Raw genomic sequence first — 50,714 nt, 5'->3', positions numbered from 1 at the left:
AATGTTGTCTGGTCTGATGAGTCTTGATTTTTGCTGCAACAGCCCGATAGAAGGTCAGAATTTGCTGTGAACAACTTGAAAACACGGCTCTTTCCTACCTTTTGCCATTGGTTTTGGCCAGTGGTGGTGGTTTAATGGTGTGGACAATATTTTCTTGGTACACTTCTCGCCTCTTTGTTCAGTTGCACATTGTTTAAATGCCACAGCCTAGCTGAGTATTACTGCTGACGATATCTATCTCCTTTTGATCACAGTGTGCCTATCCACTCGTGGCTCCTGTGAGCTGGATAATGTGCCACATCATGAAACTCCAACTGATCATCTCCAACTGATTTCTTGAAGATGACTATTAGTTCATGGCCTCCACAGTCACCAGATCTCAATCCAATATAACACCTGTGAGAAGCGGTGAAACGGGAAATCTACAGTAACTGCGTGATGTCGTCATTTCAATATGGACCAAATTCTCTCTGCCGTGAATGAAGTCTGATACGAGTGTATCATTTCTTCTGTGTTCAAGGAAGTCACATCATTAAAAATGGAATAAATTAAAACAACTGATTACAGTGTCACTATGACAAAAATCATTTTATTACTAAACATTTAACATCAGTTATTATGAGCAAATGCTTAGATGAAACTTAAATAAAGAATCTGTTGAAATAAAGTGTTTAAAAAATGTTCATACAGAACTTCTGATGTGCAAAAAAACAAACAAAGATGAAAACCTGCTAATTCATTTCCTTCATTTCATGCAGCTGCCACTCCTTTTGTTACCAACTTTTCACTTGATTTTTTTTTAACCAGATCATAGAAGCTTTAAAGTGAATGGGTGATGCAAAATCCTGCAAAAAACAACCCACCAGTGTGCAAAAGCTAAAAAACAAAACAAAAAATATTTTATGTCGTTCAGTGACTGAACATTTTTGAACTTGACTTCAATTTCCATCTTAGATGCATAAAAAAACTCTGGCTGGTAGTTTTCAGGAGGATTAGCCTCACAGAGTAGCTCTTACCTGCTAATTTAACTCACATGCTAGTTCATCCTTATTTTCACATACGAGAACCATTTTTCAGATTAATTTCATGCACAGCGATGCATGCAAACTGACTTATTATAGTAGGCCTGGTGGTCTATAATTACCCCAGATTACAGACATTAGTGACCATAAGCGGCACCTGAATAACAGTTTGGGTAGGGGAAAATGATCTGTGTGATGTCCCATGTAAGCATTAAAACTTAAAACAAATGCCACAATCCAGGCAAGGCCACAGACTATATAAACATACATAATGTGCATATTATCTTACTTAAAAAGAGTCCTTCATTTCACCGTAGCAAATTAAAAAAGAAACATAGAAAAAGAAAAGAGAAATAGCTTTCTTCGATCAAACAGATACAAAACTGAGTTGAGCTTATGAGAACTAAATGTTAACATGATTTCTACAGCACTTCATCAAAGACTAGAAAACATGAAAAAACATACAGACACGTTTTTACTACATCACCGTAGCTCTAAAAGCTGAATACTGAAACACCATAAATAATTTTAAATGACAAGATTTCATTAAGTTACATTAAAATATTGAAATCATTTACTACAAAACAAATGAATACTTGTTGCAGACACGTCCACATCAGGGTCAGTAGGTGTTGGTCTAAACAGAGCTTCACTCCATCCAATGCACTCAGCATGAGTAAAATTCAACCTCGATCTGTTTGGGAATCTGTGCTCATCATCTGAGAGCGAACATCTCATATTTAATCATCCTGACTCACTGGTCTTCCATTTGTTCTGCCGGGTTTGTGATAGACAGCAGCCCCTGTTGCTCACGCAGCCGAACAGGCTGAGAGAAAAGTGTCATGTGTGCTAAACTGGTCGCAGACAGAAGCCACACAGCAAGTTAATTTTGGGTCATGACACAGGACTGCTTTGTAAGACCAGCTGATCCTGATATGTGTTATCTCCTGCGGTGAAAGCTGAAGAGTTCTTCGTGGCACCAATCCTTGGTGAGATTGCACTTTTTGTTACTCAGGTTATTTTTTGCATTCAGTCTTATGTATATCTGAACATTTCCTTCAAACTTTTTCAAGGAGCACGGGATCGCTTTTGTTCCAGTGCTGCTCCTGATGAATATTAAGCTTCGATGAGAACTTCTCCGGGTTATGTTTCAGTCGAAGTCTGGGAATCTCTGCTCTCGTCTGCTGCTGCATAGTAACAATCTCTTCTTGATGAGTAGATGCAAACAGCCACAGACGTGTCTTGAAGTGGTTGGTGCAGATGAACAGCTCCACTCTCGCTCTAAAAAAAAGTGTCCTTCGATCCTTTCATTCAGACCAAATACTTTTCACCTTCCACGGCGGCACCTGGGCAGAGCTCCAGGGCTGGTTGAAGAGCCAAAATTTCTCCCGTGGCTCCTCCAGCGCTGGCGCAGGACAAAGTCATAGTTGGCAGTGGGGCACATTGCATAAAACACGTTGGCTTTGTCGGGTATCTGGAGCTCTGTGGCAAGAAGAGAAGTAAAGTACCATTTAGTTTTCTCCATTTGCAAGACTAATGCAGAAACAAATTTCTAATAATGTCTGCCCTTCAAGTCTATTTAAGAAATTAAAAGCTATTAAAATATTACATGAGCAGGAGTTAGAATATATATATGTCATCTTGTGCTGAGGCTAATTTGCATTTTAATTTATGGAAAGCTGCAGACTGATGGTGAAACATATTATTGCACAAGTGAAAATGTTTCCTGCTTTCAGAGATTAAATATTGATATATCGTTTATCTAGTTAATGCAGCGCACAGTTTAAGGTCACATTTCATGATTTATTTACTTTTTAGAAGATACTCTTGTGTTTTTGCAAACAGCTAAAAGCAGAGGAGACACACAGTTTGGGAGTCCTCACTGATAAAGGTTCATTCTGTTCTGAGCAGGTTACACCAGCACTCAAATGTTTAGACTGTTTGAATTGAAGTGTGAAGCAGAGATATTCACCTTTTCCGTTTTTGAGCACCTGGTAGAGGCCGAAGTCACTGCAACTGAAGTCCTCCATGTTGTGCTTTTCAAGAGCTCTCTGAATCACCTGAGGTGTGTGCTCCTGACTGGTCAGCTGAGAGGAAATAACAGAGTCAACACTTCACAGCCGCATTGATGCATTTGAAATTTGAACGTTGCGCTGAACTGTCACCTTAAAAGGAAGCTAAAAACACACCTAACTTTTTCCGTCAACACAAAGGGGGACAAGAAAGTTCATCATGTAATCCGGACACTATTCTTCTAGTTTCCTATTTTAGAACAAAGTTTGCCAAAAACATTCTAGCTGACCTTTAAAGAGCAGATATACCAGATCACCAGACGTACCACTATGCTCTTATAGACGTTTCCATTGCTGACACACTCCACACTGACTCTGATGATACACGAGTCAGCAACCTGTTTGTTGTAAACAGGCAGCGCCCGAGGAGAGCAGCTGGATGATGATGAGGACGATGGGTCTGGGTTTAACACCAGAGAGGGGGATGTGAGGTCTGGATGTGAGGAGCTGCAGGAGGATCTAGACAGGGATGGGGAGGAGGACCCGGAGGAGGTGCCTTCTGTGACGTTGTGAAGGGAGCCCGAGAACGACTGAGGGGAGAGAGACGAGGAAAGAATATGAATACAACATTTGTCCCCGGTAACCGTTATACTGTCTGACTATATACAGGAGTGTGGAGGTTTCATACCTTTAGTTTGAGTCTGAGGGGGGAGAGCTGAGGCACAGACAGGTCCTCCATGTCTGAACCGCTCGAGCCAGAAGACGACACACTGATCTGGTCAGCGTGGGTCTTCCTGACGGGAGTGTCGACAGATGTTCTCAACCTGCAAATGCAATTTGAGTTGAGCACTTCTGAGCACTTTAACACTTACAGCTTTCATTCAACTGACTCAAAAAGCTATAAACAGAATTTAAAGAGCGGCTATTATGATTTTCATAGTGTAGCAAAAGTGGATACTCATGTTAAACATGACCAACACTTCAAATCATGAGGCCAAAGTATATACTGGTGATCTCTGTGAGCCAAAATCTCAGACTGCAGACTGATCTACATGCTCAGATCTCTTGTTCTGCTCTTGGCTCCCATGAAGCCTCCTCCACCTGCTTTTTTTTAAACCTTCTATTTAAGAGGAACAGCCAATCGGAAGAAAGCTGTTTTACAGAGAGAGGCATTAAAGCGACTGACTGGTCGTGTGAAAGATAAATAAGGATGACATTCGAAAGCTATGGAGTCAGAAATGAACACCCACCTTAACTAAATAATGTCCCCCTAATTAATGTTCAATTAACTAAAATTGTAACCTCTAAAGCACCTAAAAATAAACTGACAGACTTTAAACTTACGCGGCGAGCTTCCTTGTGAGCAGATAACTGCTCCATGTGTTGGGAGAGCTGGGGCAGAGGTCAGCTGGAGGCTCCAGTCCACGAGACAGTTCATAGCTACAACAGACAAAAACAAATAAAATAAGGCATGATGGACTTCACCAAAACCTACTTCATAATGTATATGAAGGGGTTTAGTGTGAGTCTCACCTCTCCTGGTCTGTGAGCAGCGTGTGCGTCTGCAGCCAGGCGGCGATACGAGGGTTGACTGGAAAACAGTAGTGGGAACAAGAAGCTTGAAGCTGCCGAATCTGAGAGAGAATCTCAAATTCCTATAAAGGAAACAATAAAATACAGCAGAGGTTAAAATATAGAACAGAAAGAACAAGGCAGCATATAGAAATCTGTCAGTAATTTATGCAAGACACCACTAGGAGGCGACACCTACCCGTCTGCGTTTCTCAAAGTTTATGAGGCCACCCTGTGAACAAAAGAGGGAAAAATAAACAGCCTGAGTTATATTGGATAATAGATCCACTGAAGTGCCATAAAGGCAAACAAATAAAGAACTCACGTCCACTGTGTCGTTCAACGCTGTGTCCAGCATGGTGAGGACTGTCAGGTAAGTGCCCAGGTATGGTACCACACCACTGCTGTAGTTCTAAGCACAAAAAAGCCAAATCCATTATTTAAGACTAAGAACATCCCCGCAAAATGAGCAGAAAAAAACTAGTGAGATTTTAAGACGATGGTGAGCAGAACAGAAGGAAACCAGGGAAAATGATATTTAATATGTAAGCAGGAACAGAAACAAAACAGCAGAGAGAAGAGCATCTCAGTATATAGACATCATGACTATGGGGGTATAAAACATTTTACACACAGCCACACCCAGACTGAGTAAACAAATGGACGTGGGAAATGCTACACACACATCTTGGGTGTATGCATCTTTCCATACATGCAAACATTTGTGTGAGCTGTCAGAGCATTTAAAATTTCCATTAAATATATTTCTATTATACAAGAAGTGGAACTTAGCAACATATCTAGAAACTGAGCAGGGAACTAAAATTGAGAACAAGTGATATTTAAGGAAGCTAAATTGATGATGGGGGGAAAAACAGACCTCTTTCTTTTAGTTTTACCAGCCTGCTTAGTTGACAGATTCACTTTTTTTTTTAGGTGAAATCTAAAATTGAGGAACCAGAAATGATGATGAGTATCCTCTTACCATCTGCCTGGACTCCGAGCAGAGCTGGGGTGATTTATCAGCCGGCATGCCACTGCTGTGTGGGTGAGTCCCATCCTGCAGGAAAATGGAAATTCAGGTTTGTAATGTGAGATGAAAACAAAGTAGGCATGTTATATAATTCTTCCTGTCAGGGTTGAGGGCCTCCTAACAGGGTGCTGTGGGAGGGTACTTCTGAAGAACAAATGTGTTTAAAACTTGCAAACGAGTGTTAGACATGTGCACTCAACATATTAATAACCACTGAGTAGGACAAATGCCCAGGGAGTAACTTTTATTTGCAGTTTTATTAGTGTCAGCTAAGAACAATGGGCTTCTCTTTGTCACTGATAAAAGCAGTATCATTGAATACACACTCGTATCAGTTTCTTTCCTCAGGGAAAGGCTCTCAGAACAAAAAGCAAAGTGGTAAGTGAACTGGACACACCTTTAGACTTGTGAATTAAATTCAGAAGAATATGTGACTCAACCATCAAAAAGGACAAAGTAACTAATGAACAATAACAGGCCACTTGACAGGACTTCTCTATGAAGCTTCTCTATGAAATGATTAAGGACCTCCTTTGAAACATTTTAGTTTGAAAATGTGATCACAGAGCTGTGTGAGAATTCACGTGACTGTATTGGTATTCGTGGCTGGAATTTTAAGTAGCAGTACACTCTCTAGGCTAGTTTTTAAAAGGTGTTTCTCTGTCCATGTTTGTTTGTCAGGTTTTAATTTACCACAGTTTACATTTATCATCATCTAGCTGTAATTACAGACCCAAGAGGCACATATACATGTAAAGCAGGTTTTATGAGAAGTCAAACAAGGCTCTTGTTGTACATTCCAGGAAGAATCCTGGTAATGTCTTCCTGCAGTGCATTCATTATTGTATTCCTTGATTTTCTGAGGACTGAGCTCAAGATACAGATATCCCGAAGGCAGTACAGTTCTGACTATTTCAAGAACACTTGGTACTAATAACAGCTTTCTTCTCTCATCTTCAGTCCACGTTCTCCCACATGTGTATGTGTAGAGAATACATGTAGTTACCTCTACCAGGATCTCCCTGTTGGTCAGCACACAGTTCTCATCAGGAAAAGTCTCACAAAGGTGGTCAAAGGTGGCCATGCTTTCCCTGAAAACCCAAAATATTTATTACATAAAGATTGTTTCTTTTTCCTGCAGTAGTATATTCTTCTTTTGAGTGAAACAACCCTGTAATATAAATGAAATATTTGCTGACCTGCTGACAGCAGCCCATGTCTTTTTGAGGCGATACACAGCGTTGGATTGCAGGGCTGAAAGGATGGCCCTTAAAGAAGAGAAGTTCTTCAGCTCTCTGCACTCCTGCACAGATACAATAAGATCGTTCGTGTCTTTCTTGTGTCCTCATTTTGTTTTTCGATGGAAACTTTTTGTTAATCTCTAAATATTTTGTGATGCAAACCTGTGCAACAGCGATCCACCTCTCGATGACGCGTGCTCTGTGACAGGGGCTGGTGCGCAAGATGCAAGGTGAGCTCGGAGCAGAGGAGGGGTACAGGAAGTTAGAGGACAAAGAAGGTGACAAGCCAGGAGAGGAAGTGGAAGGGAGGTGCGAGGATGTGCAGAGGAGTGAGGTGATGACACTGTTGGTGACAGCGTTAAACTGGGAGATGGTGGCGCGGACCGTTGGTGCCAGGTTTCGGTTTTCTTTTTTGTCACGTTGGGACCAGATGCAGCCCAGGCAGTGGAAGGGCTCCACTTTGACAAACAGGTCCTGGGGAAAAAAATTGCCACAAGACAGGAAAAAATTATGAGAAAAAAAACACCCTCCCACAATCAACCGAGAAACACAGAACTTCAATTTTTTATAAAAACGAAACCTACAGCGTCCAGTCTGGTCAGCTGCTCAGCCACTTCCCTCACGGGGAAGTCCATAAAGTTGTATTTGTCTTCATTCTTAGTGGACATCTCGGCTTCATCTACCTGCTGCAGTGATTCACTGCTGTGCTCTGACGCAGGTTGGCCGCAATCTGTCAAATACACCAAATCATAAATGACATTAAAACGTGCAACTCAATGCACACGTGAAGGAAAACACTCATGAACCTGCGGCGGTATTTGTAAATAAGGAGAACTGTTTCAGATGCTGTAAAAATGACCTTGTAAAAATCAACAGACCAATGAGGTCATTGAAACAAGTATCTCACAGGTAGCTTCCTTCTTTTAGATAAATAGCCAAGATTAGATTATTAGAAGTAATTAGCTTAATCTGGACCTGTAAATTAAATGATTTATTGTTGATATAAGGTCTTGAACATCAGGTTATACTAAATTCTTCTGATAAAAACTGATTCACACATGTGTTAAATCTATCCTGCCCTGACATTATGTATCCGTTTTTTTTGTTTTTTTGTACCTTGTTCCTGGAGCCTCTTGAGCAGGCCCTCTGCATGATGAACCAAACATCTGAAGCAGAGCCGATGCTGCATGTGGACACACAAAGTCCGGAGAGCCTGGTACTGAGGGGGCTCATTGAAGTCTTCGCTGTATTCCTCTAACCAAAGCCGGATCACTGGGACCAAGGTACTAAAGGAGATTCATGGGAGATGATGCTTACTGATTGATTGTTAATTTTACTCCACAAGGTTAGTTTACATGAGACTTGATGATATCTGAGGAACACATGCATAATTTACAACAGATAAACTAAAAAACAAACAAACTTGTAACTGTTTTTTGTACTCACCTGTTCGCGTTCACCGAGTTATCCAGGTTTGTGACCGAGTCATTTCTGTAATCGGCAAAGGAAGACACGATTATGTATTATCACCACAGAAAAGGACAACATGGTGAGCGAATGATGACAGAATAAATCCTGAAAACAAGGAAAGTCCCAGGGTTGCAGCTTAACAACTGTTCATCCTGTGGAAATGTCCTGCAACACTCTGACTCCCTGCAGACACACCGTGTCCTTGTTACAGAGTGTAAACAGATAAATGCTCCCCATGGTGTTTAATAATGATACGCGTGCAGTAAAACTGGAGAATGGTGCCACGTTGTTGCATGTGCAGGAAGTTTTATAACAGGATCCTGTGCCTTTATTGCATGAAAGCAGGGGTCAAAACAGAACTGTAAGAACCTTAGTGGTCACGGCACAGGAGCAAGTCAAAGACTGTGTAAGTTGGGTAAATTAATTCAACCCAACTTATACAGTTAAAATATATTTCTTTAAGAAGTTTTACAACAGCAGCAAAAGGCCACATCCTGTACAAAATCCTGTAAGGCAAAAGACGGAAAACACAATTCAGAGTTTGTTCTGATGGTGATCGCTTCTAAGAAATTTCCCAGGAAATCTTTTGCCACCAGCACTGCAGTCATGAGGGCGGCTGTTTGACAAATAATATATGAACTCCACAATAGTGGTCACAGATCCATACATGATGTAAATAGCAAAGTTGAGTTAGAAAGAAAAGAGAAATCAAAGTTTCTTTGAGCTGTGTTTGTTTTATAACATTAGAACATCCTATTCTCCTCCTAATAGAAATTAGGAGGAGAATAGAATAATTTCTATTATCATCCTAACACATTGGTGTATACACAACTCCGAAATATGTACTTTGCAAAAGATTCCTGAAGGTATTTCCTGAGGCAAAATCAATAAGGTAACTGTAAATAGTTGCTGGGTGTGGAGGGTGTAGCCATGATCGTTTCACAATGGAATAAAGCTCGAGACTGCTTTGTTTAGTTCATGACGATAATACCTGTCATAGAAACCTGCTGAGGTGATGTAAACAGGCTGTTAAACTGCTCTGTCCTTTGGAAATTGATTTGTGCACTGGGCATGGTGTAAACCTGGTTATTACACATGCGCTCCACTTTCATTTGTAAGCAGTGATGACCTTTTTAAAAGCAGCTCACAGTGGAATAATAAATAAATGTCAGTAAGTTAGAAGGCAATTATTAAAGCCTTCTTATCTGTGTGGCTTCTGACAAGGAGCGACGATTAGGGCTTAACTGATTTCATCTTTCAAATGGTCCATTTCACAAAAAATTAAGGCGTTCATCTGACTCCAGCTGTGTACATTTATACATGTTAAATCAAGCAGCAAAATGATCTCTTATACGGGCTTACACACCAGCTGACTGCACCCTCATGCTTTCTGTTAACACAAGTCTACAAAATCTCACCTCTGAAACAGCAGCTCAATGAGGGTGCTGGTGGAGGTGAAGGCCCTGTAGGTGGAGAGGAACACTTGGATGAAGTCGGACTCCCTTTTCTCAGGGTCCAGTAGATGGGTAACCAGACGCTCCAGGGTAGCTGCCTTCAGCCTGCGCACCTTCACCGTGTGGTACTGGACGAAGCTCATTGGAAGCTCTCCCATGGTCGAGGTCGGCACAGGCTCCCTGCGTAGCGTGATCCCAAACACTGCCCCGTCCTCCTCTTCTTCGCCCCACTCCTGCACCGGGTCCTGCAGGAGAAAATTCAGGTAATGATCTGGCAAATCTGGACCTAGCACATTCCTGTGTTCTGCTCTGGTCTTTGTGATACTGCAGAGCCCCCAGAATTCATTCAGTGTATAAGAGAGAATAAAAAAATGTGATCTAAATTTGTTTAAAGCCTTGGAATACACAGATGATTGTTTCAAAATGAACTTAACAAATTACATAATTTTATTTAAAAAGATTGAACTCTGCTTCGTTAAACTCACTGTTGACACACACCTAGTGACCGATGAAATTTTTTTTTTTACTGACGTATTTGTTTATGCCAACAAACATGGGTATGATTCATTGCACCTGACACAGTTGACTACAATTTGATGAGGAATTTGAAAGTCTATTTTATTCTTAGTTAGATACAACCTCATATTTCCTCCTCCAAAACTTTAGAGAAATAGTCAGACGTAATAGGGAAAAAAACAGGCCATTGGTTTATTTTTACGTGTGGCACAAAATTATGACATTTTGTAATGGAAAGATTAACTTAAAACTTATTTTAACATCAGATCTGAGAAAACTCCAGATGCCTTTAGATTGGAATTTTGTAATTTAGTCATATTAATGACAAACAACAACATTATAACATCTTTGACAGTCAAACAACAATGATGATTTTTAAGAGCATAAAAACTTACCACTCTTACTTTAAAAGGAATTTAAACAGACCACTGATCAGCTGAATTATTAATTATATAAGCTATCGAAGACATGTGAGATCAGGCAGTGAAACTGCAGAGCAACTCTTAAAGCACAAATAATTATAAATGCAGAAAAGACAACAATACTTATTTGATCTAGCTTAAACTGATCCAGCAGCCCTTCAAACTAATAACTATAACCCCAAATAGATGGTGTTATACAAAGCCACAGACATTAGACAGTAACTGGGTTCCAAACCCCACAGGCAAACAATCTCAAACTTGCCATGAGATCTGGGTGTCACCTCATCTTCTAATACTCACAGACCTGAAATGAGGCTCGCTGATCCCGCTGGTAAACAAGCGTTATTTTGTGCATGCATGACAACAGGAGCAGAGCACTCTTTAAAATACCTGACACCACATGACAGAAACCAGTGTGCAAAGCATTGTGACACCAGCGCATACTCAGCAGTGAATGAAACTTTTATATTTTTCCTGCACACCATAGAATCACGATTAAGTTCACATGAAGCTGACAACAAATGAAAACAACCAAGAATGAAAAAGCTGCAGTCAGATTCATGTGTTAACTTATAACTAATGCATGCCAGAAAGCAGATCGTTCATTTGACCTACCATGGATAAGTGCCATTTTCCCATCTTTATCCTGCTCTTGGGGTAAATAAGTCCTTCTGTGTGTAAACTCTCGTGGCAGTGGATTTTCAAGGATTCAATCACGTCCTTCGACACTTGGCTTGAGTCTGAAGTAAACCTGACACTTTCATCCTTCATAAATAATATAGCGAAAATGTCTCTTTAAAAAATAATAAATAAATACAAAGATATGCGAACACAACTTTCCAAACCGTGGCTTAACTAGAATGACGTCTGGACGGGTAAAACGAATAGAAGTTATTTCGATGGGCGGAGCTAATAAACAGGTGTGGGCAGGCTCAACACAAACAACCAATAAGATTAGGCAAACAAATAGCATCAGACGCTATCGTGCATATTTTAAGCCTGAGGTTGTGACTGGAAATTTGTTACTGATACTCGCAATACTGTAAAGGTTTCCAGCGCTGTTATCACAGCAGCATCAGCAGAGTAATATGATCACTGCTGTTTACGTGTGACATCAGGAAGTAAAGACCCCATCTATCCGTCTGTCTGGCTACTTTTTAAACGCTGGATCCTCAAACTCAAAGCCACTCAAGTAAAATAAACCACGGAGAGTCACAAAGACATAATTACCCGAATGGTATTAAATTGTTCTATATTTATTTCCCCAACCATATAGAGTTTGCTGTCTGAGTTTCCAAATCTCCAAAGTACACATGTCTAATAAAAATATTAAAAGTACATATTTTCATGAGAAATAAAGTGGAGTAAGAATGGTCTTAAAAACCAACTTGTTTTTGCATGAAACCTCTGTTGTGATTTCATATTCTATCACTGATGTGAGCTTGACTCTTTAAAAGAGTTTAGACGAACCATGGGTTTGGCATGTTTGCTGGTCATAAATTTAGCCTCACCTCCCTCACTGAAGCCACCATGATGCTGTTATGGTCCAGCACCCTTCCTAGAATGGGAAGCTTGACTCTACAGTGCCATTTGAGTGTTAGTACCAGACACATAATGTGACGGCTTACAATATGTGTGGTAATAGTAAGTCATAGCTATATGTTTTTAAATAACTAATAAGTATAAGTAAGTATTTAGAAATGTTCAAATTTATATGACATAAAACTCTGTGGAGACGATCATAATCCGCAGCTACTGTGACATCTGCTGGCCATGTTATAAATAATAAAAGATGGACTTGATGAAACCTTAATTTCCTTAACTATCATCTTTTTCAGTATGTCTTGACATATATTGGATTCTGATGCACGGTTACAAGAAATATTTTGAGATGGATGCAGATGTTCTGTTGCAACAGCCCCTAAAGGGAGCAGCCGAATGAAAAGGAGGAAACTTTTTTATCATCATTTAATGCTGGATAAAAAATTGTGCTATGTGGGAAGTTAGCAGTTTTGGGGGCATGTCAGAAGAAGTTTGTGAACCTCTGTCTCAAAGTCTGGATGGCCTTAATTGTAGAGCAAATAAAACTGAGACACAGTAGAGGACCATCCAATCAGGGCGAGACTAAGAAACAGCATTTAACACTTCCTAATCATGTGAAAGAACTTCTCCTCATCCTATACTGTTTTACTGAAATAATAATACTACTACTACAATTTACTCTGGGGATTTTACTTTCTGTTGTTTATACATGAATATATCTGTGTGTACATGTAGATTTGTGTTTATGTCTGGCCAAAACCTCACACTCTATTTAATTGGGGACCTTTTAGATTTCAGTGTTTTGAAAAGCATTGCAAAATGCCACAACATTTATTATTTTCTAGACGTGCATTAAGTGTTTTGCCAAGATCTTGTACTGATGATGCAGGAGTCAGACCACTGTCTAAAGTCTTCTCCAGCATGTCCCAAAGACACTATATTCAGGCAGGGTTGATTTAATATTAAAGACCTGGCTAACCGAAGCAAACACATCATAATACTGCCCCCACAGGCTTGTACAGCAGATGCTATTCATAAGGGGGAAAACCTCATTCAGCTCAGTTCTTATCCTAATGGGCCAGTCACACTGGAACAGGATAAATGTGGAGTCATCTGACCGTTTGACCTTTCTGTTGCTCCAGAGTCCAGTCCCTAGCAAAGTGAAAGTCTTTCCTTGCCAAACAGCCTCACTGATAAGTGGTTTTCTTAAAGCTAAACAGCTGTTTACCCCCAATCCATTTAGTTTGCTATGAGCTCTACAGTTTATTTTATGGTCTGATTGGTTTTCTGATTGATGCAGGCTTAAAATCGGACACTTCTGAAACAGACGATCATCTCTTCCACGACAACAGGAGGCAGCTTCTGAAATTGTGGTTTAAAAATATTTTTAAAAAATGTTTAAAAAGTTAGTCACTGCATCAGTCAGGGTTAACTAACCAGTTCCCACTTGAAGAATGTTAATCACTGCAGTAATTATTTAATGGAAGCCTCCCACCAATTTAAAAACAAATGATGACTTCTTGTTGGCCACCTACGTATGTATGCATATGTATTCATATATAAGAATGTGTATATATTTTTATTTTCCTTTTCTTATTCTTACTTATTTTTATTTTTTTTGTTTTCTTGACAATAAAGGCATCCAATTCGAGATAAACAGGGATTGTTTTGAACTGTGAATCATATAGACTCCAGTAGATACAGAGCTGTAAATAGACATAAGCGCTCCTTTTAAACAGGCCCAAGTGCTTTCCACTTGCTTCATCTTCTTTGAGGAAATATTATTTTTTTGTTAAGGGAAGATTGATCTTGCAAATGCAAAGCTAATTCTAGGTCAGTGTGAGAAAACTAGAAACAATGCAGTCACACCATAAAAGAATCCAGTCAGGACAGTTTTTCCCCAAGAGCTTAATGTTGTGTTAAAGGCGCGGTGACATACCACAAAGACAGGTCGTAGTTCTAAAAATATGTGTGCGATTTAAAAAAAAAAAGGTACAAAACAGCGATAGGCATCAACGTATTAAAACCAAAGAAATTCTTTCATATGAATTTGGAGACAAACTGACAAATAAGCAAAACACAAGCTGAGCGGATGGAGCATCTTCAGTCAGGCTTCTGTCATTGATCATTAAGCCCAAAAGGAAGAATGAGCTTTTTGTTTGCCTAATGAGTTTCACTCTCATTCACTCTCACAAAGCCACCCTCTATTTCGAAAGAGGCTAAACAAAAATGTGGAGAAACAGAGGAAGGGGAGACCTCAATTACTTCTAATTAGACACAATAAATGGTGATGTGATGGCAGGCAGACAACAAGTAAAACCCAGCCTACAAACAGTTAACGATGACTGCTTTGAAAAACACGCATGATCAAAAGGCTTTTTCTTTGGTCTGAAATGTGATATATTTTCTGGAGAGTCTATTTCACTGTAGTTCTTCCTTAGTTTTAGTAAAAGGCTATTGTTAGTGATGACGTCATGACTGTAAAAACAACGGGACAATAGCTGAACTCACCCCACCCACGAACACACACACACGAACACGCACACACACAGGACACAGGATTTTTATCCTGAATTAAGAATCATTTTTAAGTAATCCGTTTAAAACTATTATATTTGACTTCTTTCTTAGATATAAGTAAGTTCTTGTTTTCCAGTTTTTCCCAGTCATCCATGATAGTTAGAAAGAATATTAGGTTTGGTTGTTGGCAACATTAACCTGAGATATAGGAACCTGTAACAGGCACCTTCTATTAATGTTTCACAATGATTCAAAGAAAAATGAACCTTTAATGAAAAATAATTAATTCCAGTTTTAAACTGATGGATCAGTCTTTGCATAAATAACTTCCTTTCTTCTCTAGAAATTGAATATATTTTGCTGGTTACACAAAACAAAAAATATGAAGAAACTTAAGTCTCCTGAGAGTGAATGGTGCTTTTCTAAAACATATTTTGCTAAATGGTGTGAACTATCTCAACAGTTAATCATTAATGAAAAGTCTTGCAGATCATTGTTTTTATCAGCTGTGGGTTATTACATAAACTGGCAGGGCTGGCAGGGCCTTGCCACTACACAGGACTCTTTAGCAATAATGGACTGTAAGTGCTTTTACAGCTCAGTGCAACTTTGTGATTGCAGAATCTAACAAATGTTATAGGTAATTCATTTATTTATGTTGTGTACTGGTTTCGTTTACTATTGCTTACAATCCAAATCTCAGTCAAATAAAAGTCGAATAAAGGCATATAAATCTCAAAATGTAATAATATTATAGATTATATTTCATGTAATATTCTAGTGAGTCATATTATATAGAAATCCCACCTTGTGTTTTCTATTCAGAAAATAAACTGCATTTTTGAACTGGGGTTACTGATGTTTTGGGTTAGTTTCACTATTGACTTTCAGGAGGTTCACCTGAACTATTTAGATGAAAATGTAAAACGCAGTTGTTGACAGTGCACCAAGAATAGCTCCCCACTATTGCATAAAGCTGAGCGTGACACACCAGCCTTTTCTCAACATTGCTACAAAACTCCAAACTCACCTCACACTGTCCATCGGTGTCCAAAAACTGGAAACTCCTTAGCCACACTCCAGGCTCCGTGTTCATGTGAACGCCCATGCACTGACTCTGCCTCAGCCAAAGCAGCCTCTTCATCCTGCCAACCCTGCTGCGGAGGCTGCGGGGTTCCCCGGCATCACTGCCTCCACACACAGGCAGGATGGTCCTCATGTTTTCGCTCTGTGCCGGTCACGCTACAGGCCCACGCACACCTCGTCAGACCTCTCCCACACCTGATGCCTCATCTGTGTCAGGGAGGAGAGCGTGAAAACAACCACCACACATTTACAGTCATTTAAAGTTTATTCCAGAGCGGCTAACACTGTAATACTGCTTAATACCTCTGATATCCAGCCATTTTAAAATCTATTAAACAGACCAGTGCTAAAAACTGGAATAACGGTAGCTGAATAAAATCATATTCAACAGAAAACAGCACTGCACTATGACATAAAACATTTTAATTTGATTAATTCACTTCTTAATGAAATACATCTATCTGTTCTTCTATAGCATAAAACAACAGAAAGAACTATAACAAAGCATTAAGATATGGGGCATTTGTCTTGAATTAATTTAAGTTTAATAAAATAAAACTGACCCAATACTGAGTGTATACATGAAATGCGCCAGTGTTTGTTTTGTTAAAATGACACTGCTTACATTTTTGGAATCATACTGATTTTTTAAAAGCTGCCTATCTTCTATTAAAAAGGCTTTTAATGGGCACATAAGACAATAAACAAAAACATGAACACTGAGTGACATATTACTTTCATTTTGACCATTCAATATTTCTCTAACAAGGTACAAAATTAACATATTGAAACACCTGCAAGATGCAGAAAATGCGTCGGCCACAGCATCTCCAAGAAAAATCTTCATCAGTCTGATATTAAATACGATCACATCTACACAAAGCAAAGAAAACGACAGTCACTTACTGCTTCTCAGTAATCCTTGTTCAGAGCTGCACTTGTCCAACCAGAATACTCATTTAGAGCAGTGTGAAAGTTGGAAGGAAGAGACTCTGGTATTTATCACCGAGGGCTGATTGTTCTTTGTGTTTGTGGGTGGATGATGCCCTGCGCATGTACGTACGTGTGTGTATGTGTGAGTATGTGTGTGTGTTGGAATGGCCTCCTCCTTGTTTGGCTGTACTCTCTGTGATATGTAATTATGTCCCATTTTAATCGTTTCTCACAAGTCACAAATTCACTGCCTTCTTTTTCCCCTCTCAGCCATGGATAGAAATAAGCACCTCTGCTGCAGAAATTTAAAAAAACAACAAAAAAACGTGCCCTTTTTTTGTTAAACAGTGCAAATTGCCATGAATTTATTTTGACTAATGAGAGTTTGGTGGTAAAATGCCAAGCCCTTAAATAATTCTTCTTACCTAGGAATGTATTATTTCGCATTTGAAAGGCAAGGCAAGCATGCAGTCACACCTAAAGCCTCCACTAACAGCTGAGGCATGTTCAACAGAAAGCATTTTTGGCAGAAGATGCTGAAGAATCGAGCCTACACTTGTGGCAGTGATTCAAATTCTGCAGCAGAAGGAGCATGCCTGCCTCCTCTCACGAACTGGTTGGTAAAGGCAAAAAGGCAGCGATAAAGCAGACATACATGTGTAGATTTCAGGAAGCTGAGGAGACAAGTCCCCGTCAGAAATTTAGAGACAAACACATGCATTTGTCCATTCTTAATACAATGAAGGAAGCAGAGGAATTATTGAGAAGAAATGGGCAGTGCAGGAATGGGCATCTCTTTTACTAGAAAATATGAATTCTGTGTTTATAATGCAGCGCTTTTTGGTAATAAACATCCTTAAACACACGCAATGTTGTGATGTCAGTCAGGAGCTGTATAGCCTTTCCGCTGCAACCATGCACAGACGACCAGAAGAGCTGATAGCCATGAAAGAGCCAGAAAGAAAAACATGGATAGAAATAAGCACCTCTAATAGTCTAATATTAGGACATCTTTTCTCTAGATAGTTTAAAAAACAAGTGAGCCACTTTGTCAAAGTACTGCTGCTACTTCCCTGGCTAAATCTTAAAAACAACAAAGCAGAGATATGCATGATTCCTAATAAATAAATACATAAAGTGCAATTAACATTGACATGAATAGACGCCATCTTTAAGAGGTTACCTCAAATTGTCTAAAAGTAGCCTGGTGCAGTATTGTCTCCTTATGCTCTGACTTCCTCAAATGGAACCAAGCAAACATAAATGAGGACTGAAGAGCAAATTGTGCGTCTGCCTTGATGTATCAAAGCCAATATACAGAAAGAAACCTGGAGCATAATTAAGCAAAATCAACTGCAGTCTATGTTGAACTGTTACCTGGTGCCTGATTATATGGGTCATTGGCATTAATAAGAACATTCCTACCACATATTGATGCATAAAATAGATACATTTGTGCAGATTCACTTGAATGTGGCAAAGGAAGTGTCCGATGCTTAAAATATCACTATAGTAGAAATATTTTGTGTAATATCTTTTGACGGTGGGAGAAAGCACAGTTCCTAAAGAAACAACATGTGTCTGACTAAACAAATAGAAACAGACTTAATCAGGGTGGCATGAGTGCCCAGCATTCTCTAGTGGGCCCTGTGATCACTGTAGAGCCTGTGGCCAACAGAATAGCAGAATTGACGGGTTCAGACCTGAGTTCCTGTGCTTTTCACAGAGACCAGGGTCACCACACCAAGAGCACATGTAGTAGATGTGAAAGGGTCTGGAGAAGCTGTGGAGAATGTTATGCTGCCTGAACCATCGTTCAGCGTGACCACTTTGGTGGTGCGTCAATGATGGTTTGGGGAGGCATAACCATAAATGGACACACAGACCGCGACAGGCAACAGGTTGAACTTCAGACTATCCAGAAACTCAGTGATGCCCTGGAGGAGAGGTCCAAAAAACCACCCATCATCTCATTAGGAGCATGCCCTGACATTGTCACAAAGGCTTACAGGCACATAAGAGCCTGAGTTGTTGCAATGAAACTTCAGGAAAAAGGACTAGCCTACTGCATCATGTTTTCTCTTAGAATTTCAGGGTCTCTTTGAATTTAGCCCTCTGTAAGTTGCTATTTTTGATTTCCACCAAATGATGTGGCATCATTTCGTTTGAACATTACCCAGTACAGTTATCCATTGTGATTTTTCCCCCCCACTGAGATCTGGTGTATTTCTCTGTTACTGCTTATCCTGGTGAACTAAACCAATGCCCTTCTCCGTGTTCCTTTAATGTTTTTGAGCAGTGAATATAGAATAAAGCACTGTGGGAATGTATGGTTAAAATGTGATTAGTAGCTAAAGTGCTTTTTGTGGTCGGTAAGACCAGAGAAGTGCTATAGAAATTCCAGTACATAACCATAACTTTAGGTATAGGCTAATGTAATGTTTCAGATGAACTCAAAGTGCATAAGTCTGTGAAAAAAACTCTCTAAATAAATGTTCTCAGGAGCTTTTATTAGTCCACCCATAACAACAAACAGAGGCTTAGTACTAATTGCATAATTGTGCTGGGATCAAATACGCATTCAGATAGATAAGCTACGCTCTAAGTCAGATTTATTTTGTTTCCAGTATCACAAAATCCCCTTTATAGTATCTTCCAAACATCATATAAGCTCTAACAGCTTCTATTCTCGCATAAAATATACTGAAATGTAGATAAACTTAGTTTTAGAGAGCAATGGATAAAAAAGACATGAACAAGCAGTCAAAAAACTTCAGCAAAACTTAGAAAATGAACACAACCTGAGCCATGCTTGACACAATGTTTTATCGCAGTTGTCCTTATTCTAACCTTTTTTGGAGCACACACACACATACACACACAAAAACCTAATAACTGTGCTCCAGGGATTTGCTCAGAGAGCTTTTGTTCACAGCACAGAGTTGTCTTTCTGGTTGCTTTTGGTACGTCATTCAATCACTGCTGCTGACCTAGCCCTGTGTGAGACACTGAGACATTCACTGTGGTTATTATCTGACATGTTGGTATGGAGATGTATTATTCAGTCTACTCAACCATATGCTCCCACAAACATAAAGTGGTTAAGAAGAGAAGCAGCAAACACTGTCTGAGATGCCAATCGTTGCAGAAATAGTTCAGGTGTGCGCACTTTAGGGAGGGTTCATATTCACATCTGTAACTTATAGCAGGACAAAGCAAGTTTGATGTAATTCAAGCATGAATAAAGGCTGGATTCGTCACAAGTATTGGCTTTCAGTAGGCTACTATACACTGGGTTTGTTAGATAAAACCGACAACATTCATTGTTTCTAACAACAGGAAAATAACAACATTAACAACTAAGGAGTTGCTAGTTACTGGGTTCTATTCCACACACTATACAGGGAGTTATGGTAAAAAGAATAAAAACTAAAATAGTATTTTTTCATTGGCTTCCAGGAAGGCTCAGGGTGAAATGTGAGCTCAAAAACAGAGGTGGGGTAGAGTGTGTTGGTGCAACAGTGACACCTGACTATTGCCAAAACAAACCCAGTTACACAATAAGTATAGACACGAAGCATCAATTTATGAAAATCATTTAATACTGTTATACTGTTAAAATACATGTTTTCATTTACAGTATACTAAATATCTTTATAGCACCGGCTAAGACACAAAATAACAATTACAGAGGTGAAACAATTGTCGTGGAAAGTCTTGGACACAATCATCCCATTTTATATTTCATGTTTTTGGGAGACATTGAGGATTGTGTTGTCGCTTTATAACTTGCCCTTCTTCTTCAACATCTTCATCTTGGTCTTTCTCTTGGAGTGGGAGTCAATGATTAGCTGAGACTGAAGCTTCAGCGCTTCACGCGTGATGACCTTAGCTTTGCCCTCGTCAGTCTCATTCTCTGCAACAGAAGCGGTGAAGTAAGTAGGGATGTAGACTGTGCAGTCATTACTGTTGGCGTGTAAAAGGATACCAACTTACTGTCATGGAGGGGGTCATGTGCTTGATCCACAGGTGGTTTGGCTCTGGTGATGTATGCTGACAGTTTTTCTTCACTTCTTATGTACAACTAATAAAGAAACATCAAGTCAGAAATTAAGATATTTTTTTTAAACACTAAAAATCTCAAATTCCATTAAAAATCTGTGAGTCATAAGCCCTGCCCACATTTAAAGCAATTCACTTACTGGCTTGTGCCTTCTTCAGGGTGTAGAGATACAAAGATAGCAACATAACGATTATGGCTTCATTCTCTACAGGTGTGCAACACTAAACACATGCATCCTTTTCTGTTTTTTATGTCACCAGGGGGAACAATGAGTACAACATTTCTGTAAACTTGCAAGTCACCTCCCAAAATTATTCAATTGATAAATAAAGGGACACTGCCCTGTAAGATCGCAGCTATCATAGGGTGAAAGACTGTTAAGGTTGTACCCTGATAAATAAAACATCAAAGTCCACATTCCTAACAGGTGGACATGTAAAAAAAACTCTTTGAAAAAAAAGTACATGTTTAAAAAAATGAAGTTCAAAAATCTTTTTTTCATGCCTAAAGATGATCAAAAATACTTAAGAAAAAAATCCTGATTGAGGTTGTCATAATTCATACATGAAAGGGTTAAGTGTAGTGAGCATATCAGCATTCTCAGGTTTGGCCTCTGCTTTGATGCAGTGTTTCCTGCTGCAGAAAACAGATGTTATGTTGATGAAGATGATCTTAATTGATGTTAATAATAATTCAGCTCAGCCTAACAGCACCAGATCTTACATCCTGCAGAAAAAACAAAACAAAAATAGCCTTTTCTATATTTAAAAATATTAATACAATTTAACTAATATAATTTGATATTTTATACTTGTTTAAATCTGCAAAATAATATGGAAATAGTAATAACCTTGAAATAAGGTGTCGTAAACCGCCTCTTTTATCACTGTGACAGAAAATGGGATGGCTATCATTAGCTTTCAGCAAGATGCCTAATCTAGACAGATCATCTGCTTACATACATTTGTACTGTAGTCTGCTTGCATTAATGATGATTGCAGTAACAAGTGTTGCTGTTTCAATTTTTCAAAAGTTTTTTGCAATGAAATGATTTGATTTACTCAATGAATCATTGCAGCCCTTTTAAATACAGTGAATAACTTAGTTAAAAGCTTATTGAAATTTAACCACCTTATCACATAATACCAGCTACTTGTTTTATATTATCCAATATGATTCTTAACATAGCCCATGCGTTAGCAGTGGTTACTAGGCAATGTCTACAACATTAACCCTCTCAGGACCAAATTAAGTTTTTTGTTGCTAATGCACAACCAAGTCCTGCAGTGGTACTTCTGAGTAAAAAAAACTCATAAAATATGTATGTGGGGTAATCAGGTTGTTAGGTCTTAACTGTTGCAAATCTGCAACGTCTGCTTGGGGAGGGTTAACTTGCAAAAGCTAAGATGAACAGACTGATCTTTGCCACACTTCAAATTCTCCTTTAGTAGAGGTACAAAGGAAAGCCAAGTTCAACTGCACCAGCCAGGCAAATAAGGCTGGACTGATTTCCAAATTATCAGCTCAGAGTTGCGTCAGTTACAAAGATCGTACCATTTAAAAATGGACCTGTGACCCATATTATCAATGTCATGGTTGAATGTCAGGCAGACTGTTGCATGTTTCTTGTCATATGCTCTGTATCTCATATTCTCAAAGTGAGAAGGTGCTGTTGAGTGTTCAGTCAAGAGCAAACACTTCAGGTGCCTCTAATGGTTACCTTTCCATCCTGATAAGTAAAGCAAAGAAAGCACAGCAGCTTTTACACAGCAGCTTTTACACAGCTTTATGTAAGCTGTGAAAAGCTCAAGCTCAGACAGTGTTTAAATTTCAAACTGTGACAGTCTAATTATAGCGTACAAGTTGTCTGACAATGTTCCTAAACGTTTTCCTGTTAATAGCTCTGATCGGGTGACTCTCAACTCCTCAAAGGCACCTGTTCATAAGTGTTATACTATATACGTATAATGTTCTAACATTCTCTGTTAATAGAGACACCATGTGCAATGCAATCAATGTTGTGCCCATGCCTTTCCCACTCTGACTACTACATCTTTGCTAGAACTACCTCTGCAAATGTCAACCATGTTTTCTATATCCCATCCAGACTCAGGACCAATGTTCCCTCTAAGCTGCGCACGTGCGCAATTGCGCACTGCTGGCACGGTCTCTGCGCACAAAAAATCTGCGTTGCGCACAAAAAAAATCTAACCTGAATTGCATTGAATCATGCGATTTACATTTGTATATACTGAACTAAACAACGTGGTTGACAGGCTATGACAGTGTCCTTATGTGCCGACACTGCTGTTTTAGCTAGCAAAGCGGCGTGGCTGATAAAGAGTGAAGCCGTTAATGACAACGTGGACAACCACTGGAGATGTGAGCAGGACAGACGGAACAATTGACGGAAAAAGTGTGGACTTTATACCAGTTTTTAAATTGTGTTGATCGGCCACGTAAAACCAGAGTTATGATAAAAATATATGCAATGTTTGGTTTTCTTCCTGAATACTATCGTTGTTTATATTTACTGCGGGAAGAAACTGTAAAAACTGCGTTTTATAAGGAAAATGCTCGAAAGCACTCTCCGCCTGTGAGCAAAAACAAAACCAAAAAACCCCCACCCTTTCCTATTGGTGGAAAAATGTACCATGTCGACCAATCAAAAAATGATATGGCAGCATGGCATTTAGTTGTTAAGAAACGAGAGGAAGTTTTAGGAGTGACGGCGGTGTTTTGAGATGTAAGAGATTTGCGACGTTTAGCGCAAATCTTGTGTAGTTAGTGTGTAGTGTAGTCGATAGTTTTGTTGTGTGTGTCAGAACAATGAGGCGACTACTTAATGTTACAGCTGTTACAGGAGTGATACATCTCCTGTTGTCACAACTGCAGGTATCAGGCTTTTTATGTTCTCCTTTATCTCATAGTGCAGCGGTCTCCAACCTTTTTTGCGCCACGGACCGGTTTATGCCCGACAATATTTTCATGGACCGGCCTTTAAGGTGTCGCGGATAAATACAACAAAATAAAACTAGTACCGGTACCGAAAAAAGAAAATTTATTCATAACACACGTGAAAAGACCCAGGAAAACCGAGTAAACGATAAAAACGATAACAAAATAACGCTGAAAACCGATAAAAACCCTGAAAACTATATATTTCACACCTGAGCCTCAACTCTCGCGGCCCGGTACCAAACGACTCACGGACCGGTACCGGTCCGAGGCCCGGGGGTTGGGGACCGCTGTCATAGTGGACAGAAATTATTTTTGGAGTGGCACAAATAATTTGTGTGGCATCAAATTTGATGCAGAACAGCTGATTGTTCTGTAAATAGTTTGAAATGTTTATTTAAAAAAATGCCTTGGCTGCATTTTTAGGTAAACAGCTGCAAAAAACCTTTTGCAAAACTCAGTAACTTTTTTGAAGAAGTAACTATATAATTAATTGCCCAACATTGGTCATTATATACTGTATTTTGCAAACAGAGAGTTACAGACTCTCTCCCAGACCACAGACTCATACTCATAATACAAGTCAGAGCTTTATAAAAAATAAATAAAAAACTTGTGTTTTCAAAATTGGAGTTCAAGTTATTTTTACTTCCAATAGTGTTAACATACTGCACAGGTCAATGACTAGATTTTTTTTTAATTTTCATTGTAAGTGGGCTAAAGCAGTTAATTAAAAGTAGTCTAACATAAATGTAAATGCTGTAATTTGATTATTTTAATAAACCATGTAACTTGGATGGATTCGATGCTGGCGTGACCACAGTGCACAGGTCTGACGTCGCTCACAGTGGTCCAAGGGACCGCTCAGGGAGTTTGTGTGTTTGCTCAGACACATGAAAAATTAGAGTGAACATTGCTCAGGACCTGTCTTTAAAATAGCCGTGTTGCTACAGAGGGCCTTTGTCTCACCTTGTTTTTTTCCAGCTCCTTCATTATACCAGCCACATCCTTCCCCTGAAGTTCTTTGTGCAGTGACAATAATTTCTTCTCACACTGGGCCATCAGCTCCAGAACAAAGTGATCAGAATCTGGATCCACTTCAGGAACTGTGTCCTCACTCTTGAAGAAGATGAGTGAACAAACATAAAAAGGAATTACACTTAAAAAGCTTTGTGTTTGAGGGCATAAAAATATTTTAATATTAGGAATAAGTGATAAACTGGCTATTTCAATATTATGACTGGTTGAAATCGTTAGTACCAGTGAGATGTGTTGAAGTTTGTTGGCCAGGTGCTCAACTCCAGCTTGGGCAGTGTGAAGAGTCTTCAAGAGCCAATCCAGTCGCTCTTTGGCTGCATCACACTTCTGCTGCTGAGTCTGCAGGTGCTGCTCAGACTCCTGCAGGGCCTGCTGGTCACTAATGAAACAGAGAAAGAGCAGAGGCTTTAGAAAATTTTTTATACATATACATATAATTTGCCCTCACAAATCTGATGCTGTGATACAGACAGACACTGTGATAGCTGTTGCATTAAAGTTTTAAATACATTGCTGTATTGCCCTAAATTAACAGCATTTGTAATAATCAAAATCATATTTATGCTTGAGTTTTTGTTGTTATTCATGAATATTCAATTTCATGGACAACAATTCAAAAAAATTAGTAAAGCACATTATTATTTGGGATTAAGATGTCAAATTACTGTTATTTACTTGCATTTCTGGACATAAAAATTATTTTTATGCCCAGTGTGCCGGCTCAAACCTTTGTATAAGTTACACAGAATAAGTTATAAATTATATTTATCTGACTAAATATAATTTTTAGTTCTTGTAGTTCTGTAGTTCTTGACAGATTTCTAAAATATTTGTGTTTTCTTGTTTTTATCACAAGAGTAATAATAGATTTCAACCATTGTCAAGCAGATGTCTATACTTCACCTTGGGTGTTTAGCCTGTCTAAAATATTTCATCTCCTCAAACTGTTGGTTTAGAAGCTCCTTCTCTTCCTTCAGCTGCAGCAGGACTTTCTCATTCTCTTCCTTCAGTTTCAGCAGATGCTGGTGTGTCTCCTCCTGAGAGTTAAAGCACTCCAGTATCTCCTACACAAACACAGAATGGATGAAAAAAAGAATAACAGCAACTACACTGTGTGTACTAGAATCAGTGGGAACATTTATACCTGTATGTCTGTGACACCTGTGGTCTCGCTGATGTGCCTAAAGGCCTCCTCAAAAGTAGAAATTTTTTTCAAATCTTCTTCTTCCATCCTGGTGATGATGTGCTGGGCCTCACCGCTTAGTTTTTCTGGCAGAGTTATCTGATCCTGCAGGTATTAATCATTCCAAATGTAAATGACTCTTCTTCCCTTATTATTATTTTAACAAAGAATAGGGAGGCCTTCACTGTGGATTAGGTTTAGGCTGCTCTGTTTTAGCTTTCTTTCCTTGTGAAAATCTCCAGTTATTCGCATCCATACATTTAATACCCCACTGATATAATTACGGCTATACATTTCTCGGTAAGTAAAATTCAATACATACATAATGTGTCACCTTATGTCTCTCACCCTTATATCGACTTTTTGAGCCTGGGCCTTGTATTCCTTAACCTTTTTCCTGTAACTTGCTATTATACGCGCCCTCTCCTTACTGTCCTTGTAAAGCAGCTCCTCCCGCTTCTGCAACTCATCCTGCAAAGAACAAGAAGAATGGCTGAAAAACTTGTTTCAGTTCACTTAAACTGAATGGAGACAGTGAAACAAACAGATTGTTAGTATGACAGAATCGTATTATTACCTATAATATAGACCAGAAGGAGGTGTCTGAGATAAGTGTGGACAGACATGTTATCCTCAATCATTTCATTTTATCTTCACAAGATTAGATAAGGTAAGGCAAGGCTAGTGTATTAGTGTTTCCAAGTTATACCTCCTAATTTATGATTCCAGCAAATCGTCTGACTTATGAGAGCAATAGGGAGTGGATTCTAATTCTCACACTGTATCTTGAAACATTTATGCTTTTAACTCATCACACAGGATATATCTTATAGGTCACCTTAGTAGCTTCTTTGGAGAGCTGTTGGTCATTATTCATGATCTGCAGCCTATTCATCTCCTCTCTTTGCTTCAGGATTTCTGCTTCCAGACAGTCCAACTGGCCCTTGTAAGTGAGACTCTCCTCCTGAGGCGGTGAAGGTGGAAAAGTGAGTGAACATGAAATAAACAGAATCCGAAATATGGTTGTCCATGTGAGAGAAATGAAGTATTTGGATTACCTGACTGTGATCAAGAAATTTAAATCAAATCAAGACAAAATGTGCACTAACACAAAATTTAATTTAAATAATATTTTAATCATATAATCCTTACGATTTTCAACAGTCAGGTCCCATTGATGCTGTTATTTATTGCTAACATTGTATTTAAATTAGGAACTTATCGATTGACATCCTGTAATTACCTTTCTATTTTGTAGTTTTTGATGGGGGTTTTTTTCAGCAGGTTTAAAAATTCCTGATCTGGATTTAAAATCTCCACCTGTGTATGTAACAGTGTGTTTGTTTGCACTATAAACAGACAGATCACTTGCTCTATTTCTGTCAAAGGGGCTTTTGATGGTGTGGCAGCAGTTATATATACCGTACTTGCTCTTACAGTAGCAATTAAACCACACATAAAAAAAATGGAAAAAAAACTTTAAATGTAAATAAATTTGACTGGTTTCCTTGGAAAACAGGAATCAAGAACTAGTATGCCAATTGAAGAATAAACAGGGACAAAAAGTACAGTATCAAACAGAGTCCCATATAACAGTCAACCAACCGCAGAGTACAGTGAAGATGTACTATTTGCTGCAAAACTGCCAAACAGCAATGAATAATAGACTCTGTACAAAACACTGCTCATGTTCGAGTGCTTCCACTTGCATGCAGGCATCTGCTAATGCATAATGGAGAGTTAACAGCTAGCGTGAATAGCAAAATAATCACTACAAATTTACTGATATTTCAAAAAATATCTGAGACAAACCATTATAGGACAATTAACAAATTCTCTAACAAAAATCACATCAAATGAAGATAAGTTTAAGCGTAACAAAACATTTTCTCGCATGCTGGACTTACATGTAAGTGATTTTTGAATTTCAGATAGTTAACCATGATGTTCTTAGCTTCCATGCATTTAAACTGGGTTTTCTCCAGATCATTCTCCAGAGCCCGCAGTTTCTAAACATAAACACAAATCATTGGTCATCGTGATCTATGATCTGTCATTTTGCACAAGTCTGCAAATGAGCACAACAAACAACAAAAAGTAATCCCAAGAAAATTTGATTTTTGGGGGGTCAGAGAGGTAATAACCATGGCATCGTCCTTTTTTTTCCGAGTGCGAGCATCAGAGGATACTTTACTGCTGCTGCTCTCTGATTTCAGCCTCTGGTACTCCATCTTCAACTGATTGAGGCGACGCTGGTAGACCTCATTTGTGTGTTTTACAGCATTGATACACTTCCTCTTGAACAGCACTCCTTCATTTAGCATTTCATTTACCTCCTGAAAAACATGCAGGCGTTTGTGAGGAATGCAGTACAGTCAATAAAACATACAATAAAACTATATTTACTGACACTGTATACAGTAATGAAAAAGAAAGTTTTCACGGGGTTGTGAAAAACTATGTACACCGCTTTCTAGTGGAATTAAGTGGATGAGTAATTACACACTTGATTAATTGATCATCAACAAGTGTGATCACCTGTATATAAACAGGTTTTGCCAGTTTGCTGGTCCAGCAATCATCCTAGGAGTAGATGCAAATTAATTCTGAGGTCAGAAAATAGCAAAAAGACATTAACCTAATTCTGCTAAAGGATTCAAGGATTCTTTATTGTCATTCGCATCACATGTTTATATAAGGTGGAACGAAATTACATGCACACGGTCCCGGAGCGAAAGAAACAGAATAAGAAGAAACAATAAGAAGTAATAGGTAGTACAAATAAATGGAGTGCAACAACCTGAGTAATATAAATGCAAGTATTAAAGTAATACAAATAAAATAAATAGAGTGCAACAACCTGAGTACCAGTATGGAGTATAGATATAGCAGCAAACGGGCATTATGTAAAGGTGTACTTAGTTTATAGAAATGTGAAAACTTTATCTATTTAATATAAAATAGGAATTCCCATCTTATTACACTTTATTTTTTCATGATGTGTACACTGACTTCCTCTCACCTTCACTGTGCTGTTGCAGAAGGCCTTCCCCTCCATATCTCTGTTTTTAAAGGCCACTTTGATTATATGTTCATCAGGCTAAGAGGAAAGACAAGACAATGACTGAGACACATTTGATCTGGATGACTCCATGTGGGGAGTGCAAAGCATTTTTTTTAATCTCTTGTCTCTGTGTCTTTTATTTTGATGAGTTTTAGTTTATTAAAACACTGCACTTCAGGACACTTTTTTCTAATGTTTGACTTTTACCCAGTAGAAATGATTTTTTAAAAGTGCAGATTAACCTGTATTTTGCTGCCAAAGCCATGCCCAGGTGCAAGTCACTACTAGCTATACAGACTGACATAAATTACCTGAAAGAAAAGCAAATGAAGCAAAAATAAACACTGAGAAACCACTTATAATTAGTTGTGGTATGTGTGAGATTCCTAATTTTCCTAATGTCAGGTGTTGCTCAAAAGAGATGTACCAATCTATGGATCTAGGGTTAAAACTTTCCTTCTTGATAAAGTTTATAGTTAAGACCCTGAACCCTCCCTCAGTTACCCTGCAATAGGCTGAGTGTTTCTTCTTCACTTACCTCCCCTCACAATCAAGTGGCAGTGGCAGAACCACAATCCCTCCTTTAGCCTGGCTCTGCTGGAGGTTTCTTCCTGTTAAAAGGAGGTTTTTCCTTGCTATTGTCACCAAGCACTTGCTCGTAGGGAGTCGTTTGCTTGTTAGAGTTTTATCTGTATTATTTTAGGGTCGTTAGTTTGCAATATAAAGTGCCTTGAGGCAACTGTTTTCGTGATGTGGTGCAATATAAATAAAACTAAATTGAAATAAAATGTGCCCAACCTTGATCTGTAACCTTTATTATTTCAGTAAGTTGGATTTATCCAAATTTGAGACCACTTCCCCACAATTAAAAACATGTTCCATGTTTAGTTTGTTGTGATCTGATCGCCTTACTTACAGCCTTAGTTTCTGCCAGCTGTTTACGCAGGTTCTCATTCTCCTGCCTCAGCTGACGGATGAACTCTTTTTGCTTCCTGGTGGTGGCCTCAGTCCTCTCATAACGTAATGTTTTTTCGCCCTCTAGTGGACAAATATAATAATGCATGGAAATAGGCGATCCATAACTTTATACTTAATAACCCGCTTATTTTATTCGACTTAATTATATGAATTATAAAGCATTAAGAATTCATGTATATTCATTCACGCTAAATATGGCAGTTAGCTGGCTGATTCCAGCTAACCCACCTACTAGCATGAAATTAAATCAAGGCACCCACTGCATTTCAAACAAACATACCAAGAAATTTGATTTTACGCTGAAGCTCCACTTTCTGATCAGATATGCTGCCACTGACCGCCATTTTTGTGAGTTAGCACAGAGTGCGCAAAGAAGAAATGATCCCGTATTTCGTTTTAGCTTGAGCTAACCGCAAAATTCCGGTATGTTTTACGTGCACATGTTGCCTAGCAACATGTACATTTATAACGGGACTGAAAGTTAGGGATCTTTCGAGCATTCCTTTTTTTTCTGTCTCGAAAGCCCACAAGTCTAGTAGAATTATTACACTTTCACAATTATTCTAATTCTAATATTGTACGTTGTATGGGCTGCTGTACCTCAGAATGAATGCTGAAATTTAACGGCTTGACGGCCGTCGTAGAGACGGTTCTCAACTTGTTCCCTGTAGAACCCTGTTATAGTGTAGTAGTTTTTACCAAGATAAAGATATTTACAAAAATACAATTATTTTGTATATGCTATTTCATTTTATGTAAATATTACTGTTATTTGCCAACATTATCAAGCAGCACCACACAGTAATGGACAGCTGGACTGAGTAAATCAGTCATAATGGTAATCCAATGATAAAGAAAAGCTTAAAGAAACCAACAAAACACTAAAAACAAAAAAGGAGGATGTCAAAACCAACATTTATTAGTTGAATACAAAAGAAAAGACAATGTAAACATTTTACAAAGTCAAAATTCACACAGTATGAACATGTTTCATTTTCAGTGGCATGTATGACACAAAAAAGAATAAAGACAAAGCTATTAAAATATTGAGTCTATATCCAGGTTAAACCACTTGGGTCATTTGTAATCTCTTAAGGCTTTGGTTATCATACTAAGATTTTGCAGTTAAGCAATTTTGCTTTGGTGAGTTAATTTTTAAACAGTGCAATATGCTTAGTTAAACTAATAAAGCACAGCTTTACTCAATCTGCCTTAAACTGGACCCACTGAAACTTCCATATAGACATAAAATCCAAATATACAATGAAACAGAAAGCAATAGCTCTTAAGGCAACAGGGCTTATCATCTGTAACTCCAGCTCACATATTCCTTCTGTAATAAATCTCAACCTGTGCATGCAGGTAAAGAGAGATAATTAAGAGTTTGTGACAAAATACAAAACAAAGAGTAATATCATAAAAACAATAGAAATGAATCCGATTTGACAGTTCGATACAAATACACTGTTTATGTACAAATGAAATGGCACTGTAATTCCTCCTTTTGTTCTTTTAACTTGAGACACACACACATACACACACACACAGAAAAATACACCCATGAATACAAACTGAGGCTTAGTCCATTGATTTGTAATCTTCATTAGACTTCTTGAGGAGTGTGAGCAGGTCCTGCGACATGAAATACGGCCTCTCCTGTGATCCATCATTGCGCTCCAGGTCCTCCACTGCAACATGGACAAGAGAGAGTTGAAGAACAATTTTCTCACACACACCAACACAGATCTGTAATCTATCTTTCTTTTATTTATGCATTGTCTATCTGCCGCCAGTTTTATCTTACAGCCCCCTAAGGTGTACTTAAGTAAATTGCTTTGAGTATTATCTAATTAGGTGGGGGAGATCCTTTAAATACTCCTAAAAAAACCCCTGAATGACATGACTAAAAGGAAAAAAAGGGGAAAAGGCATATTTAGGTTACAATGTATCGTTTATTTTAATGACTTTTCTCATTCCTTTCTTCATGTACCTCATCATGTATTCCTTAGTTCAAACTGTTCACAAGTAACTTCCACACAAAATTCAATAGCATGTGATTAAGGGTCACAATGTATACACGATGCCACTTCTTTTAAGGGCTCACAAGCTATAAATGGGAAACAATTGTGAAGAAAATGCTCTTAATAACAAAGAGAGAGATATTCTGATTTAAGTATCTAAAGCCCAACTGTAGATTTATTCAAGTGATAATTATTTTAAGGAGGAAGAAGAAGAGAAATTTATACAAACTGATTTTGGCATGTAAAATTTGTTGTTGTGTGCTTTAAAGGTGCTTTAAATCATTGCCAGGGATTTATTTCACATGAAAACTCACCTGCTTCAAAACACCAACCAAACTTGAAATTCTGAACTACTACGATTAAAATACAATCACCTTTAATCAAGATTGACACGCAGTGATGACGGAATGTCATCAGAAAATTTAGTGGAAAAACGACTTAGATCTTTCACAAAGTGACAGGAAAAAGGTACAAAAGCATCCAGAGACTTAAGATGTTAGTTAGCATTCAGAAGGTCATGTCAGTACCATGCAGTGCTTAAAGAGAGAGAGAGAGAGAGAGATTTAAGGAGAGGGACAGAGCAAGGCAGGAGGCATCAGTAAACAAACTGGGGGGTTCGTAGAGTCCGAGAGGTCATGATGGCTTCATCATGGCGACACAATCACAGCACTTACGTCAGTCCAAAATACCAAGGCAAGTAGGTGGAAAGACAATATATGGAACCCCTCTCTGCAAGGATCTCCACTTGACTGAAGCCAAAAAATACATAACAGATGTACACTACTGTATATGTACAAGTTCCATAGGGGAAAAAATCCAATATTCATACAGTATATCAAATATGTCTGTTAACATTTTGGCGTCAGCTGGTATTATTGTAAACAGTGAAAGAGATTTGATTGAGATGTGTTTGTTCTGACTGTAAACACGGTACTTAAGTGTATCTGTAGTGCATTTGTTAACAGCATTAAGACAACAAATATTAGTGACAGTAATCAGGCACAGGTTCAGCACTCACGATGTTCAACAGATCTTCACGATATAAAAACCAACACTGTTCTAAAACCAACACAAGAGAGCGTTTTGTTTTTTTTTCAAGCTACAGAGATGCACTGGGCTTTTGACCTGCTTCAAACCTTCAACCCTCTCCAGGTGGACATCCCTCCTATACTCACATAGCAAAGCAATCTGAAACTTTAGCTTGTTGTATGGCGTACATTTAACAGGTCCATATCACAAAGGTATAGTTGCACATCTTTCATTCTTTATGCTCTATGAGATTTTCTGAGCCTCAGGTGCTTTGCAACATCTACTCCTGTGGTCCAGATGAAGGTTTTTCTTCCTTAGTCTCCTCTTTTTTCTCATTCTTTTCACCAGTCTCCTCTTTCTCTGCCTCCACAGGTGCAGCGGACACCTCCTCCACCTTTTCCTCCGTTTTCAACTCCTGCTTTTCTGACATCTCTTTCACTTCTGGTTCTTCTTTCCTTTCAGTCTCATCTTCCAGACTGATCTTTTGTTCCTCCGTCTTCTCCTCTTTTGACTCGTCAGCATCTATCTTTGACTGCAAAGCCTGCTCCTCCTCATTTTCCCCTTTCAGCTTTGTCTGTTCTTTCAGCTGTATTTCTCCATCCTGCTGCTGAAGAGGTGTTTCCTCCTCCACTTTAACTTCGTCCACTTGTTTCGCAGCATCCGCCTGCTCAACACCATTGCGATCTTCCTCCACCGGCTTTGATTTGGAGAGGATATCATGCAGCTCAGGGGACATGAAGTAAGGCCTATCAGAAGAGCCGTCATTTCTTTCCAAGTCCTCACCTTATAAGTGCATGGGTATGTTGTGTTTTTGAATGGGTTAATGGAAAATTAAGGGAAAATGAAAAGGTGAAAGAAAGGAATGTGTAGGGTTTAAAGTAAAGTGAAATTAATAGGAAAAATGAGACAAAGAGAAGAAAGGTCAGAAAACTATCCGGAATAAGACGAAACCAGCAGCTCACATTTAGACAGGTGTTTGTAAAAAAGGAAGAGAGAAAATGTGGATATTTGGCAAAAATTACTCACAGAAGCAGAGGAAAAGTGTGTCCACACACATAGCATACACACTGAAGAAGCCATGGGCGATGAGGTAGGATCCCACTACCACTGTCTAACAGGAGAAAGTCACACATGTCATTAAATGGCCACAGACAAACTGAAGACTAACACCAAACCTTATTAATATAATTGTGCCTACCAGTATTGGGACCCAATAGTAGTTGAGAGATGGAGCAGCCTGCTCTACAGCTTTGATTCTTCCGGAGAAGAAGAAGAAAGAGAAAATCCCTATGCAGGAAAAAGGTGAATTAGTAGATCTACACTAGAAAGGCAGACTTTTCTCTCTACAGTTGGATCTAAAAATAAAATAAAAAAAAACTCTCTTACCAACAATGCCAACAATAAGGAGCTTCCCAAGGAACAGCAGGAAGTCGGTCACTTTATCTAAAACAGCCACCCTGTGCAGAATATGAGAGTGTTGAATTAAAACACGCTAAGAATAGCAAATAGTGAATAAAATATGAATATGAATGAAATCTCACCGAATAATGTTTCTCATGAGAAGGAAAAAGGCATCTCGGGCTGCGGTGCAGAAGTTTTTTCCATAGATTGCAATCTAGAGGAAAAAAATTTAAAAAGACGATTGTGAAGCGCTTTAACGGTTGAGACGGTCTGTCAGGCCGCTGTGTCCAGTTACAGGAACTCACCATGATGTACGCATTTCTGTTCAGGAACTTGATACATTTCTCCAGACACCAGAAGCAGCACTTCAAGCAGCTTAGCAGAAACTTAGCAAATTTGTTTTGAGCACCTTAGAAGCAGGAACAGTTTATGATAACATAAGAATCAAGTACTTTACATGCAAAACTTGCACTTTGCATGTATATTTAACAGTCTGTATCAACAATGTAAATCCATACAAACACAGACTTTAATTATAAGACAATAAACAGAGACCAAAAGGCAATGTTATAGCTCACCTTTTAACTTGTGATCCAGATACTCCAGAAGGACCCTGATAACTTGGACTAAAGACAGGATGAGAGAGCCAAAAGCCAGAGAGCCTGTGTGGTATCTAATCAGCACAAGGAAACAGAGGCCAGTTGTGAGCATCAGTCATTCTATCTTAGGGTAACAAAACTTTAAACATTTTGGAGAAAACTTCCTGTCAGTGTTGTAGATATCTTACCATGTAAGCCTTTCAAGCTGCGCTAAAACAATTCTACAAATAAAAAAAACTGTTATTATTAAAAATGTATTTTCAAACCTCAGGGCCCTTCCAAGAGAGGAGAAGATGGGGTAGGCAGGGATATCCTCAGGCTTCTTGAAGGCCCAGTAATATGATGCAAATGCACCCGACAAAGTGACTTGGCCCAAGGCCGTCACAAAGTTTGCACACCAAAAGAAAAGGAAGACGTTGTAGAACTGAAAGAGGATGAGGTATTTATGGTAGAGAGTCTCACCACCATAAAAAGCAAACAGGCACTCTGCATCTGGACACACAAGTGATGCATTGGAGGAGTTGAATGTCTTTGAACAAGAGAAAGAGAGAGAAGGGGCATATTGTAAGACATCTTTCATTCTGTGATCTATGCTGCTGTGCAGGTAAACAGGTGCTTGTTTACAACCAATAACTTTGCCACCTTGCCACCTACAATATCTTTAGCAGGCTAATTTAACAGAACAGTGACATTTAGAAGCATACCTTGGGGTCACAGGTCTCTCGTGAGAATGGGCAGTCAGAGGTGTTGAAAACTTTGTACACCTGCTCATTAGAGGTGGATAAGAAGCTGTTCAGACATGTCAAGGAGAAGAATGCAAAGTACATCCTTGCTTAAAAGTCATGCTATACCTGCTACCGTGATGAAAGGAGACAATTAGGTTCGGATTATCTTTGATTATCATAGACAACTGAAAGGATACACTGCAGTAATGGCCCAGTAAGCGATCACCACAGCCAGAAGGGCAAAGGTCAGCAGTGGGTAGAACAGCGATGACATAACGTGGCCAACAGCTCTACAAAGAAAATAGCATGCATTTTTTTAAACAAACATCATGTCAAAATTCACACAAAATTTGTTACATGTGTCCAACACATTTTTTAATACATTTGTTCTAAGAGTGTAATACTGTATAGCAGGAAGGGTAAAGCTGATTTACAATGATGTTTTATTGCTAAGGAAGCAAATGCAATGAATCTTTTAGCACCAGCAATGATTACAGCATTAACATATTATTGCCTAACACTTGCTGGGACAGAAATAGTTCATGCACATCTTATGAATGCATGTGCAATAGTCCACTGAGCTACATTTGGTCTTCGGGTGTGTCATACAGGAAATATCTGATTCTTAAGAAGTGACGTACTCTGCTACTTTAACCCACTGGTGGTTAATTTTGTCTGTTTTATCTCAGCTGTTTAACACTAGACAGATGTACTCTAACATAACAGCTGGCAATTAAATTCATAAAACTCCATCTGATTTCTAGTCATGCCAGGCTAGAGATGAGATGTGCAACATTAAAGCTGCATACTGTAAGATCACAACAGCGAGGGATAATTCTCATCTGGTCTACTGCTAACTTTTTAAATATGTGAGCACATCTGGTTACTTTTCAATTTTAACCAGGAGAACAGACCAGGGAGATCCTGGTGTAAATCACATTTCACACTGACCTGCTGGCCTCTTTGATGAGGGCAATGGCAATCATTATTCTCTTCCTGAGGAAGATGAGTAGCAGGATGATAATGAACTCCACAATAGCCAGGATAATCACTGCGAACAGAACACAACAGATTATTGGGATTTGTCAACTCTTCATCCACAGACATGCTAAAGAATGAAAGTGTGTCTGTGCTTACTGAAAGCCAGCCAGGTCTGCCTGATCTGCAGGTAGACAGAGAAGTCCGTCTGCAGGCCCAGGTCACGAATGGTGACATCAGCACCAGGCTCACCCTTCAAGCTGGCAAACTCCATGTAACAGTGGAAAATGCCTAAAAATGGACAAGTTAATTGGCTGACCTTTTTTTCAGTCAGAACAATCTTTAACTTTGTCAGAAGCTAAGGACTTACCATAACCAATGACTAGGATAACCAAAATAATCATGATCCAGACCATGATGCCAGCCAAGAATCGCAGCAGGACGATGAAAATCAAGCTGACGACCATGGCTATCACCAGACCGCTGGAGAGGTTGGACACATATTATGGTTAATGACTTGGTGATGAAGGTGTTCTGTCTATATATTCTGGTTTTATATCCTAATTTTTAAGTTATGTAGTTCTGTGATTGAACATTTAGTCTATTACTGTGATAGCAGAGAGTAGGGAGACTTACAGTAATATCCAATGCCAAGAATGAGTGTAGTCCTCAAAGATTCTCATGGCGACCTGACGAGCTTCCACAGCTATATTTGACTTCCTGTAACAAAATGAAATGAGTCTAAAAACATGACCATATATATCCTTAAACATTTAACTGTCATATTAGAAATATTGTGTTTATTAGAGAACGGATGCTTAAAAAGAACCCCATGTTGTATAGAGCCCTAAAAGTCACAAAATATAAGAAAAGGTTATTCAAAAAGTCAAAAATGGTCATGTAAACAAACTGATCTTCTTCTTCTTCTTCTGCTTTTTCTTTCAGCTGCTCCCTTTACAAGCCACCACAGTGGATCTGCCCCCCTATCTCTCTGTCACACTAACCCTCTTCATATCATCCTTCATTACCTCCATTAACCTTGTTTGAGGCCTCTTCCTCTTTTCCTTCAGCCTAGCAGCTCTATATTTGTCATCCTTTGCCCAATGAATCCACTGTCTCCTCTGCACATGTCCACATGAACCGATCAATTACTGAAATATATCTCCTCATAAGCTCTGCTATTTTAACACATTTTCAGAAACATTTTGTCTTTTCAGTTTACCACCATTCTGCAGCTGTCTGTAAAAACTTACTAAAGCAATGAAGAGGACTGTTTTGCCTGCTACACACAGCTAAACACTAACTTCATTTAGCAGTGTTGCCCTGACATGATATGACTTCAGAGTGACTACCCATAGGTTAAAAAGGTTTAAGAGACACAAGGCTTCCTCCAAAGGTTGACTGACCTTCATCAGAGGCTACAAGGATGTTTTGGGGTTTTGTTCAGTTATTTCTTGTTATATTTCACAGGACTTTGCTTTATTTTGTTCAAGGGAATTCCTTGTGTTGCTTTTGCGCACGGACTCAGTAGTTTTGGACCTTTCTCCTAACTATTGTCTGTACTGTTTGCTATGCTGATGAATCACTACCCTATGATCTCATGCTAGGTCATTTATGATCTGGATTTTGGATTTTACACCACTTCCAGTGTTCCAGTGATGTTAGTGCTACAGTTTTAACCTCTGAATATTTAACATTTAACATTAGCTGTCCAATAACCTTTTGTTAGCTTTGGACATCTATACCGAGGAACTAATAGACTAAGATTAAGAAAACAAGCATAGCTGTCACCAGACAAAATAATTAAGTTATAAATTTATATGAAATTTATATGAAAACATATCTGACGTAATATGCGACATACAATTTAGTATTGGAGCATGAAGCTATCCAGCTCTAGGAAGCTGTCTGCTGCAAGAAAACAACAGGAAGTATTACTCATCATCTTCATGAATAACATACAGGGAGCAATGAAAACCTCTCTGCAGTGAGAGCAGGAAGGAAAACAGTAACACAAGGACCTTCTGAGGTAAACACAAATAGAGCAGAACTGAAGCACACAGAGGCTTCAGCCAGAGTCACTGCAGTGAGATGTAAAGGGGGACTGATAAGCTGATATGCCTCATGTCTAGCATGATAAGTGCCAAGGTCATTGAAAACAAGCAATCATTCACTAAACAGCAGTCGGACAGGGCTGAAAGAGTCTTACGCTTACAGCTTAAGGCCAACAGATATTGAATGAATAAATTAATCATCAAACTAGCTACCAAGTATTTTCTGACAGCTAGTCAAACATTAAATTTAATGAATAAAGAAGAACAAATATGAAGAAAAAGTTTCATTTGGTTAAACTCATTTCACACACTTTGTTGTTTATGTTTTATGGGTTTAGGACAACATAAAATAGCAACATGCTGCACATACATGTTGCTATACAATGAAAAACACTCACTTTGATGCCTCCAGCACATCACTGGCATTGACAGTGCCACTATTTCCGTCATCGAAAGTCGTCTCGTTGCCCACCACCACAACACCACCTTTTAATGTTGCCAAAGCAGGAAGGCACCGGCGTGTGACTGTGGAGGGAGGGGTTTTATTAGTTTCACTTTCCTGCAGAAACAAAAGTCCTTTAAAACAGTTTAACACAGAGAATCTCACTTACAGGCTTTACTGGGCATCAGCATAGCTGGGCACAAGCCATCTTTAAGGATCTCTGGCGGACTCTGAATAATAGAAAACATTTAGCAGAACCCCTTGAAACGTGTACAATATGAATAATCTAATTTTTCAATGCTTACCAGTCCAGTGAAGTCCACGCCTTCCTTGCAGTATTTTCTGTAGTATTCCTGGTCATCTTTATGTCCTACCTTGGCTTTTATCAATGTAAGATGCCTATTAGGACAGCTTTCCACGCATAACTGGACACATGTAACAACAAAGACATTAACATTTAACCGCGTAACTTGAACACTTTAGAGTAGACTGAGAACAACTTAAAATAAAGTGAGTAATGCTTCTGACCTGTGTGGTGGGACACTGAAACTCCAGCAGCACAAGAGGGCTGGCACATTTCAGGATGTTGAAGTAGAACAGAAGCGGTTTCTTCCTGTTGTGTCACAGTGAAATGACAATGTTATTAGGTCTTCATAGACGATAAGGATGCAGTCATTGTACTATAACTCTATGGTTTCTGAAGTCTTGATTTGAAGTCCTATTTCATCCATTGTCTTTTAGGGAACTTTGTTTCTTCTGCAACTGTGATCACCATCTTTTGTGGTTTGGTTTTGTTTCCTGGTGACCTGTTGGATTTCACTATCGATTAGTGTATCTACAAAAGAATGCCTAATTTTTTCCTCTGTGCCAGAGGAAAAACCTTATCACAATGCTGCTAAAAATAATGTTTTTTGTTTTGGGCCTTTTTCAACTTTTATTTGATAGACACACTGAAGAGAGGACAGGAAAGCAGGGGCAGAGAGAGAGGGGAAGACATGCGGGTTGGACTCGAACCCGGGCTGCCCGCCCGCTCAACACTTGTCAGAAGATTCAATAAACTCTCCAGTTAGAATTAGAATAGAAAATTTGAAATTTCTTGCAATTATTTCATGATTCAGGCTGAGTAACATGCAATTAAAGTACCAGTATTTCCTCCAAACAAATCCTTGGGTGTGCAGTTAGTAAAACAGGATATATTACTTGTAAAATAACTGCATTTGCTGCCTGCTACAGTGGCCTGTGTTGATCAAAGTGGCCACACAAGTAACTTTGAACATTTCTTAAACTGTTGTGACCACCTGCATTCATCATAAATAAATGTAAGCACTAAATAAAGAGTATGAAATTAAAGCAATTATTTTTATTGTTGTTATTATAGTATTATCATACTTAAGATCATCCAATTATAGAAGGTTTCCAAGAACACAAATGCTCTTTTACACTGTAACTTACTCCAGAGGTGTCCCAGCTTGTCCGCAGAACTGACCTCTGCTGTCTGTGGGATAAATGACTTTCCTGGGGTCCCCTTGAGACCAGGCTGCAAAGAGAACATCAGGAAGTAAAGAAATAAAATACCATCTTAAATTCCTCATGAGCACGCTCCTTTTATTTAATGCTTAAATAAAATAAACATCTTCTAATACATTTAGAAATTCAGATATATGAAAATTTCTGAATTAAAGTCTGAGTCTGAGTCTTAAAAAGCTCCTGGTCTTAAATTAGACAACGGCCTCATGAAGGAGTTAAAAAGAAAGACTGAGAAAGTAGACCCACACAGTATTGTGACTTTAATGTGTAAACACCTTCCAGCCTTCACAGCATACACAGAGTGTGGGACAGACTGGAGTGATCCTCAGTGTAAGTCATAACATAAAAATAAAACATGTTGCGTAACGCTTATCTATTTCATCTAACTTTGGCTTCAGCTATCTTTCCTTCCACTGGGTGGTGTCTGAGGCATTTCCTGGTTTACCTAAGCTGCAGTCTTATAAAGTCACTTATAAATTGCTAGATAAGTCCTGTGAGGTTGGGAATATGTGTTATAATTTAACAGTAAATGTACATTGTATGTTTTGCTTGAAAACTGATGGCCACTTATGTTGCTTTTCAAAGGTATTGGTTGTAGTGGGGGCTTGTGGTTGGGTGGAGGGAATGTAGCCGATGTGCAAGACTTCAAGTTACAGATAATGCAAATAATTACTTTGTAAACAGATGTTGTAGTACGTGCAGTAATCAGTGTGCATGATGCACGGGCAGGTGTTTTGACCTAAATAACTTTGGCAGTGGTTGAATTTTCACAAGTGTTTCCAAAATGCAAGTAGCTGGTAGTGTTACCTCTGTGGTGCCTAATGATGAGAAAACCTTTGGAAAAATCACTCTCACTTGTTTATTCTGGCTTCGAGCTCATACGTAGCTTTCTGTCTCATCAAACCTCACAATGGAGGAGAGCTGCACAGAGATGTTGAACAGGATGTTTTACTTCCTTCTTTGAGGCAGTAGAATTACAACCAGTCAGAAACTATTTTATTTATAACTTGGCTTATGTAGACTGGCTACTGTGAAAACAGGTATTTTCACACGACTTGGACTACATGTTAATAAAGTTCGTCTCACTCCACCCAAGGTAGTGCCTCACTTCCCACTTCTGATAAATAATATTAGACACCACCCATGCACAAATTTTGTATGGTAAAAAAACATAACAACCTAAATATAAATAATGCTCAGAACACACTATAGTGATGAGAGATCAGTCTTACCAATGATACCCACAGCAAAGTACCCCAGCAAGGCTAAGATGAAGAGTATACAGCAGAGGATATCTGTGCAGCCCCTGAGGAAAGAAAAGAGGAAGGGAAAGCAGGTGCAACATGTTGCCATTAAAGTCTGCTATATACAGCCGACAGCAAAAGATCCCCAGTAATCAAAGCAGACGTCTCACCTGTTGTGGATCGGCCCTTTGAAGTTTGGATCAAACTTTCTGGACTCCCCTGTGGACGAAAACAGAACAACAGGTTTAGTAATGCCTGTTATTAGAAATTAGACTTTAAACAATGGCTTTCAGTCTCTTGATACTTGACAAAGGCTGTGGTGAATTGATCCCAAAATTAAACCTGGGGAAATGAAACCCGAGGTTTCCTTAATTTGTTCTCATTTCAGAGATATTCTTCGATTAATGGTCGTCTTTCAAAATGTAAACCACATCTGCTGAAAGAAGTGGAGCACAGTGGGGCAGTGGTTAACTCTGTTCCCTCACAGCAAAAAAAAAAGATCCTGCTTTCAAAGCTGGCCGCCTGGGGCTTTTCTGTGTGGAGTTCATGTTCTCCCTGTGTTTGAACTGATTTTCTCGGGGTACCTTGGCTTTCTCCCACAGTCCAAATCACATGTTTGTGGTTCGGTTAATTGGTGATTCTAAAGTTGGTGTAGGTGTAAATGTGAGTGTGAATGGCTGTTTGTCTTTCTGCGTTATCCCTGCACTGGACTGGTGACCCGATGGATAAATGGACAACAGTCAGGTCGGCTCTGACACTGACCGGTCATCTATCTGAGACAGACACATGTCGAAAGATCTGGGAGATACAGCTGAATATAAATTCACAGTATAACAGTGTACTTGTACAACAGTACGTTTATGGGATACACTGTCTATATTAATCATACAATTAACAACTTTTAAGGGCATGGTTATTTTTTTAATTTAAATTTTCTTGGAATGTATTTTTAGAAATCAGTTTGATAAGGGGCAGAACAACTACACCAAACGTGTATTAAAAGTTAACAACACAGGTATACAATTACATTGTTGGGCTTTGCTTTTGGATTGTGAATAAAGTATATAAGATACATTTTTGTATTACAGCTATTTTGAGAGTCCATAATGATTTTTCATAAATATTTTATGGTCTTCACCAAGACTCCCGTCTTTCCATTTGCCTCCCATTCCCTGTGTTTCTTGTCCCCTGTGTACGTCTCTGTGTTTGTGAGTTTGCCTCGCCCATGTGGGTGAGGCACCTCAACAACTTGCACATCTGCATCCCATCATTCATCGGCCTCTTCAGCTACCCAGGAGTTTCAATCAGATTTCTATGCCATAATGTTTGGCGGCAGAAAATCTTTGGCCCTCTTAGATGTGTTTGGTTCTGTCCTAATATAATTTCCCCTTTTTTTTCTGTAAAATAGTACATACTGCATTACTACTACTTTATTAATAGGTAAGGGAGCTTGTTTCTTCAAAAGGAAAAACAAAGGGTATGCCTCAAGTATAAGATAAAAAATTATAAATAAACATTATTTGAAGCAATGAATCATGCAAAGCTACTCTAATAAAGTGCATAACATAGGCAGCTGGGAACAAGCATAATATGTCAAGATTTATCCTCCTTTCTTGGCTTATTAGTTTAACAGCTCACATGCCTCCTTCTTCTGCACAACTCCATCCTAAGCTTCAACAGCCAGCCTGAGTCACAGGTCATTATTTTTCACATTTAACAATTGACCCCTTGTAACCTTCATTGTCGTGTCTTGTCTTCATATTTCATTTTTGCTGAAAGCATAGAATTAAAAACTCCTGGTGAAGCAAAAATGTTGCACAGTGTTGTTTCTCAGTAATTTGTATCTGCTGCATTTAATGTTTAAAATAATACCAGATTGATTATATGGGTCTTGGACTGCTGACTGGAAAATAAGCAACCTGATTGCTCTGACAGCTTTGGCATCAAATATGCAAAAAATCAGGAAAGGGCCTTTTTAAAAAAAAATATATATATATATAGCACTATCTATGACTGACATAGCATATGTCATAATTGTAATGAAAAAAGTTTCCTCTTTTATGTAAGACGTCTGTCTAAGCTGCTCAACACTTTTTTGGGCTTATGGTAAAAACACTTTATGACAGGCCCGCCCTTTTAACGGAGTCATGTTGCACATCCTCCCTCTTTGTCTCTCACCACATTTCCTGTCTGTATCTGTGGCGTCTACTGTGGAAATGCAAAAGAAGAAGAAAAGAAAGAACCAAAAACAAAAACAAAAGAGAGAAAAAGAGAAAGACGTAAGCTGCTTTACATACGCAGCTTTTGGTACATTTTTACACAAAAATAAATAAGTGAAATAAATAAATGACATTTGGATAATAAGAAAAAATTAGGCAATCAAAATATAGCTGTCACTGCCTCTGGTGTTTAAACCAAAGTGAAACTAGCTACGAAATAATAATCACTACATTTACTACACATTTACAGGTAGGCTGCAGGCCAAAGTGTTGCAGAAAATGCTTTTATCTGGAATGTATATATGTGTACAAGGGAGTATTTCATTAGAGTGACTTCATGTAGTGACTTCTACAGAACAAAAGGATTCTTCTGCCTGACCGTCATGCCTAGCAACCCACAAAATGGCTCCCCGGTGACAGTGGGAGCTCCCTGTGGACATCGCCAGCCGCCATGGAAACACCTCATACTCAACAGGGGAGAGAAGTATAAACCAAACCCACATTGGTTACAGTGAAACGAAGCCAAAAGTGCAAGCCAACGTTTTTGAGAAACAGTGAGAAAAGACTTCTCACTAATAAACACAAGCTACATCCTGTTAAAATATGAACTGATGTCAGACTCTGTGATGTGTCACACATACTGACCTATTACTGTCAGCGTCAACCAGGCCTACTACTTTCTCCTAAAATCTATAGTTGAGCAGTTTGTAACATTTTTTTAAAAACAGATACTTTTATTAAAGGATCTAGAGCACAAACAATGGGCCGAGCACTAAAGCCAACCCCAGCTGTTTCTTCTAACTGCATTACACTTACCGAGGAAACAATACACTCTCCCTTGCACACACGCACACATATAGAACTTAAACACACGTGTTCTCCTCACACAATGGAGGAACGACCAAAGAGCGTCACGTTGTCTGAGACAAACTATGCTTATTAGCAGTGAAGCAGCACATTAGCCATCACAATTAGAGGACTGTGAGCCATTACTCAACTATCTCACAAGTTGATCAAAAAGACGTTCAGTCACAGTTATGTAAGAAATGCAGGCTGGCGAATTACCTTTTCCATCATATTTTGTCATTCCGGTGCTGTTTTGCTCTCAGTTTGTGTCACGGATGGTTTTACAGATACGTCTCAGTGTTCTGTGTTCTGTTGTTGTTTCTTTAAAGGTCCTTCCTGTATAACAGTGCTTGCGTGTTCTCTAGCTTCTTACTCTTCACTTCCTTATTTTAGATTTCAAAGCTCTGCCTTCACCTCCAATTCCCTCTTTTACTCTGTGGGTTTCCTCCTTGCAAAAGCTGCGTCAGCCCAATTGAAGCAAAGAAGTATCGATGGAAAAATTGAGACAGGATATCTAAATAAACAGAGACTTGTGGCACCTGATAACTGCCAAAGCTGCCAAAAACATGACTAAAAACTAAAATGTGCCAGTTTTATACATCTTGCTGCAGAGAGTGTTTGCTTCAGTTGCGGGTGCTTGTTCTCACATCAAAACAGTCTTTAACTCCAACACATAATGGTTATTTCAGACTTCAGCTCAGTTCACTGAATCAACAAGATAAGCTGTGTTTTACAGAGTGTGCCTGCATGTGCTGCAGCTGCACCGCCACCTGTAAAAAAAAAAATTTCTCACCCCTGAGCTACTGTGTCGTTTGTTCTTAAAATTTTAGCCGACTTGCCCTCTTTCTGTTTCCTCGGCGTCCTGTTTTGATTTATCAGCTTGTTACCTCATTCCGAGTGCACCCACCTCTCAGTGGTTTCAAACTGAACAATGAACAAAGCCATCATAACCACCGTCATCCAATGGCAAATGTTGATGCATTGCACGTCTGACATATACACAGCAATGAGCTGATAAGCACATCAGAGATAACGCCATCCCACTCTGGTGGCACATGACCACCTCTGCTGGCATGTGACAGATTACAGTGGAAAAACATTCTCAGTGCAACATTATGAAAACAGTTTCAGAATCACATAATGAAACAATGTTTCATCTCAGACCTCAAATACACACTCAGTGTTAGATTGTAACAGTGTGGGAACATTTTATGAACTGAAACATGACAACATTCTTTAAACACTCTCAGAATGGTGCAGTCAGAACATAAAGTCTTAGCTAAACTATTAATTTCACAGGAAGTTTATCTGAAATTTAAAAAAACCCTAAAACATTCTCAGTACATTTGATTACATTTTTTTCTTCATAAATAGCTATATAATGGTAAAATACACTAATAAAATAAAATAATAAAATAAAATAATGGTAAAACTTACACCACTAGTTGAGTTCCTGGGGTTACAGGTTAATGAATCAACCTTTGTGAAATTCTCAAAGCTAACCAGTGCACTTTGCTAACCACCAGTGGTGCAACGTGTGAACACTTGTGGTTGTTCCAAAGCAAAGAGGTTCTCAGTTCAAAGCTGATGGCCGGATGGAGTTTTAATGCATTGAATTTACACATTCTGAGACTCTGGCACAGCTTCCCATCTGATCATGTATTGGGTCACTTTAAACATGTTTGCTGTTTTGTTTTGTGTCTAACTTACTTTTAGTCTAGTCTTAACTTGAGACTTGAAATATCTCAGTCTTTTAAAAATGAGAGGAAACTTGACAAAAAGAGGATGAAAAGAAACAGACAAACAAAGTGGCAGGCTTAAAAAGCATCTACAGCAGATGCACACTATCTGAAGGCCATGTCTTTAAGAATTAGCCAAAAAATCCAGCAAAGACCTGACACAAGACCCGAGAGATGTATCTGCCCCTGAGCTATTTTAAGTAATTACAAGAATGCAGGTATAAGAGAGTTCAGAGTGCGCTGAAGAATAAAGGCCATCATGTCAAATATTAACTTTCAAACCCATGAGAATAGTGCAAGTTCTGTTTTTGCCTTACATACTGTATCCCTATGAATGTTTGCAGATGTTTTGATAATTTGCTACACCCATTTCTCATTTTTCTAGCAAAATATAAACAAATGAAGGGTGACTTTAGCCTTGGGCACAATATTGTATCTTGGCCTCTTCTGCAAATAGACATGACCACAAAAATCAGCCTTGTTCTTATGAATCAAGCATTTTAACCTGTATTAGCACTGACGTACATCGATTTTTTTAAGAACAGCAGTAGTGGTAGATTCGCTTTTTCTCTTCAAACGAAATGAGTAGGGGCCACTGGAGACATAATTTTGAATGATCTACACATACGTAGCACCTTTTGAACCTTTATTAGGATCTACAACACACTTTACAGTGTGTTTCTCATTCATAAATTTACCAATGATAGCAGAGCCGCTAAGCCATAGCACCTGAATGGAACGGAGCTCAAACTACCAAACTGTTATAAAGCTATTGGTGTAAGAATATTCATTCTGGGCAAGAATACTGTAAAAGAAGAGTTGCAATAAATAAATAAATAACAGAGTGTGTAGATATTTCTTCTCCAGCATTTATTATTGTTGCTTTTTAGTTTTACCCCACACAGTCTGCCATCACTACTAAGTTTCCTCTGTCTCTCTTCTGAAGATAAACATTAAGAGATTCTCCCTTCAGCCTTTCATTTGTAGGGCCATCTGTGAATGTGAGACACGGCTCCATTAGAGCTGGAGGAACAGGCGGCTCTTTGCCTGTTTTGTCCATAAAACAATCTCTGATTGTGCTGAAAAGCATGCGAGCAGATTTGTTCTTCTTGTTGTTGTTTTCAGGCTGCCAAATATCGTGTAAGTCGTCTTGTTCGTTTATGTTATTGGCAAAATTAATACCATATAGGTTCACTGATGTCAGTCTGCCACCTTAAACACATTTTTTAAAAGGTTAAAAATACATACATATATTTTTTTCACTTTGGTAACCGGATGTCCTCAGGTACTTCATTACACAGAACCTAGGCTGTGAAAATGTATAAGGCCCTTCAGATCTCAGGTTCAGGTCAGTAACGGGTTAAAAGCATCTGCCAATGATCCAGCCTTTAGTTGTATAGTACTGTGTGTGACTCTGCGTGTATTTGTTTGTGTGCGTGTATGTGTGCGTGTTTAAGGGAGAGATGATGTCATGACTGATGATGCGCTAATGGGCCCAAAGGGGTTATCAGATGAACCTTTCCCTGCCTACCTTAATGGGATAGTAGTGCCTACTGTGGTTGTGCATGATTGTATGTACGCTCACAGACTGCACACACAAGGAGACATTCTGAATATATCTCGTCACAAGAGCGCTTATCCATGAATTTTTTATCTTTATGTTCCAGGCACGCAGATTCATTGAACATCATTACAATACAGGACAGAAGCCACTCTGTGTAAAACTGTTCCTGTACTGTGCCAAGCAGCTGTAACTGCTTGAAATGCTCCTCCTGAAGCCACTAATGAGGTCAGTGAAACAAGGAAACATATTAAAGTCTTTTTAAAGGAGCTACATAAATCTGTCATCCACTGGCTTTGATCATTGTCTCTTGTTACTCCTCAGAGTCGCTACTTTTCACATCAAGAAAAAGCAGATTTTCCAAAACCAACTAAATCAATGATCATCAAAAATGACGAATATCGTCAGCAGCATCTCTGTCTGTGTACAGAGCTGTATGTGTGTGTGTGTGTGTTTGTGTTTATTTCCCAGCTTGATATTGACTGAAAATCACTTTCCTAAATCTGTTGAGTGGGTAGTACAGACAAGGCTGAACACAGGCGAGGCAGAGCGGGTTGTGGCCTGCCTGCAAGCACGCACACCATCGTGGGCATGGAGGAAATGTGGCAATAGTAGTAAGAAGCCAGTGACTGCTTACAGTTTAAACTGAAACTGCAAATAAAAACTCATGTTTAAGGAGCTGAAATGTGTATTGTACATTGGTGTCGTATAAACCTTTATCTTGAGTTTAAAGGGCTTATGGTCTTTGACCTTTGAGTCATGGGAGAGGGCAGTTGAGGAAAACAGATCACTGTATAGCAACAGGAAAACCACAAGGAAATGGCCCACTATGGGAGTTGACTGGAGAAGATGTGGATTTATCATTTCAATTTGCATTGTGAAATAAGGATTAGCTCAATAGTAAGGCAGTATTAGGGCTGTTTTCCCAATGCATGAGGATTGTGGTTTAGTTTTTAGCCTTCTAAGAACAACATTTCATGTAATAATGTAGACATGGAGTATTAAAGAAAGAATAACAGTGGTTACAAAAACTTCATGACTCAACAGTCCATATGAATAACAACCCTGCCCAGACCATGCCAGGCTGCTGTGGGCTGCTAACTTGGTGGTGGTGGAAAAAATGCATGTGTGGCACATAATAATCTGCAATGAGTCATACATTTGACTGACATAGAAGATGATTTTTCCACACTAAGTGTACGAAAATGTAATAAATAGACAAAAGCTGTGAACATCTGTGAAATGTATGTGTTTGCAAAAGGCTGTGTGCATCTGTGGATGAAGCAGCCATATGTCAATCTACAAAATACCAAATGGTTATGGAGCCCAGGAGACAGCATATGTGCTCTCCTTCTCCACTGTGCTCTGTTTCTGTGTGTTCCTGCAGTACAGAATCGCCTCCATATAAAGCCTAACAGGGAAAAACCCGGCAACCTAGTTCTGTTTATTACCCCTAATTAACCGAAAGAGCAATAATTAACTACGTTGAGTTTTTGTTCGATTTTTTTTTAAAGCTATATTTAGTTTGTTATACAGGCTGTAATTTAATGACAAATAAACGACTCATTTATAGTACGCATTCTTCACCCGCTGTGTAATGCAAACTGAATAATTAAATGCAACTTAAAGGGCGTTTTCTCAGAGTTTAAAGATAAATCGGGAAAAAAATAGTCCGGTTGCTGAAGATGTAGATAGCTCCAGATCTGCATGACACTCATGAGGTCCACACCCATCCATCCATTGCAGTCATTGTTTCCATTTCTTCCCCCGTTTAAAGAAAAGAAAAAAGAAAGATCGAAGAGAAAGCCGTAAAACAAACTGTTCTTACCGTATTTGGGGTCCGGGTTTTTCTCCTCCATCTCCATTCTCACGCACTGCTGCTTGCTGCTGATCAGACCTAACCCAGGACAGTTTCCATGGAAATGTCGAGGCAAAAAAACATCAATAACAGTGACCGACTGCAACAGCCACACAGCAGACTGAAGACGGGGACCATCCCAAGCCAAATTGGAGCAAGGCGCATTCCAGTCTAACGGAAAGGAGAGCCAGCCAATGAGAGACCGGGGCCTGCTGACCGACAGCTGCTGCAGCCACTCAGGATTACCCTGACGAGGACAAAGGCTGTGCAATGGAATGTGTAGAATTTAAAGACCAATGTGCTTTTAAAGAACATAACGCATTTAGAAAGATTCTTGTTTCGCAATTATAGCTTAATACGGTAA

General features: G+C 38.9%; 3 protein-coding genes across 5 annotated transcripts; all 3 read right to left on the bottom strand.

The window, feature by feature from the left end:
* Window positions 1–569: 569 nt before the first annotated feature.
* On the bottom strand, window positions 570–16,944 carry rgl3a (ral guanine nucleotide dissociation stimulator-like 3a). Its single transcript, XM_084930472.1, has 18 exons — window positions 16,797–16,944; window positions 15,835–16,097; window positions 9,769–10,049; window positions 8,327–8,371; window positions 7,997–8,166; window positions 7,465–7,610; window positions 7,043–7,354; window positions 6,839–6,942; window positions 6,646–6,730; window positions 5,592–5,666; window positions 4,932–5,018; window positions 4,806–4,838; window positions 4,568–4,689; window positions 4,379–4,474; window positions 3,723–3,858; window positions 3,361–3,624; window positions 2,995–3,109; window positions 570–2,504 (listed from the first exon to the last, which is right to left on the bottom strand). Exons 2-18 carry the CDS (start codon window positions 16,021–16,023, stop codon window positions 2,350–2,352), a joined length of 2,415 nt encoding a protein of 804 aa, XP_084786598.1. The 5' UTR covers window positions 16,024–16,097; window positions 16,797–16,944; the 3' UTR covers window positions 570–2,349.
* A 2,386-nt stretch (window positions 16,945–19,330) lies between these two features.
* LOC146384972 (outer dynein arm-docking complex subunit 3-like) lies at window positions 19,331–30,905 on the bottom strand. The gene is made up of 13 exons (XM_084930471.1): window positions 30,388–30,905; window positions 30,046–30,167; window positions 29,088–29,165; window positions 28,210–28,401; window positions 27,973–28,074; window positions 26,904–27,029; window positions 26,414–26,536; window positions 26,027–26,170; window positions 25,786–25,946; window positions 25,105–25,261; window positions 24,814–24,963; window positions 20,820–20,907; window positions 19,331–20,739 (listed from the first exon to the last, which is right to left on the bottom strand). Exons 1-13 carry the CDS (start codon window positions 30,449–30,451, stop codon window positions 20,606–20,608), a joined length of 1,641 nt encoding a protein of 546 aa, XP_084786597.1. The 5' UTR covers window positions 30,452–30,905; the 3' UTR covers window positions 19,331–20,605.
* A 98-nt stretch (window positions 30,906–31,003) lies between these two features.
* Window positions 31,004–50,507, bottom strand: slc44a2 (solute carrier family 44 member 2 (CTL2 blood group)). 3 transcript variants are annotated; one of them, XM_084930470.1, is made up of 22 exons: window positions 50,321–50,507; window positions 42,298–42,346; window positions 42,116–42,189; window positions 40,809–40,893; window positions 39,885–39,969; window positions 39,662–39,781; window positions 39,526–39,586; window positions 39,313–39,439; window positions 37,497–37,580; window positions 37,231–37,343; window positions 37,020–37,151; window positions 36,834–36,933; window positions 36,080–36,172; window positions 35,862–35,946; window positions 35,424–35,686; window positions 35,137–35,231; window positions 34,864–34,967; window positions 34,699–34,772; window positions 34,544–34,614; window positions 34,356–34,444; window positions 34,184–34,268; window positions 31,004–31,795 (listed from the first exon to the last, which is right to left on the bottom strand). In XM_084930470.1, exons 1-22 carry the CDS (start codon window positions 50,355–50,357, stop codon window positions 31,686–31,688), a joined length of 2,136 nt encoding a protein of 711 aa, XP_084786596.1. In that variant the 5' UTR covers window positions 50,358–50,507; the 3' UTR covers window positions 31,004–31,685. The 3 variants fall into 3 exon arrangements, with proteins under 3 accessions (XP_084786596.1, XP_084786594.1, XP_084786595.1); XM_084930468.1 differs by lacking the exon at window positions 31,004–31,795 and adding an exon at window positions 32,040–33,940 and having other exon boundaries at window positions 50,321–50,506; XM_084930469.1 differs by lacking the exons at window positions 31,004–31,795; window positions 50,321–50,507 and adding exons at window positions 32,040–33,940; window positions 45,412–45,561.
* Between the last annotated feature and the right edge of the window lie 207 nt (window positions 50,508–50,714).

This window comes from Perissodus microlepis, chromosome 6 (assembly GCF_051167445.1).
Source record: "Perissodus microlepis isolate ML-2025 ecotype Zambia chromosome 6, ASM5116744v1, whole genome shotgun sequence".
Lineage (NCBI taxonomy): Eukaryota > Metazoa > Chordata > Actinopteri > Cichliformes > Cichlidae > Perissodus > Perissodus microlepis.
Note: the sequence above shows the minus strand (reverse complement) of the source record. Positions and strands in the feature narration are given on the sequence as shown.

Bases quoted from the DNA above. Each gene is read 5' to 3' on its own strand.
- rgl3a (XM_084930472.1), bottom strand. From the start codon at position 16,023: ATGAGGACCATCCTGCCTGTGTGTGGAGGCAGTGATGCCGGGGAACCC. The intron at 10,050-15,834 runs GTGAGTTTGGAG...TTTCTCCTGCAG, and splicing joins ACACCGATGGACAGTGTGAG to GACCCGGTGCAGGAGTGGGG. The intron at 3,110-3,360 runs GTACGTCTGGTG...ATTTCCTCTCAG, and splicing joins ACGTCTATAAGAGCATAGTG to CTGACCAGTCAGGAGCACAC.
- LOC146384972 (XM_084930471.1), bottom strand. From the start codon at position 30,451: ATGGCGGTCAGTGGCAGCATATCTGATCAGAAAGTGGAGCTTCAGCGT. The intron at 26,537-26,903 runs GTGACCTATAAG...TGTTCTTTGCAG, and splicing joins TCTCCAAAGAAGCTACTAAG to GATGAGTTGCAGAAGCGGGA. The intron at 26,171-26,413 runs GTGAGAGACATA...TAATACCTGCAG, and splicing joins CTCAAAAAGTCGATATAAGG to GATCAGATAACTCTGCCAGA.
- slc44a2 (XM_084930468.1), bottom strand. From the start codon at position 50,357: ATGGAGATGGAGGAGAAAAACCCGGACCCCAAATACG. The intron at 37,581-39,312 runs GTGAGTGTTTTT...ATTTTGTTACAG, and splicing joins GATGTGCTGGAGGCATCAAA to GAAGTCAAATATAGCTGTGG. The intron at 37,344-37,496 runs GTAAGTCTCCCT...CAACCTCTCCAG, and splicing joins TCTTGGCATTGGATATTACT to CGGTCTGGTGATAGCCATGG.